General features: G+C 49.8%; 1 protein-coding gene across 3 annotated transcripts; it reads right to left on the reverse strand.

Moving 5' to 3' along the window:
* Window positions 1–239: 239 nt before the first annotated feature.
* On the reverse strand, window positions 240–45,867 carry REXO1 (RNA exonuclease 1 homolog). Of its 3 annotated transcripts, XR_011339215.1 has the most exons (17): window positions 45,595–45,867; window positions 29,380–31,160; window positions 25,978–26,079; window positions 22,880–23,081; window positions 22,041–22,204; window positions 20,292–20,429; window positions 18,486–18,609; window positions 17,022–17,135; window positions 14,962–15,099; window positions 12,882–12,995; window positions 11,836–11,909; window positions 8,276–8,386; window positions 7,513–7,628; window positions 7,211–7,349; window positions 3,973–4,093; window positions 2,495–2,919; window positions 240–2,393 (listed from the first exon to the last, which is right to left on the reverse strand). XR_011339215.1 is itself a non-coding variant. In XM_069877986.1 (16 exons), the coding sequence occupies exons 1-16, from the start codon at window positions 45,746–45,748 to the stop codon at window positions 2,831–2,833; spliced, it is 3,681 nt and encodes a 1,226-aa protein (XP_069734087.1). In that variant the 5' UTR covers window positions 45,749–45,867; the 3' UTR covers window positions 240–2,830. The 3 variants fall into 3 exon arrangements, 2 of the variants coding, with proteins under 2 accessions (XP_069734087.1, XP_069734088.1); XM_069877986.1 differs by having other exon boundaries at window positions 240–2,919; XM_069877987.1 differs by lacking the exon at window positions 45,595–45,867 and adding an exon at window positions 38,798–38,947 and having other exon boundaries at window positions 240–2,919.
* Window positions 45,868–50,854: the final 4,987 nt, after the last annotated feature.

The raw sequence follows: 50,854 nt of genomic DNA on the forward strand, positions 1-50,854 counted from the left end.
CGGCCAATGTGCCCAAGCTCAGTCCTGCAGCTGAGGAGCAACCACAGGTCTGGCCCTGAGGTCAGGGAGGAGGAGTGTGGAGGGAAGGCCTGCAGAGCTGCTTGGTGAGGAAATAACAGTAGCTGGAAGCTGAGAGGATGCTCCAGAGGAACATGCCTGCAGCCTCCTCGCCTCCAGGCTGGCTCCAGGATCGTTCCCACCCAGTCCGGCTGCAGGCAGAGCAGAGCCAGAGTCAGGAGCATGTGTCTAACCAACACTCTTTTATTAAAAACAAAACAAAACAAAAAAGTACAAAAGGTTACAGGTTACAAGAGTTCTGTACAACCCAAACCCTCTTACAACCACAAGCTCTGGCTTTACAGTGTGTCGGCGCCCAGGGGTGGAGGCGAGGGCAGCCCCAGTCTTGCTCTCACCCACAGCACCAGCAGGGAGGGAAGGGGTCTCGCTGCCCCACTGATCCCAGGAGAGAGGCAACCCCACACCCCACTCCAAACGCCTCATTTTAGGGGGTCTCGGCTGCTCCGTGGGAGAAGGAAAGGGAAATAGTCGAGATCCCCTGGCCCAGCAGGACCCGTGCTGGGAGGAATGAAGCCTGCAGCCTCGCTCTGCCTTCCCCAAACCAGGCCGTGGGAACAAACCAAGCCACCCGCTCCCCAAGCAGGACACCAAGTCTGTGTTAGCAATGTGCCAGCTTTTCTAGGGAAGGCAGTTCTGTGGGAGAAGGCCGGGAGGCTGGGAATGTCTGCTGGGTAGCAAGGAAACCTCCAGCAGGAGCTGCTTTTGGAATCCGATGTGGCTGCACGGTGGACCCAGCGGGCGGCTCCAGCTCCGCTCCATCACTGCAGCCAGGGATAAACAAGGGAAAGAAGCAGTGAAACCAAACCTTCCTTCCCTGCTTAGGAAGCACTGGATGTTCTCTCCATCTCTCCCACAGCCTGGGAGGAACAGCATCATTCCCTGCAGGCAATGGGAGAGGGGGACAAGATAAGGTGTCCCAAGGCTGCTTCACGTGGAAGCGCCACAGCCGGCGGGAAGGGGCTGCGTTGTTCGGCAAAGGTTGTGAGGTGCCCTTGAGAGCACGGGGAGCTGCACGGCCACAGGGGTGGGGTAGGGATCAGGCTGGGAGGTCACATCCTTGCCTCTGTGGACAGCAGTGGGATAGGGGCAGAGCCTGCTGGGGCTCGTGGATGTACCAGCACCCTCCACAGCCCATGGAGAGGGGCTCGAGCAGGACAGTCCTGCCTACGGCACACGGCTCAGCCCACCGCCACGCTGGCCACAGAATCAGGATGTGCCAGGGGACACGGGGCACATCCCCCAGCACCAAGCCCACTGCCACCAGCGGGGGTACAAGCCAGATCCAGCTCAAACAGAAACCAGCAGCTCCCCTGCCCTGCTGCCACCCCACGCAGGGACGCAGAGCTGGGAGCATCCCAGCCACGGCTGGGAAGCGATGTCTGGCCCCCCCTGGCTCCAATATCCAGCTGTAACAGAGCTGGGCTGCCCCCGGACCTCAGCTAAAGGACCTCATCTACCAGGGATCATTTCAACCAGCTCCATTTTCCCCTGACAGCAATGGAACCTGGGTGGAGAGAGACCACTGCCCGGCTGCCACAAGCACAGTTCTCGACAGTTGCTTTTGTCCAGGGTCCATACAGACAATAACTGGGTGTTTTGCTCTTTGTAAAACACCCAACATTTAAACTAGTTTAAGAGTAATTTTCACTTATTGCTTTTGGCTGCATCAAGTCCCTGCTCTGAGGGACAGACTGGTGGGAAGTCCTGCACGCTAAGAGGGGACGCTCTTCAGTGCAATCTTAGCTGCACTCAGGTCCCCCAAAAACTCTTGATCCCTACATGAGAGCTTGCTGGAGACATGCTGGAAGCTCAGGGTCAGAACAGCTAGTCCTAACCCACAAAGACATGACGGCTGCTCTTACTACTGTCCTCCCTGGGCAGGCTGCAAGCTGCTGCTTGGCTCTGGGAGCCCATTTCATCCCAGCATCGCTGTCCCTTACCTCACTACACACACAGCTCCCTGAGGTCTGGACGAGGTCTGACACTTGTGGCTTCTCCCTTTTCCAGCCATTGCAGAGCCAGGATGCCAAACCTCAATGGAGAGATCACCTGGTAGCTCCCCCGACCCCTTCCCATCCCTCTGCGACCTGCTGCTCCCACCAGGCGCTCTCAGAGGCAGCCTCCCTCTCTTGCAGCTCTGGCTTTCTCCTCCGCAGCGGGACCACACTAGGATCTCCTCCCAGATGGCTCTGTCCTTGGCTTTCACCACCCTTGCTTGCCGTTCACACACCAGCTACACAATCCACTCACTCTACAGCTTCCTGCCCAACTTCTTTTCATTTCCCTCCTCTCCAAATGCTGAAGGAATCCACCAGCTTTGGAGTACAGAGGCAATTTAAGTTACATTTGAAAACAAAAAGAACAAGATCTACTTTTAACTGAACCAGAAAGATCCTTCTGCACGTATCCAACCTACCTCTAAAAGCTTCTCCTAGGAACCAAGAAGTTCTCTCTGGTTGTGCTATTCAAAACCACCTTGCCATGCCCTCGAGGCAATTGTTGTACCGCAGAGTACCCCTCAGGTGAAGTAAAGAGGATCTGAGAGCCACTACCTGGACACAGGGACCTGCAAGCGGTGAGCCGGTGCCGTTCAGCCACGCCACCAGCAGTCCTGAAGTCCCATAGGTACCTGCGAGTGCACGGGGAGTCTGGGGTAGCATGCTGCTGCGTACGGGTGGACAGTGTTACTCTGAGCATTTATTGCACTGCTTCAAAGAGGTGGAGGAGGAACGGGAGAGAGAGAAAGCGCAAGTCATCGTTTCACTTTAGCATCTTCTTTGATCTTCCAGACCATCAGCTCCATGCAAGCTCTGGCATCCTCGCTGGAGTCGTGCCCTTCCACTGGGAACAGAAGGACAAGGACAGCAGTTACTACCAGGGTTGCGTGCACACCGACACAAAGCACAGAGAGGCCTCCCCAGATAAGCTCCTGCCCGATTCTGTTGGCCCAGCTGGTCATGCCCTCTGCCACAGCAACCACAGCTCCATCTATGACCACCGTGAACCAGTGATGCATTTAAAGTAGAGGAATTTCATAGATTCATGGAATGGTTTGGGTTGGAAGGGACCTCAAAGCCCATCCAGCTCCACCCCACTGCCATGGGCAGGCACACCTCCCACTGCATCAGGGGCTCCAAGCCCCATCCAACCTGGCCTTGAACCCCTCCAGGGATGGGGCAGCCACCACTGCTCTGGGCAACCTGGGCCAGGGCCTCCCTACCCTCACAGCAAAACATTTCTTCCTAAGATCCCATCTCAATCTCCCCTCTTTCAGCTGAAAACCGTTCCCCCTTGTCCTGTCCCTGCACTCCCTGACAGAGACCCCTCTCCCCAGCTTTCCTGTAGACAATTCCATGAATTCAGACTTAAGTTCAGCAAAACCAAAATTCCACTAAACACATTTTTGCTGTTCAGCCTGACACCGTTCCCTTGTTTTAATTAAGGGGTGAACTCCTGCTGGTCTGTAGGACCTCAGGCTATGGAGTAGCTGGCCCGAGAGGCCTCAGTTTCCCCAGCCGTGTTTTCAACATACTCAAGGAAGGCAGAAAGGAACTCATGATGCTTGGAAGGTCAGTCTCAGTTTGCCAGAGCGAGAAATGAGGGCATGACACGGCCTTGACAGAGCTACCTCTGGCCTCGCTGCACCATCTCAGGTCCCCACTTAGCACAGAGAGGCATGAAGCAAGTGCTGTGGCCCTCAGAACAGGGTTAAACTGAAACTGTGGCTGGGTTTGCTGGCTCACTCACAGCTACTGCCAAATGCTACGTGGGGAAAGAAAGACTAGGAGCAAGAGGATGGGGCTTGGGGAGAGCAGAGGAAGGCAGGGTCAGGGAGCCCAAATCCAGGTGGGACAGGACACAAAACCCTCACTCTCAGCTCTTCCTTGGTCTCACCATTGTCCTGGATGATGCGCTTGAGGTAGTCAGCCATCAGCGTCCGGAGAGCCCGCTTGTAAGGCAATCCCAGCCGGTGGGGAAAGACGATTGCAGTATCCACCACTGTGCCATGGATAAGCTGGATGAAGAGAGCAGGATAGAAAGATGCTTATTATCCCCATTCCACAGGAATAGACACTCCTTAGGATTAACCATGCTAAAGCAATCTTCGGGTCAGCCTCTTGGGTTCTGTGTCATGTGTTGCTAAGTTCCAGCCCAACCAGTCTTGCGAGAAAGAGGCTCTGAATCAAAGATGACACCCCCTTCAAGAGCACGTGCACATGGGCTTCCCAACACTCTGTCAGCCAACAAACCTGTCCCCAAGGCCCCACCTGACTGCGCATCCAAAGGAGGAGAAAAGCCAGGGCTGATTCAGTTTGTGTTACTCAAACAACAGGATGGGTCAATCTTGAACATCCTGGCCTGGAGAAGCTGGGATTCCTCTCACAATGAAATACTGAGCCTTTCAGCTGCTTCTCAGGATGCAGACAGAGGTGGGAGGGATGCGCAAGTCAAGACTGTACCTAACCCACTGCGTATGACACTGCTTTGACAGAAAAGGCCTGACCCTCAAGGTGCAAACCAGCTCGAAAACCTCCAGCCTGTCAGCAATGAGTCAACAGGAAGTTTTTAACCAGCACTGTTTAACAAGAATGAAATGGAACAAAGAGATCTTGGACTTCTGGGCATAAGGAACTTCATGGCCCCATATCCAGGTCAAAGTGCCTGAGCACAGAGGAGAGGCAAGAGGTTTGCTGTCCTCTGTGGTCATGCTGGAGGAAGTGAGGATGCTGAGCAGGTCAACACACTGCCTGCCCTGCACAAAGAAAAACCAAAAGCCATCTCTGACAGGGCCTATAAGCAGAGGGTAACCTGGCTCTCTTTAAACAGCAATTTTTCACTCTCAGGCTAAGACGAGATTAACTCCGTTAGCCAAGAATATGGCCAACAAGTTTAACGGGGTCAAGTTGCGCTAAGGCAGGTTCAATTAGACATCAGGAAAAACTTCTTCACCGAAACGGTTCGCAGGCACTGGGAAGGCTGCCCAGGGAGGTAGTGGAGTCTCCATTCCTGGAGGGGTTTATAAGACAGGGAGAAGAGGTGCTCAAGGATATGGTTTAGTAGTGGATGGGTATGGCTGGGCTCGATCTCAAAGGTCTTTTCCAACCAAGTGATTCTGTGATTCTAACATGTGTTCAGCGAGAGCTAAAGGAACGTGGATGAAGTTAGCCCCACATCCTGAGCACGGGAATAAAATACAGGGTCTAAGAGATAAGCCCATAGGCCTGACCAAAAGACACCTCCGAATCTCAACACAGGATGACTCAGACAGGACCCTGATAATCCAGGCTCCTTGGCTGCGACTCTTCTCAGGCACCAGCTAACGTTGCGTGACAATCTGTACCTTCAGCATTAATAGTTTCATAGCGCGGCTCCGTAACTGCCTGCGCACAGCTGCGGTTTAACAGAAACAACCTGCTACTCTCTTCCGACTGTAAAACTGCCAACGTTATGGATAATCTCTCCCAGACTGCAGTCAAGTTTGGCACCCACCCAGGCACAATGATAATTACTTATGTAGATCAGGAAGAGTGAGGAAACAGGATAATATAGCTTTAAATAAAAATGGAAATGCTATCACCGTTTGGAGTTCGCCGGGGCCATTAGCGAGATGTCAACTTTACTGCCACAGCCTTCAGACATTACGACTTGACACGCCGCTGCCTGTCACACTCTGCTATATGGCTCTCGGGTTCGTTCTCTTGGCAGCGGCTGCGATCCTGAGAGAAAATCCTGCCTCTAAGAGGCCAACACAGTCACCTTGCGCTGATAAAACCATAAATAATGTTTTTATGATGATGATGAACTCTCTGAGAAGCCGGGATAAAGAGTGCCATGGAGAGGTAAAGCGCTTTGCAGGCATTAAAACCTCCTGCTTCCAAACCACCATCAGGAGTTGGCAGCCCCAGCTTCTTCATCAAAGAAGCTGATGATAAAGAATGGCTGGAGGAAGTTCTGGCTAGAGATTCAACTCCTGCCTGCCACTCGCTTTCATGGTGACCCTGGACAAGCCCCCCAGGGATGTCTGTTCAAAGCACAAGGGGGGAGGACAGCCCTCCTTCGCAGGACAGCAGTCACGGCAGAGATGCGCAGGCCAGACAGGTGAGGGGCAGGAACCGAGAGAGATGAAAGGTCAAAGTAGCACGAGGAATCACAGCAAACCAGGCTGAGAACCTTGCTCAGAGGAAACAGATATTGAATCATGGAATGATTTGGGTTAGAAGGGAGATCATCCAGATCAACCCCCTTCCACGGGCAAGGACAATTCCCAGCGGATCTGGTTGCTCGAAGACCCATCCAACCTGGACTTGAACACCTCCAGGGATGGGCCAGGGTGTCCCTACCCTCACCATGAAGAATTTCTTCCCAATGTCTAATCTAAATCTTGCCCCTTCCAATTTAAAGCCATTCCCTTTTGTCCTATCACTCCAGGCCCTTGGCAAAAGCCCCTCCCCAGGTCTCCTGGAGACCCTCTCAGGACTGGAAGCTGCTCCGAGGTCACCCTGCAGCCTTCTCCCCTCCAGGCTGAACAAGACCAACTTTCTTGGCCTGTCCTCCTAGCAGAGGTGTTCCAGCCCTCAGATCATCTTTGTGGCCTCCTCTGGACCCATTCCAACAGTTCCATATCCTTCTTATACTGGATCTTAGCACTAGAAGAGGAAACCATGAGAATTATATCCTGTGCAAAAACAACAGAGGCATGTCCTGTTTCTAAAACACACTGTGGACATCCAGAGGGCACAGGGGACCCCAGAGCCTCTCCTGTTCTCCCCCTGACCCTGGCTGAGCAGATCTACAAGCCAGTCAAAGGATGCTGACACCAACAGAGGATCTCTTGACTCTGTAGCAAGGGTGACAGGCAAATGATTTGAGATCAGTCCTTCCAACCAGCCCTGCTCTGCTCGCCCTCCCCAGTCACCTCTGTCACTCTAGCAGTCACAGAAAGCTGGGGCGACACCACACACAGTCCACACACCCTCACTCTTCCACCACAGACAGCTTCCCACTGGCTCATAGGCAAGCCAGATGAACTGTGCCCTCCTGGTTCTGGGAAACGCTCCCTAACTTTAAAGGAGACACCTACCACACAGCAGGGTGGGAAAGAACCAGAGAGAGATGGAAACGCGAGACTTACCTTTAGTGCAAATAAGTCACTTTCCAAGCTGTGCCCTATCAATATGGTATCTGCACTGAACATGTTCAGTAGGACGGCTTGGACATCCCGCAGGGTGATACTAGTGTTCTTCAGGTCTTCTTCTGTCACACCTGAGAATCTGTGGAGCGAGAGCAGAAAGGAGGGCTTCCTCAGCTAAGGGAACACCTCAAGATCCAAAGTGCCCCAGCCTTTAGGAAGTGGTGGTCAGAGGTAACAAGTACTCCCAGCCATTCCCCGTAAGTTCTTGATTCTGAGCACAGTCTCAAGAAGACTGTCCTTACCTGGTGTTGTAGTCCACCACCTTGGATTCTGGTTTGACAAAGGTGTCGTATACCACTTTCAGGTCAGAGTTGATCACAGTTACTCTTGTCAGCTCCAGTCCTTGCTTCGTGTAGCACTGCAAGCAACGGAGCAGGCATGAAGACAAGAGCACGCCAACCACAGCATGGCGTCAACAGAGCCAGGCACTGACACGCTCCACTCAAAACGTGGAACACTTAGCACAGCACGGCCAGCCAGCAAACACTGCTCAACGTCAGAGAGCTGGCTACAGCTTTTCAAGGGTGCAGGTAATCCTCAAAACAAAGCACACATTGCCACAACTAATTAATAAGAGCTAATTTCATAGAATCATGGAATGGTTTAGGTTGGAAGGGACTTCAAAGCCCATTGAGTTCCAACCCCTGCCATGGACAGGGACACCTCCCACTGGATCAGGGGCTCCAAGCCCCATCCAACCCGGCCTTGAACCCTCCAGGGATGGGGCAGCCATCACTGCTCTGGGCAACCTGCGCCAGGGCCTCCTCACCCCCACAGAGAAGAATTTCTTCACAAGATCTCACCTCAATCTCCCCTTTCTCACCTGAAAACATTCCCCTTTGTCCCACCCCTGCACTCCCTGAAAAAGAGCAATTAAATGTACAAGACCAATATAATTTAGAGTCTACAGCAGAAAGGAAAGAAGATGGTAGGGAAATAGAACTTTCCTTCAGCCACTTGTCTCACACCCTCAAAAAGCTCAGTGTTGCTCGCTCACTGACCCACCATCTCACAGTCCAACGCGTAGATTCCAGGGTAGCCATCAGTTGTAGGCAACTTCTCAAAAGTCTTCACAAAGCCATCAAGGCTCTCCTTCCGTCCATCGTGGACATGTTGCTTAAAGGAAAAAACAAAGTGACAACTGTGGATGGCAGGATCACAAATCCAAAATGGTCACATCAACAGAAATTCCCACTTAAATAAAAAATATTTCTTTTAATCATTTCTAAAGTTTAACGAGGAACAGGTTTTGCTGACCAGACAGTCCGAGAAGCTCAGTGCAAGAGTAAAAATAGCCATGTGCAACTCCAATCCCAAAACCAGATCAGGGCTAGCGGTGTCATATCGACAGCTGACAGAGCAGCAATGCCCCATTCAGCTAGTGACCAGCAGCTTTCAACTTTTGATTCGGTGTAGAATTACCCAGATAGGATCACACTGAGGTGTGACACTGATCTAACTCCAGCTGCTAGTTGCAGGTTTGGCTTGTGGCTGAGACATGGACTCTAATCCCAGACGCCCCTGTTGGAGCATTAGCATCAGGCATATCATAACATGAGAAACAGGAGTAACAAAGGACCAGAAAATGTCAATGTGTGCATACAAATAAAAGCCACTGTGTTCCAAAACCAGACAGTTTGCAGACAGGCAGGAGTTACTGCCTACCTGCATTTAATGGAGAGTGCTTCCAACCACTCTTCATTAACCCCCACCTAAAGCTCCAGGGTCAACAAAATCCAGCAGAGAAGAGCTCCCCGAGCGAGCAGGAAAACTCAGGGTGATTTCACAAGTGGCTTAAGGCAATACAAGACTAAGCCGCTGTTGCAACAGGCATTCCTGCTCTCCTCTCCTCCGCAGCCACAGACCTCACCAAACTCAGCCTGAAAGCCTCCCTCGCATGGGGAGTTCAAAACAGGATGGTTGCACTGACCTAGTTACCTGCACCGCTGGGGAGGCAGGAACACGTAACCGAGGGTAAGGCAGAAGCTGCAATCGCCCTGCTGCCCACTAACATGGTATCAGGTCAAATTAAACCCTGCTCCACCCCCAAAAGTGACACTCTCTCCCTTATTCCCCAGTGGGGCGTTTCACCTATCCCTAAATCTGTGCTTGTACACAGCCTCCTTCATCATGCTGCTCACAGATCCCACCCTGCAAGGAATCGGGCTGTGCTTGCTCATCTCAGGATAGAAAGACTAGAGAGGTGAAGAACGAGGCACTTGGAAAGCTGGAACCTGTAGCAGAGGGATAAGCAAAGCAAGGATTTGTGTATTTTCCTGCACAGGTAGGGCAGGAGCAGCCAGAGCACAAAGAACTGCATTGTTTGATGTTAACAAGGCAGCAGGGCCAATACCAAGTCCGATCTCTCCCTGTATCCAAAGCGAGCACCGCTCAAAGCCTGCACGGTTCGTTGCCTCCCAGGAGCAAGAGGTCACACTTGTCCATTCTGCATCTATGCCCATAAACGTGATTGTTTTGCTGAAGAAATGGGTAAAGTAGATTACCAGACCAACACACAGGAAACACTTCTCTCCCTTGCAGCTTAATCCCTTCCCTCCCTCTGTAATGCACCGTAACCAGGCGGCTAAGGAAAGATAAAAACAAAACCTGAGGTGTTTTTCTACATTAGTTGATGCGCTGCAACTGTCCAGTTCTTCCTTGCTGAGGGGAAGGCAGAAAAGTTGTTTCTGATTTACAGACCAGCGAAAGAAGCAGACTTTGCTACTACAAAGAGCAGCCGCTCCAGATTCCTCTGCTCCCAGGGTGTGAACATAGCTCCATCCTGCCATCTCCTGCCACACCAGCCAACTGCAGCCTCACCCAGAAAGGTGAGAGGAAGGAAAAGACACTGGCTTTTCTAACCAGCTACATGTCTGGTTACTTAGAATAGTTTCTTATTACAAATATTTGCTCTTTTCAACACCCTCCTTCAAAGTTCAAAGATACTGTGCTTTCCAGTAGCCCAAACATCCCTGTATCACAATGTGTGCTCTCATCCTGAGCAGGCTGTGGGCTCCAACCTTAGATCTGCTAAAGGACACTTCAAAACTCACCCACTGGGATGAGGAAACCAAGGAAGCCAGAACACAGTGGTCTGTAGCACCACAACAACTAGGAGGCAGATGCGAAAGGATGCCAGAGCCCTGAAGCACTGCTGGCATGCTTCATTGAGTAGGAGACTATTAGAGAGACTGTTTTTCTTAAAAGGCTATGAGGTTTTATAGTCTACAACAGCCATGTAAAAACATGCAGAGAATTCATGAGTTTATAGCCACATCAGTTTCTGGATGGTTTCTGATTAGAAAGAGATCCTAATTTCACATGAAAAAAAGAAACAGTAGAAGTAGCAGCCAGCCTGATATCATCCATGCTTCAGGCTGCGCAGGGCAGCTTCTTTGTGCTCATACGGACAATTCTTCCTATTTCAACAAGCCTTGAGGTTTGCACTAGAACTCACTTCTAGCTTGAGCTTTTAGCCAGAACCAGAAGGGCACACCCTTCTCCAGAACCTACAGACAGCCTTGCTGGGTCTGTATCGCCCGCAGTCTTTCAAACAGGAGGACAGGAAGATGCCTTATGACAGAGACGCTCTGCGAGCCCCTTCCACTGGACAAAACCTTCTTATCATTAAGGTTGGGAAAATCCTCTAAGCTCATCCAGTCCAGCCGTCAGCCCAACACCACCATCCCTACTAAACCATTTCCCAAATTGCCACATCTGCAGACTATTTGAACCCCTCCAGGGATGGAGACTCCACCACCGCCCTGGGCAGCCTCTGCCAGGGTTTCACCACTCTTTCAGTAAAGATATTTTCCCTGCTATCCAGTCTAAACCTCCCCTGGCACAACTTGAGGCCATTTCCTCTTCTCCTATCACTTGTTACTCAAGAGAAGAGACCAGCACCCACCTCTCTCCAATCTCCTTTTTGGGAGTTGCAGAGCGCAATGAGGTCTCCTTTCAGCCTCCTCTTCTCCAGACTAAATGGCCTCAGGTCCCTCAGCTGCTCCTCGTAAGATTTGTGTTTTCTCATGCCAGGATCCCTCCCCATCAACCTCCTCAAGAGAAGTAATACCGATGAGCTACAACTGGCTTCTTCGGAAGGTTCCTCCCTTTCATGCAGTAAATGGGAAACTAAGAAAAGATTTGGCCTACAGCAGAAAGCTACCTTAGCATGGGCATCTGGGGAAGCAAAAAAAATGGGAAAGAGATTTTGGGGCACTGTTGTCAAGGCCCTGAGACTCATCCTTAAAAAGAAATTCCTTATTTCTCATTTCTCCAACGTTTCCCTAAAGAAGTCTGTACTTGAGCTTTTTCTGAGCAACTTAATGCATTTGCTTAGAACAAACGAATCCACATGACTCCCCACAGCCGAGTCTCCTCCTTCCTGCCAAACACTGAATTTTGCTACCTTTGCACAGAGGAAGATATTTAAGAAGTACTTGTTTTTCTCCCTCAAGGGAGGCCACCATTCTACTAAAGGCTTAAGCAACGATTAAACAGCCATCACCACTGCAAGTAGAGGATAAATGTCACTGAGAAGAAAAAGGTGTTGCTCAATAACTTACCTTAGCAACCTGGCAGCCTGGTGAACCCACAGCTCCTGAGCAGCAGCTGTAATGAGTTTCCCATCCACCCGGCACTGGAAGAGCAAGACAGTAGAAAGAAGAGAAAAGTCCTGTTAACAAGAGCTCTCACATTCAAAGATAGCCTGGACGATCAACCATGATCACAGAATCATGGAATGCTCTGAGTTGGAAGGGACCTCAAAGCACATCCAGTTCCACCCCCTGCCACGGGGAGGGACACCTCCCACTGCATCAGGTGCTCCAAGCCCCATCCAGCCTGGCCTTGAACGCCTCCAGGGATGGGGCAGCCACCACTGCTCTGGGCAACCTGGGCCAGGGCCTCCCCACCCTCACTGTGAAGAATTTCTTCCTGATGTCTAATCTAAATCTTCCCCCTTCCAACTTAAAGACATTTCCCCTCATCCTATCCCTTCACTCCCTGACCCCTCCCCAATTTTCCTGGAGCCCCTTTCAGTACTGGAAGCTGCTCTAAGGTCTCCTCAGAGTCTTCTCTTCTCCAGACTGAACAAACAAAGGAGGAAAATAAAGTACGATCTGCATGCCACAATCTGAAGAGTTTAAATCTCTCGTGCTCAGCCAGACAAACTCCAGAAGCCACCTGGGTGCTCTGATGGAAAACCAGAGCAGAGCTCAAACAAGGTTAGTGTCTTGCTGCAACTGAAGTCAACCCAGACCAGGAAACACTCCCGGGCAGTGACAGACATCTGGTGCTCCCCAGTCAGCCTCCCAAACAGACTGATTGTTTCAAAAGGCACTAGAAGCTTTCTTTTTTTAATTTAACTTTTTTTTGAACTGAAGCTGAACAATCTCTGCTCCAGCCCCACATTTTTGGGACCTATGGCTACTCCCAGCAGCTCTTTGCAAGGCAATTGCAGCAGCAGCAGGACCATTCAGTGACAGAACTGGGAACTTCACAACCTGCAAGCATGATGAGCCCCAAAAATGTTCCACAGCAACTCAATCCCCAGGCAGAGTCAGTGTTCGGGGCTTGAGCACAGCTGGCATGCGACTGAACCCTCCAATACCTCTCTGCTTGCGCAGCCTTCCCCAGTGATGGACACATTCCTCTTTGCGAACGCAGTTTCCAGAAGCTGAGACCATGTACTCGGTGCCACAGCGACAACAAATCCTGCAGGACGCTTGAAGAGAAGGAAGAAGCAAAAGTCAGGTCAACTAGAAATCCTTCCCCTCTTAAACACAGCCAAAGCACAAGTAAATGGGAATCCCTCAAGCTCTAAGCACCAAGGAAACAACCTTTATGGGTAAAAAGGATCCCAAGTGTTGTTTCAAACCCCCAGAAAGACACAGCAACCCCCCCGGTAGCATTTGCTTCCCTCAAACGCTTCCCAGAGGCAAACATCAGACTCCTTAGTGTTTTTGATGTCCAACATCAGCTCTGACACAATTCACAGCAACATTCGCTGCATTGTTTCTCCATCCACAGCAAATTATGTTGTAGTCTAACATGGTTATTTTAAGAAGCAAGCCATCAGAGCTAATGAAGTCTGGTTTCCAGGGGATCTGTGCCTTGTCACTTCCAAACGACACTCGAGGTCTTCCTGAGCAGAGCTATTCTGTAAGGATTCTCCAGTATCTGAGAACAGGAACGCTTACAGTCCAGCCCAGCACATTGAAGGGGCAGTTATGGACTTTTCCCTCCTGTTGTTTGTGCTTGTACTGCCCACAACTCACCAAAGGGATGCAAAAATGCACAATAAAGGAGTTGACTGTCACACTTCTGATGTCCATGCAACTCCCCAAGTTCTAGCGTGAGCATTTAAGCTGCTAACACATCCCCAGCTCCACATAACCCCAGTCTAAACCACTTTTGCCTACTGACCACGGTCACAGCACTAACACACTAGCGATAGCTTTAGCCAAATAATAACAAATTCTAAGACCCTGCAACACCTACAGGAAACTACAGAACAAGAACATGGTCTCGGAGTCATATAAAGGAGCTGGCTGGAGAAAAGGGCTCAAACAAATGCAGTTCTTGACAGTGTTAATGCAAGAGAGATTTCGTACAGGTTGCTTCAGCAACCACAGGACAAATGTAGACACAAGGTGTTAACATGGATGAGCACTTAGCACACTTCAGAGAGGTCTCTCCAAAGAGCGGCTCAGAGGAGTGTGGCACTGCAGCCTGCTCTAAGCAGCGTAGGAAGAGTAAAGCCTGCTACAGGAGGCTGGAAAATTCACACAGAGGAGGAGCCCACCATGAGGAAACCTGAGGGATTGTTTTGCACCGTTGCAAAAAGGGCATTTGGGAACTATTTGGCCCAGCGCTGTCAAGGATCAAGCAGAGAACTGTGCAATCCAAAGGAGCAAGGTGTGACCCTCTGCAAAACCTTCCTGGCCTGACATCATGGAATGGTTTGGGTTGGAAGGGAACTCAAAGCCCACCCAGTTCCACCCTCTGCCATGGGCAGGGACACCTCCTTCTGGATCAGGGGCTCCAAGCCCCATCCAACCTGGCCTCAACACCTCCAGGGATGGGGCAGCCACCACTGCTCTGGGCAACCTGGGCCAGGGCCTCCCCACCCTCACAGTAGAATATTTCTTCCCAAGATCTCATCTCAATCTCTCCTCTTTCAGCTGAAAGCTGTTCCCCTTCATCCTATCCCTGCATCCCTTGATCAAAAGCCCCTTCCCAGCTTTCCTGGAGCCCCTTTCAGTGCTGGAAGCTGCTCTAAGGTCTCCCCACAGCCTTCCCTTCTCCAGACTGAACAATCCCAACTGTCTCAGCCTGGCCCTGTACAGGAGGTGCTCCAGCCCTCGGATCATCTCCATGGCCCCAAACACCACAAACTATACGCCTTGTGCCAAAAGTAACATTCTCATGGCACACAAGCTGAAGAAACTCATCCTCTACAATGGCAGCAGAGTTCTGCAGCCACACTCTTCTCCTCTGTGACCAGTTGGTCAGTAGACACAGAGGTCACAGCCAAGGAGACCCACCACAACAGGAGCCAAGTGCTGAGCTAAGCCATACTGAGACCAAGAACGCCTTTCTGCAAAAAGACCAGCTGGAAGCAGGACAGGCACCTCCAGTTGTAACGTATCTAGCAAACCTTGCAGGATGGAAGAGCCAGCAGAGCTTACAGTCAAGTGTTTTCTTCTCCTCTGCAGTGAAGAGGACAGCGCGACCGGGCTTCTCCGGGTGAGGCATTGGGTAACCGTTTTCCTTGAGCTGCTCCTCAGTCATCAGATACTCCTTTAGGCGCCGGTACAAGGCAGCTCCTGCACACAAAGGCAATGCTGAAGTCGGATCGCTTATGCAGGGGCTATTTCTCTTACCACTTTTTGCTTTACCAGGCCTCCTGGCAGGGATTCTCACTGTTCTGAACTTGCTCCCACTGCCTTTGTTCAGGGTTGACAGGGAAAGAGGTACCAGGGCACCTAAAAAATCTGATCACTGGCACACAAGTTGATTTTTAACCTCTTCAAAAACCAGCATTAACTCTGGAAACAGAATTCCTCCAAAAGGGCCCATATTCAGCCTTTGTTGTTACCAACGTGAGACTTCTCCCACTTTCATGTTGCAAAAGCAGTAACTGATAACTGGTACCAGCCCAAAGGATGTCCCTCAAAGGCCACCCAGAGCTACCTAAAAATTCATTACACAATGCTTTCTTCCTGCTGTTGATTTCAAGGCACTCATTTCATTTCAAAGAATAATTATAACTTCTCCCTCTCTGCTCAATATCTCTCCTTTCACTGCAACGTTAAACCCTTCCAATATCGTTCAACCCTTTGATGTTGCTTAGCTGAGCTACAGAGGGCCTTTTAAGCTTCCTCCAGGTCAATTCCTTCTGCTTTGTGGCCTCCCTATCTCTTCTCTGATCTCCTCAACAATTTCCCTACATCTCTTGGCAACCAAAATACCCATAACCGATTTGGGCCAATGTGGATAACGCTTGTGGCACAATCCTTTGGCTACGATACGACCTTACTATGACATTTGTAACTGCAAAAGCGAGGCCTACAGAGCAGACAGAGATATCTGTGAGTTTGCTTTTTAATCTGAGAGGCACGTTGTAAAGCACAGCTTCAGGGCAAGAAAGTTCAAGTAAAATCCAGACAGAAACAAAAGCCCCAAAGTCAGCAATATCCTAAACACAAGACGAGGCTCTAAACAGTTAGTGATGCTCCATCAAAGCAACATGGGCTACATGAGTGAACTTGTGGAGCGAAGTGGGGAAGAAATCATGAAATCATAGAATCGTTTGGTTGGAAAAGACCTTTGAGATCATTGAGTCCAACCATACCCGTCCACTACCAAACCAGATCCCTGAGCAGCTCATAGGCCTGTCTTTTAAACACCTCCAGGGATGGGGACTCAACCTTCTCAATGCCCGAGAACCCATTTAGGGGAGAAATTCTTTCTAATATCCAATCTAAACCTCCCCTGGTGCATCTTGAGGCTATTTTCTCTCATCCTAACCCTTCTTACTTGTGAGAAGAGACCAACGCCCACCTCGCCCCAACCTCTTTTCAGGTAGTTGCAGACAGTGATGAGGTCTCCCCCCAGCCTCCTTTTCTCCAGGCTAAACAACCCCAGCTCCCTCAGTTGCCTCTCAAAAGACTTGTTTTCCAGCCCCTTCACCAGCTCTGTTTCTCTTCTCTGGACAAGCTCCAGCACCTCCATGCCCTTCTTGCAGTGAGGGGCTCAAAACTGAACACAGGATTTGAAGTGCTGCCTCACTGATGCCAAGTACAGGGGCACAATCAACTCCCTGGTCCTGCTGGCCACGCTATTTGACACAGACCAAGATGCCGGTGGCCTTCTTGGCCACCTGGGCCACTGCTGGCTCACATCTGCCCTCTGTCAATCAACACCCCAAGGTCCTTTCCTGCCAGGCAGCTTTCCATTTACTCTGCCCCAAGCCTGGTGCGCTGCGTGGCATTGTGGTGCCCCAAGTTCAGGACTCAACTTGGCCTTGTTGAACCTCATCTCATTAAGGAAGGTGCTGATTAGAATGGCAAGCCGTTCACCAAGCGAATCTGCCTCTCCCTGCTGCAGTTAGGTGATAACTCATCACACCAGCCCACAATAAATCCCAGCACTATATGCATCAGCGGGATCCTGCTCTCCCCAGTCACTACGTTAACACCTCCAGCTATAATTCACAGCTTACGGCCTCGCAGGAGCAGGGTCTTACCTGTTAAATCTTCTGCTCTCAAGCTCCCTGAGCGGTTTAGTGTAAAGCTTGTCTTAGCAGCAAGCTTCCCTCCCAGCACAGCTTCATGGGACACCACTTTCTTGTTACTCATCTCTGCAGAGGGAAGAGAGAAGAAGCAGAACAGGACAGACATCAGATACCCAGCTGAGTTACAGAATCATAGAATGGTTTGGGTTGGAACGGAACTTAAAGCCCACCCAGTTCCAACCCCTGCCACAGGCAGGGACACCTCTCACTGGATGAGGTTGCTCCAAGCCCCATCCAACCTGGCCTTCAGCACGTCCAGGGATGGGGCAGCCACAGCTTCTCTGGGCAACCTGGGCCAGGGCCTCCTCACCACCACAACGATTTCTTCCTAAAGTCTAATCTAAATCTTCCCCCTTGCAATTTAAAGCCATTCACCCTTGTCCCATCACTACACGCTCTTGTAAAATGCCTCTCCCCAGCTTTCTTGTAAGCCCTCAGACCTAGAGCGTGGGTCACTACACAGCAGCAAAAGCAGGACTGCATTTATCTTCCTAAATTCCTGCTCTGCTCACGACGCTGGCACAAGTGAGGTGCTGGCCCAGCACTACAGGGAGCTTTCTCTTCACACCGTCAGCCCACAGCAACCTTTTTTAAAGCCGGCAAGCAGGTGGAGTACTAGTAGCTCTACCTGCTTACTCTGCACAGCAAGCTTTCCTCCTGAGCAAAGCAAGAGAGGACTCAACCACTCGACCCAGCCACGTGCTTGACAATGGGATCGCCCACCGAGCGGCAGCTTTGTTGTCAGGTCCCCGCAGACCAGACTCCCCCAGCGAATCTTTCAACTTCTTTTAGAAAGGAGCTTCAGAACTCTAGAATATGCTCAGCACATCAGCTAATGGCAGAGAGGTGCTTTTTACTAATCATTAACTGGCAGCCCTCTCCTGAAGGCCAGCCTCCCAAGTTCAGCTGCTCTGACTAATGGCCATGAAGGTAATGAAGACAGAGGGGAGAAAAGGGAAGAGACCGGGGGAAAAAAAAATTCACAAGAACAGCACAAATTGATTGTTTAATGTACCCTCTTGAGAGCCAATAATGAAATGTCTTAACCCTCTTCGTTTCTCTCTTGAAGCTTAATGTGTGTAACAGATTTCTGCGGTGATGGACGAGTCTATCACTTTGAAGGCATCATGTGAAAGTTACTCCATTAGCGGGGCTTTTCATTTTAAAGAACTTGTGCTAAAAAAAAAAAATCCATGTGGCATTATCTCCATTTAGGTTCAGACAGCCAACAAAGCATTGCAGGACTCGCCTCTTGAAGGCCCATTAAAGCTTGCCAGGCTATAAAAAGCTAACTGGAGTTGTTTGCCTTTCAGCATAATGCTTCTGAGAAATGGGTCTGTCTTTTCAACCAGTTCCTCTCTGTGACTTCTAATCCAAGCAGGGCTCCACTTATTAAACCACAAACGTGGTACGTACTGTTCGTACTGGACGGGGAATTGGGCACAAGGCTTCGGAGCTTCTTTAAGGTGTTCACTGCCACGTTCAGGTAGATGTTGCGACTGGTGCTACGTTCATAAGCCACCTTCTCTTCTGACAGAGCCTGCAAACAAGAAAATTCATTACTATATGCTCAGTTTCCACTATTCAGGGAATCATAGAATCGTAACATCATTCTATGATTCTTAGAATGGTTTTCATTGGGAGGGACCTCAAAGCCCATCCAGTTCCACCCCCTGTCATGGGCAGGGACAACTCCCACTGGATCAGGGGCTCCAAGCCCCATCCAACCTGGCCTTGAACACCTCCAGGGATGGGGCAGCCACCACTGCTCTGGGCAACCTGGGCCAGGGCCTCCCCACCCTCACAGCAAAACATTTCTCCCTAAGATCTCATCTCAATCTCCCCTCTTGCAGCTGAAAACTGTTACCCCTTGTCCTATCCCTGCCCTCCCTGATCAAGAGCCCCTCCCCAGCTTTCCTGGACCCCCTTTCAGCACTGGAAGCTGCTCTAAGGTCTCCCCGCAGCCTTCTCTTCTCTAGGCTGAACAACCCCAACTCTCTCAGCCTGTCCTTGATGGGAGGTGCTCCAGCCCTCGGATCATCTATTGCTTTTGGAAAAAAATTAAATGTTTGGCTCTTAAAATACAGAATCGAAGCATGATAGCAAAAAATCGCCTGTCAAGGAATTGAGTAATGAAGTGGAACATGGCACAAATACATAACGGTTGTGGGGCTGGCTTAGGTGAGCAAGAGAAAAACTAATTGTATGTGAAACAGTGCTGGAAGAAGCATTTTCATGTGAAACCTTCCCTGACAGAGTAATAATGCAGCTCTGGAACTGCCCGGGAAAGGCTGTTTTCCCTACTTTTGTGGTAGTGCCAGATCTTAACTGGTTAGAAAAAGAAGTTTGGCTAGTGGTCGCTCCTTGGATGCAACAAACACGTTCCTTCTAGGGAGCTGTGAAGGTGAAATCCCACCAAAGAAATCCTTGTGGCATCAGTTTTGGTTATAAAGCAAATCACACAATGGCCCATATTTACCCAACTAACATTAGTGGCCAAAGTTTTCCAATAAATAGCACGACTTTCTCAACTTTGCTTTTGGAAATCCTGCTGTACTATTTGCTAATGCTAGAATCATAGAATTTTTAAGCTTGGAAAAGATATCTAAGCTCATCCAGCCCAACAATCAGCCCAACACCACCATCCCTACTGAACCATGTCCCAAAGTGCCACATCTGCACATTTTCTGAACCCCTCCAGGGATGGAGACTCCACCACTGTCCTGGGCAGCCTCTGCCAGGGCTTCACCGCTCTTCCAGTAAAGAATTTTTTTCCCAATATCCAACCTAAACCTCCCCTGAGGCCATTTCATCTTGTCCTACCACTTGTTAGAAGGCTCCTTACAAATCTTTCAGTCCATCAGCAGCAATTTTACCAACTATACTCATCTCAAACACTGCTGAACTCCAAGATTGCAGGAGGCATGTGCTGCTGTATGAGAGCAAAGGGCCCTTTTGGCCAGCTTCACCATAACACACTCTCCCCTAAGTCACTTTTCTGTGGTTATTAAATGTGTGCTTTCTGTATGCATGGAAAGATGAGATTTCCTACCAAAAACTCCCATGCAATTACATTTTCTGTTGTCCAACCTGGAACTACACAACACCTGTTAGAACAGTACATGGATAGGAAAGTTTTCTGCATTTGCTGCCACTTGAGGTCTCAGCCACGTTACTCCCTGTTGCAGAGTTTATTCCCAAGAAGCAAGCACCAGTACAGACCTTGTCAAACGCTTCCTGGGAGGAGGAGCAGAACTTCAGGCACTCATCAATGAAGAGATTGAGATATCTTTGACGAATGTTTGTTGGGACTTTAGCACCAAATTCTGTGGGAATAACAGGCCTCTGTAAGCTGGTGCTCTAGAGATGAGACAGAGAGAGAAAGAGGCTATTGAGGGTTTCAGAGTGAGACTCTCGCATATACTCCGTGTTATTAATAGTGGCGTGACTTCCTTTCTGAAAATCTGCCCAAAGCTAAACATTGCTTTTGGTACTAAAAATGCCACTTGAAGCTTTTGTGTCACCCTCAGTATTTGAACTAGTCCAAAACCCCAACCACGTCTCATTACACAACTCACCCAGCAGCCAAGGCCTCCCGGTGGCATTAGTCACAACCCTGCATTTACACGTAAAGCATTCCCGACCACGGAAATGATGACATTTACATTACGAGACTCAAGATCAGCACAGTACCAAGCACCGCGCATCGAACTGGAGACAAACACATGACCCCAGCACTGCGCGGAACAGACAAGGTTTTCTTTTCAGTACTCTGGCTGCGAAGAGAGAACAGGAGACTTCGTTCTGCCAGGCTGGCAGCCAGCTAAAGCATCTCACGTTGTGGGAATCCTCTAACTTTACTGCATAGGGGTTTTTCTTCCTTCTGTAACACAAATCATGATGGTCCTAAAAGGATTTTCCCCTTAAATGCAACAAAAACTGCATGTTGGACCCAGTTCAACCCTACCTAGGAAACCTACAGTTTTAGTTTAACACCAAATCACAGCATTTGCCTCTTTATCAGAGAAGAAACTCTACATTCACCTCTAAAGCATCCAACTGTTTTGTCAGTCTTTCTCTATCCCACCCAAGAGATAGCCATAAATCAAACAACTGCTGCAACACATCATAAAAACAGCTCTACCGAAAATATGGGCACGTTCAAAGGGGAGCAACCAGTCCTGTCTCAATGGAAAAAGCGCTCATTTTCCTCAGGAGACTTCCATTTTGATGCCCTGCTCAAGGGAATTTGGTCCTTTTCATTGCACATATATATATTTTCTCAACCTCTGATGTGATACTCCTTAAGAACCTCTGTAAAACTGGTAAATATTTGATCCTTCCAGTTATTTTGTTTATTTTTAATCAGCTTCAAGTTCTACGTTACTATGGTGGCTTTTTGGGTGGAGAAGGAAGAAAACGACTTTTCATTCCTCCAGAAATAATCAAGAGTATGCTATGACTTATCATGACACCAGATATCAATAAAAATATCACAGAACCACAAAATGGTCCACAAAGGCTGGGCAGGGGGAAGAAGAAAGAGAGGGGGGCGGAGAGACAGGGGGGAGCGGAGAGAGTTGCTGTGGGACACTACCCCAAACCAACTTCGTTAGTACAGCCCAGGCTGGCCATTAATCCAGCCTTTTGAACATGAGAGGCTCACAGTCCCTGACACCAACAGCCACACGCCCAGGTAGCCAGCACAACAGAAGGCTCAAACCAAAGACAAGCGATCAATATTCAAAGAGATCAGAGCAGCACTTAAGTATTTCTATCTTTATAAGCTCCTACCCCTCAAGTGTTTAATTTTTTATACAATGCTATCGAGGGAAACCACAGGAAGAACCAAACCCATTTAATCAACCTAATCAAAACACCGCTCTTCAGAGAGCATAAAGTTTGGAGCAGCGCGGTTAAACACAACACCCTCAATGGGGAATGACTGGAGAGGTCCCCAGTTTCTCTTACCTGTAAGGAGGGGACATGCGCTATCCGTTTCTGCACAACGGTGCTGGTGGTCTTTGAAGCCATCCCAGCTAAGGTGCAGGCCTTCAGAGACACGGTGGGTGCTTCAGAGTCATTGGAAGGTGGGACACTCTTGCCAGGAACAGACATCTTGCTACTCGCGAGGCCTGCAAGAAACAGAAAACATACTGAGGTAGAAATCCTACCACTGAGCTCCAAGTTCCCAGAGTGAACTTACTATGAAAGGTCCATGCTGTAAACTGATTTTTTTCAAATGGAAGTCTTCAAACGGATAAAAATCGGGTGATTTTGCCACCTTCCAGGCAACGATGAAGGAACCTTCTGCCAGAAAACTCGCCTTGTTTCTGTTTGGTTTGGGGGAACTGAGTCAGCAGTTTAAAAAGTTAACCCTGTCAGCTACAATGCACTAAGTGCCCATCACGTCAGCTCTGAGTCCTTCCAACCACATAGGTACACCAATTAGCAGTAATTAGCACTTCCCTCCTGTTTGTGCCACCTCTGAAGGGTTGAAGCAACAAGGGAGTGAGAAGGAAACAGAGTCCAAGGAAGAAATGGTAAACGAACAGGCTGAAGTGAGGGAAGCAGAGTGAGACAGACAGGGGAGCGAGGTGATACTCGAGTCTGTTGCCTTTCAGACCAGGACGGAGTTTCTCATGGAAAAGCCCTTCCAATGGCCACTCTCAGCAAATATTTAAGTCATGGCCAACGCTACACAACTCCTCATAGCTTCACGTCTGCTACGGAGAAGCTTAAAGAGAAGGCAGCATCTTTTAACAGAGGGAAGGACAGGACGGCGCTGACAAACAACGCCACTGGCTTACTTTGCTTGGCTGCTGCGGAAAAGGCTGCATTTGGCACGTGTGCAATCCTCTTCTTCTCTCCCGGCAAAGAAAGAGAGGCCTTTTGAACGGCCACAGCCAGCTGTGCCGCCTGCTGCTGAGCCAGCTGGATCCTCTGGTAACAAACCTCCTGGGCGGTGGGCGGGCGGTACGGCCGCACTACGGGCTTGCTCGGGACCTCTGCCTGCACAGAAACAAAAGGTTTTAGAGCCAGCAGACTCACCTGCTCAATCCCCACCTTCTCGCTTCCACTCACCCAAAGAAGGTCCCTCGTCCTCAACTCCCCTCTGTTAGCAAATACAGAGTTTTGAGGGAAGATGCCAACCAGCATCCAGAACAAAATATTTGTCACTCATCAAAACCCAGGACATTAATGATTCACCCTCTGACAAGGCCTCCCAGCACTCTGGCACATTCCTAAATTGGTAGGTGGCATCTGAACTGCTTATTTAATGACATGATGTGCCCTGTGCCTAACCCACCTCTGGACTCTATCGATAAGCTCAGTTCTACAGTCTTGCACTAGAAAACTCATCTGCCTACTGCATGCTTCTTCAGTTTATATCACAATGAAAAACCAACCAACTTTCTTCCATTCCACTTCGCTGAGTTTTACAACTCTTTCTCCCCATCTTTCCTGAGCTGCCATCTACCCTTAGAATCAATGCTGGAATAGTTTGGTTTAGAAGGGATCTTAAAGCCCTTCCAGTCCCACCCCCTGCCATGGGCAGGGACACCTCCCACTGGATCAGGGGCTCCAAGCCCCATCCAACCTGGCCTTGAACGCCTCCAGGGATGGGGCAGCCACCCCTGCTCTGGGCAACCTGGGCCAGGGCCTCCCAACCCTCATCATGAACAATTTCTTCTTAATGTCCTATCTAAATCTTCCCTCTTACTATTTAAAGATGTTCCCCCTCATCCCATCACTTCACGCACTTGGAAAAAGTCCCTCCCCAGCTTTCCTGGAGCCCCTTTCAGCCCTGGAAGCTGCTCTAAGGTCTCCCTGGAGCCTTCCCTTCTCCAGGCTGAACCACCCCAACTCTCTCAGCCTGTCCTCGTACAGGAGGTTCTCCAGCCCTCAGATCATCTCCATGGCCTCCTCTGGACTCTCTCCAACAGCTCCATGTCCTTCCTCTGCTGAGGACTCCAGAACTGGACGCAGAGGTCCAGGTGGGTCTCACAGTGTGGAGCAGAGGGGCAGAATCCCCTCCTTCAAGCGGCTCACACTGCTTTTGAGGTAACCTAGGAATACAGTTGGCTTTGTCTTTTCTTCCCCTTGCAGTACAGCTGCTCCCCATCTCACGGTAACCTCGTCTCAGGTCTCTTGTTCCTGTAACTACTTAAAAGTCTCACATTTGTACACAAGGGATTAGCATTACATAAACAGAGCTCTGAATTTGAAACAGGCTCAGTCCCTGCCTGCTTCTGGAGACATTTCACTGCTACAGCTATTACCAACACAAACAAGTTACACATGCGTTTCCTTTGATGTCCAAATTCAGGTTGCAGGAAAGGTGCCAGAAATTATGTCAGCAGACGAAAAAGTTTTCTAGCAGAAGTACAAGAGAAACAGCAGTAGTATAAACTTTTCCACACTCCTCAACAAGCTTTGAAATCTGAGAAAGAGGCCTCCCCACCTGAAACGCCTTCGGAGCCAGGAACGCTCGCACAGCCCATGTGATACACGGCGTTTCGGAGACCGCAAATTGGGGGCAAGCTGGTACCTCCTGCATTCCTGGTCTCTGATGGTGCCACCAGTCTCTGGATACCAAACTGAGTGCAGTCAGCCATTAAACAATAATTACAGGCTCCCATGCAGGACTGGACACTCATTTTCTGCCTCACCTTCCATTCCTTTGGCCCCCAGTGACTGACCCAGCACTCAGCTCCCTCCCCTTCTGCTTTGCTCAGTCCCCGAGCTATAAATCACAAGCAAGACTGAGCAAATATTCCACTTGGAGGGAGAGCACAAGCCTCAACTCTGCACATAAAAGCGGCAGTTTGGGTCTTACAGCGCTTCCTGAACAGATCTGGCAGCAGCACTGAGCTGAGATATTCCCAGGAAGGCACGTCCCGGTGCGGGCGCACGGCAGCTGCTGCTGAGCACACCAGATCGGCTCTGTTTGCCCACGCGAGGAAGGTTCCCATCTTTGGAAAGCATTTTGGGATCAGATGTCACATTAAGAAAATGTATTTAAAGATTTGTACGCATCTAAAAGGCACCTATTTACAATAAATATTTGAGTTAACTAATTTCCAACCCATTTGCTTCAGTCTCTTATCTCTTCACTTTGGAAGAAAGGGCCCTTATCAAAGCACATGAACTGGCTGAAGATATGTAGTTAAATAAAAAACGTTGTATTGACCTCAGGGCTTCAAATTATTAAAAGCAAAGAAACCTTTTCCAGCAGAGAGGAAAGGAAGAACAATTAATTTGAACTACACAGCTCAAATCAGTCCTTAAGTCTCCATTCTTACCCTGCTAGAACATAAAAACTGACTAATCTACACTTGGCACCTGGAGGGAAACACATTAAACCCTCAGAGAAAACATGAATTAAAATCCCTGTGAGAAAGAAATCAAAAAATCAGAATGCCTTTCTTGCCTTTTTCTCTTTTTTTTTCCACTTTTCTCCTCTGTATTTTAAGTATTTTCACAATTGTGGAAGAAAAGGATCAAACAAGATGTTGCTGCTATCTTGGCTCTGTCAGAATAGATCCAAGGTGATGGTTTTAAACAGCTTTTAGATGCACAAGACAAAAGCACCATCAGACACTGACTGACCTTGTGTCCAGCTAATTTTTATCTGAGTGATTGAGTGAAGCTATTCTGTAGAAAAATTAACATCTCAATCTACCCCAGTGAGTTACAGGGTGCAGAATCCATTTACTCTTCCACAGCTGACCCTTGCTAAGCTGTGAAATCAGAAAAGGTAGGGAAAAAATCCAACACAGACGGATTCCAGCGCAAACAACCCTTATGTCTGAGCCCAAGGCTGCATCATTTTCCAGTGTCATTAACAGGGCAGAGAATCCTCACTTTAAAGAATCTATTTTTTTCCTTCTAAAGCTGCACTTACATTTCCTTGTTTGACAAGATGAGAGATCCTTCTTTTTTGGCCAGGAAACAAGGTAGTTAAATTCTCTTCTGTCTTCTCTTCATTTCCTTCCTCTTTGGATGGCTGGAAAACAAAAGAACAAGCTTCCAAAACTGAACAGACTCGAGGTTCCCCCTCAAGGAGGAGATCTGGAAAGGCTCCTTTTGGTTTAACAGAAAGCCCTCGCAGGCGACAGGTGAGAGCACGCGCTCAGCTGCTGAACTTCCAAAACAAACCTTGTTTTGAACCCAGGGGCCACTGATGACACCAACGAGCAGCAGCGTTACAGCTCCCACCCCAAGCTGGGCACTGGGCGCCACTGGCATAATTAGAGACAGCCCCTACCCACCACAAGAAACCTGAACATCCTTCTCTAGCCACTCCCATCCCTCCCCTGTCAAGCATTCTTAAAATCCCAGGGGCATGAGGTATTTTTTGGTACAAATGTGGGAGCTGACTCATTTTCTGCCACTGTACAACATGCTGCCAGAGCAGGGCCTGAAGCCTTGCTCAACTCCAACCACATTGCTCTTGCTCCCCACAGAATCACAGAATCATTAAGGTTGGAAAAGATCTCCAAGTCCAATCCTCAACTCAACACCCCCATCCCTACTAAACCATGTCCTGAAGTGCCACAGCTACGTGGTTTCTTTAATCACTCCAGGGATGGAGACTCCACCACTGCCCTGGGCAGCCTCTGCCAGGGCTTCACCATCCTGTCAGTAAAAAAATCCAATCTAAACTTCCCATGGCGCAACCTGAGGCCGTTTCCTCTCATCCTGTCATTTGTTACTTGGGAGAAGAAGGAAAATGTTTCTCTGCAGTTTTTTCAGAAAGACTGTGCTGACAAATCCCCAGGTCTCACACTTGGATGGTCAGAAACCCAGGAGGGGTAACAGCACCTCTCAGCTACAACTGCAGCAGAGCAAGTGTCTAGGACTCGCTCCTGGGCCAGGGGGACCACTTGAAAATCTTCCTGGAATTTGACTCAGCAGCATCTGTACAAAACACCCTTCAGTAGTTTGTTCTAGCTGTTCTCCAGTCAATCTTGCTTTCAGTTTTCCAACACAACTCCTGGCAAAGCTCTAAGCAGAGATGAACCTGCTGGGGGCTGGATTTGGGGATGAGCTCAAACTCTGCTCAGGCTGAGCTTGCGTTCCTCACCACCAGGGCATGTGGGATGAGCACTTCAACCTCAATTACTTTGCTCTCTAGGAACTCAGTAATTCTGTTAATTCAGTTACATCCCTAATAAACTTGCTCACAAAGCAATCGCTCCCAATGAAATAACACCACAATGCCCACAAGAACCTTCCTGGAGAGACTAGTGCATCAGAGTCCAAACAACATGGGCTCCAGCTATAAAAGTATTCCACAAACAAATAGCATCATGGAACAGGTTGGGTTGGAAGGGATCTTAAAGGCTATACAGTTCAATCCCCTGCCATGGGCAAGGACACCTCCCACTGGATCTGGTTGCTCCAAGCCCCATCCAACTTTGCCTTCAGCACCTCCGCAGATGGGGCAGCCACCACTGCTGCTCTGGGCAACCTGGGCCAGGGCCTCCCCACCCTCACAGCAAAACATTGCTTCCTAAGATCTCTTCTCAGGCTCCCCTCTTGTGGCTGGAAACCATTTCCCCTCATCCTATCCCTGCCCTCCCTGATCAAGAACCCCTCCCCAGCTTTCCTGGAGCCCCTTTCAGGACTGGAAGCTGCTCTAAGGTCTCCTTGGAGCCTTCTCTTCTCCAGGCTGAACAACTCCAATCTCCTGTGATCCAATCCCACCCAGCAGAAACATAGTGGGGAAGCAGGTCCCCGCTTACAAACACCCACCCACCAGAGCAGGACCCCTCCGCAGCAGTGCTTGTTCCTCCCTTTCCAAAATAGAGAGGAAAAGGAGTTTTAGTGCAGGGGTGAAAGGTAAAGCAGGAGCAAAGGGAACGCTCCAGGCTGCTGAGAGCAGAACATCCCCGCTCACTCCACACTCGAGTTCACTGCTTGCAGCCCCTGGTTCAGCACTTTCTGCCCATTTGGAATCACCCTTTATTTTGAAAGCTCCAAATGGATTCCTTTATTCCACTATAACTTGTGTGCCCTTATACTATTTTCACTTAAACCAAGTGATTTGAAGAAACAGAGCCAAAAATAAAGCACTCGTTCCTAGCTAGGAATTACACTAAACACTGAGAAAAGAAAGCTGAATTTTAAACAAGCAAAAATCAAGTAATGCTTAATAGTTCAGAAGAAAATCATTACACTCCTTATAGAGTTTCTTCTACCCAGGTATTCCTTACAAGTGTGAAAAGGGTCTTGCCAGCAGCACAGACTCCTCTCAAAACAGATCCGGGACATCACAGCAATGGGAAGTTCAGCAGAAACCTCTAAATAGTTCCATTATTCTTTACAAAAGATGAGCTCTGCTCCCTGTGCCCTCTCTGTCCTCCACAGACAGACAGTCATGAATCGAAGAACTTTGTTCACAGCCCACCCAGCTAGCAAAAGCCTGAAACCCAGCACCAATTCCTGATGCCATTTTTAGAATAAAAGTCAACCACCAACCTTACCAGGAGAAACTGCCTTTCCACCAGGCAGTCCTGTACTTCCTGCTCTGCTCACTGTGCCCCTCTCTCCAATTAATAATCATAGAATCCTGGAATGGTTTGGGTTGGAAGGGACCTCAAAGCCCATCCAGTTCTACCTCTGCCATGGGCAGGGACACCTCCCACTGGATCAGGTTGCTCCAAGCCCCATCCAACCTGGCCTTGAACACCTCCAAGGATGGAGCAGCCACCCCTGCTCTGGGCAACCCAGGCCAGGGCCTCCCCACCCTCACAGCAAAACATTTCTTCCTGACATCTCACCTCAATCTCCCCTCTTTCAACTGGAAACCATTCCCTCCTATCCCTGCCCTCCCTCAACAAGAGCCCCTCCCCAACTTTCCTGTACACTTACTTGTGCCAACACATTGTCCTGGTTCTACTTGCCACTACGTTCCTAAAGGTAAGCTGCAACAAGAAGGCATCACCCAGGTTAGAAAAGTTGGATTAGCTGTGAACACCCGCCGCATAAGCTCTGAAGCCTTTTCTCCAGCCGTCCAGGCTCCACGGTTCTTAGGCCAGCCAGATACAGAACTGACAACCTTGAAAGCTAAAAGCCTTCCACACAAAAGGTCACTGAATCCTTATATCTCGCAGCAACTTTCAGCCCAGTAGCTAAATTCAGGTGCAAGTGCTTCAAACCACTCAGTCATGACAAGGATGAGATTCTTCCAGCATACGGAATCTCCCTCTTGAGCTACTTGAAATACACAACATGGCTAAACTAAACCAGAATCCTTTCAGATTTAGATGTGAGAGAACCAACCAATCCAAACCAGCATTACCTGTTTCCCCAGCCTTCCCTTGTCTTCAGTTTTCACATCTGTAGATTCATTAAAAATCCTGAGACATTCTTCCATTGGATCGGACTCAAAGTCCAAGTCTTTCTCAAGGATGGAATAATCAATGTCATCAGATGTTGAGGAAGATGATGACGACTTTGACAATTTAGAGCGCTTCACTTTCTTTGTCCCTTCGTTTTCACTTTCAGAGTCTGAACTAGAGTCATCGTTGTCTGAGTCCGAGCTCACATCAAGTAACGTGGATGGCAAAGGCCGGCCTTTGTCATTGTCATCTCCACTCTCATCACCGAACAGGTCAACATGACTCAAACTCCGCTGCTTCCGACCCTCCTTTGGATCTTTGTCTGTAGAACTGACCTTTTCTTTCTTTCGCTCCACTGCTGGAGTCTTGGTCCCTTTCTCTTTGGTTTTATGACCAGAGGTTTCCTTACCATTTTTCACATCAGCTGTTTTCACCTTGGAGCCTTTCTTGCTGCTCCCCATCTTCTCCACACCAGAGCCTTTACCAACACTCTCACTCTTGCTTTTCCCTGAAGTACTGCTGCTGGACTTGGATTTTTCCTTCTTAAGCCCATCCACTTTTTCCAATTTGTGTTTTTCAGGTTTCTTTAAACTCTCATCGCTTTTCACTTTGCCACTCTTATCTTTGCTGCTTTTCTCTTCATTTTTGGGTTTTATTTTTTCTTCTTTCTTGAGCACTTTGTCTTTTTCTGTACTTTTACTTTTCTCCTTCTTACCACCCTCGCCAAGCCCAGGTGATTTAATAACATCAGATTTCTTCCTTTTTGTTTTGTCTTTTGAGTCTTTGTTTTTATTTTCAATTTCCTGGTCCTTCTTACTAGAAGACATTTTCACCACTTTTGCATTCTTGGCTGCTATGTTTCTTTCAAGATTTTTCAATGAACTTGGAAGGTCTTCCAGGCCATGTTGCGCTGCCACTTCTTCGCTATCCTGGGAAGCAAAATCATCCAGTTTGGTGCTCTGTTCTTTGCTGGATAACCCGTCGTTTGATTCACTTTCCGAACTGCCTTTTGACCGTGAACTAACAGAAACTGGCTTATATTCCTCATCAGCCTCATCTTCAGAGGAAGAGAACCTGGCACACACTTCCTCGTCATCGGGCGCTTCACAGAGCTTCTTTCGCGATGGAGAATACGATTCCTCATAACTAGGCACCCTACCCCTTTTAGACCCCTTCGGCTCCTTTGTTGTGGCTTTGCTCAAAAGCCTGGCTGAGTAATTTGAAAGCGGGTCATATTCCAAATCTGTAGAAGGCTTAGAGTCATCAATCACGTATTTATTATTAGTGACGGTGCTACTGTATTTTTTATTCTGTACCACAGCCTTGGGAACATATTCTAGTGAGCTTCCTTTCGATCGGGAAGCATCCAAAGTGTATTTGCTTGACCGGCCAGCAGCAGCAAGAGGAGTAGGGTTGTAGTCAGAGTTATTATTAAAGTTGTAGCTACCTGGATTATATTCTAAGGAGGCAAACGAATCATTTTCTGTCCCAGCAGCTGACACAGGTGTATTTGAAATGAGTGAGGAGGCCTCTGAAGCACTCAATTCCTTTGTCGTTTCTAGTAGCTCCTCATACTTTTTCTGCTCTCTCTCCACTTCATTTTTGACTGCCTCGATGGCCTTGTTGACCAGCTCCAGCTCCAGAATACTGGGTGCCACATCTCTAATGTCAGCCAGGGCACCATCCTCCGTCTCCAGCGAGTGCCTCGGAAGCTCTGGATTGTAGGGATCATAGCCTCGTTCTGTAAAAGAGAAAGAAAAAATAATTTATAGCCCGCAATTTAGGTAACACATTCTTCGTAGTAAAACTGAACAAAACCTCTTTTTAAGGCCTGTTTTCATGAAAACTCAATACTGAAAGACACTACCAAAAGCCATGCTCTCATCATCACAGATCAGGAGTTTGGTATCAAACCTTCAGTGTCATTGTCTGGCATTCTCAGGAAGGACATGGAGCTGTTGGAGCGAGACCAGAGGACACCACAAAGATCATCCAAGGGCTGGAGAACTCCCGTACAAGGTCGGGCTGAGAGAGTTGGGGTTGTTCAGCCTGGAGAAAAGAAGGCTGTGGGGAGACCTCAGAGCAGCTTCCAGCACTGAAAGGGGCTCCAGAAAAGCTGGGGAGGGGCTCTGGATCAGGGAAATGCAGGGATAGGACAAGGGGAAATGGTTTCCAGCTGAAAGCGGGGAGACAGAGATGAGATCTCAGGAAGAAATGTTTTGCTGTGAGGGTGGGGAGGCCCTGGCCCAGGTCACTCAGAGCAGTGATGGCTGCCCCATCCCTGGAGGGGTTCAAGGCCAGGTTGGATGGGGCTTGGAGCCCTTGATGCTGTGGGAGGTGTCCCTGCCCATGGCAGGGGGTGGAACTGGATGGGCTTTGAGACCCTTTCAACTCAAACCAATCCATGATTCTATGATTCAGCAGCAAGCGTGTGGCTAGACTGGATTTTACAGTGTATTCCTGGGCCTTCAAGACTAAAGATCTGTTAACAAAATGCTTTTATTACTCACAAAAAAGCTCTATAAATTAAATGTTCTTCAGGGCACTGAAGAATAATCACTGTATTAGGAGGAGTTTGAGTATGCACAGAATTAGCTGCTTAACTCAATCAAGTGAGAAGGGAACAAAGAGGATTCCGGTAGGAAAACTGTGGATTAGGTTCTCATTTATCGGTGCCAATGCCCAAAGCCCTCTGAAAGCCTCCAATATCCCTCAAAGCTCAGTGTTTCAGCTGCAGAAAAACCAGTTTTATTTGGCTTGACAAACCAAGTGCTGCTAATAGGAAAAACCTACCAGTACAAAGGCAAGTCAAGCCTGCGACCTTCCTCTTGAGAAGGACACAGGAGCAGTTTTCACAAGCATAAACGCTTTCTACTTTCTGTCACAGTGTCCCAAACTCTCCCACCTACTCCCAACTGACACTGAAAAGGAAGGTAAAAGGACATCACCCGGGTGCAGAGTGACAGCACCTTGCTCACCAAAGAACAGGCAGGAAAAGATCTTCACCTTGGAAAATGAGGTTAGGAATGGAGGAATCCAGCAATAAAACAAATCAAGCAAACAGATGCTACAGGGAAGTGAAAGGCTGCTTTTTAACTTAGAACAGTTTTCATAGAATCACCAGGTTGGAAAGGACGCACCGGGTCATCAAGTCCGACCATTCCCACCAATCACTAAACTGCGTCCCTCAGTGCCTCATCCACCTGTCCTTTAAACCCCTTCAAGGAAGGTGACTCAACCCCCTCCCTGGGCAGCCTCTGCCAGTGCCCAGTGACCCTTTCTGTGAAAAAATTTTTCCTAATGTTCAGCCTAAACCTCCCCCGGTGGAGCTTGAGGCCATTCCCTCTCGTCCTGTCCCTTGGGAGAAGAGCCCAGCTCCCTCCTCTCCACAACCTCCTCTCAGGGAGTTGGAGAGAGCAATGAGGTCTCCCCTCAGCCTCCTCTTCTCCAGGCTAAACACCCCCAGCTCTCTCAGCTGCTCCTCTTGTTCTCCAGCCCCCTCACCAGCTTCGTTGCTCTTCTCTGGACTCGCTCCAGAGCCTCAACATCCTTCTTGTGGTGAGGGGCCCAGAACTGAACACAGGACTCAAGGAGTCCTTGTTTTATCACCACAGCTCTGGATGCAGTTATTTCAAAGGAACTTCTTGTTCTTTGCTAAAAGGCGAGTGTATAGAAGCAGATTATCAAGTATGACTATTAGCCTAACAACTAATGAAGGATAAACACCCTCCATACCCACCACGTCGCTTCTCACCCCTTTGCAAACATCATTTCCACAGCAGCAGAGCAGACCAGTGCAACAAAGACCAGAGAAGCCAGCTAGTACCCTCAAACTCAAGATGGAGACCTCAAATTTAGCACAAGCCTTGTTAGGGGATGAGCTAAAACCCTGGTAATCTGTCCCAGGTGGCCTACAAACAAAGGCAAGCACACAGAGTCTGGATCCAAAGACTTGCCAAAATAAAAAAAAACACTCAAACTACAGAAAAGACAACATGCCCGTGCAGAAAAGCAAACTATGTTAAATCTTTCAGGATATGGAGAAGGAAGATGCAACCCAAGCACAGACCTGATGTCTTATTCTGTGCTGTTCACCTACAGTATCAAACCAATTTGCACATTTTCTTTCAATGGAATGGCCAGGTGTAAAAACACATTACAATCCCTGAGTACGCCAGCAGGTGAGATATCATCCTGAAAGAGCCGTTTTGGAGGTGTGTGTGCCTGATGGATTACCCACAGGAGCTGATCAAAAGCTGCCTTTTCCCTGAAAGATGCTTGTATAAGAAGGTTCCACGATACCCATCAGGAGCGTTGCCCTCAGGCACGATGCTTTTGCAGTTAATGTAGTGGAAACAGAAGCAGAAGGAGATTTTATTATATATATATATATATACACACACACAAGTCCAAAAAGTCAGAGACATTAAGGATGCTATCTGAAATCAGATCATGTTTTCAAGCACCTAATTATTCTCCTGGGAAAGCAGGAGAAGGACCCAGTTACACACCCCTTCTTCCAACCCAGACACAAGAGCCAAAGGAGGTGTCTTCAGCTTTTGCATCGACCCTTCTCCATTTCAAACGCCAAGACAAATCCCACGGAGCAAAGGAAGATTTCTACAAGATGAATCGCACCAGTTCGGCTGTTCCGACAGTATTTCTGCTGGAGCAAACAAGTGAGCAGCACCACACAGTGAAATATCGCTTTTTGGTTGGATGTAAAACGAAGAGTCTACACTGTCCCTTTTGAATCGTAAGATAATGAGACTCGAGACAACAACTTCTTATAGGATCAGGAATTAAACTGCTATCAGGCCACTCTTATAAAATACTTTAGAAAATTAACCATAGAATGGTTTGAGAAGGGACCTTAAAGCCCATCCAGTTCCACACCCTGCCATGGGCAGGGACACCTCCCACTGCATCAGGGGCTCCAAGCCCCATCCAACCTGGCCTGGAACACCTCCAGGGATGGGGCAGCCACAGCTTCTCTGGGCAACCTGGGCCAGGGCCTCCCCACCCTTATCGTGAAGAATTTCTTCCTAACGTCCTAGCTAAATCTTTCCTCTTCCAATTTAAAGCTGTTCCCCCTCATCCCATCACTTCATGTGCTTGGAAAAAGTCCCTCACCAGCTTTCCTGGAGTCCCTTTCAGGACTGGAAGCTGCTCTAAGGTCTCCCTAGAGCCTTGTCCTCTCCAGGCTGAACAACCCCAACTCTCTCAGCCTGGCCTCATAGCAGAGGTGCTCCAGCCCTAGGATCATCTCCATGGCCTCCTCTGGACCCTTACCAACAGTTCCTTGTCCTTCATATATTGGGGATTCCAGAACTGGACATAGGGCTCCAGGTAGGGTCTCACGAGAGTGGAGCAAAGGATGAGAATCTCCTCCCTCACTCCGACGGCCACACTTCCTTATGTACCTCAGATTTAAGAAATACTCCTTCTAAGACACAAAAATATGAAGTTAATATCAACACTACACAAGTTATAAACTTATGTAGGACTTCAGCAAACAATTTATTTAACCAAGAACACTTTACAACACACCAAGATGAACTGCACTTAGATTGGCCATTTCAGCACAGAGCAAAAAGCAACATAAACCAAGATTTTTCAAAAGAAAAGACAAGGTTGATTTTTTTTTTCATGGCTTTTTCCTTGTTTCCCTGATCATATTGGTTCTGGGAAATGAGGCCTCGGTTCTGAGGCGGAGTTGGTTTATTACAAAGCTTCTATAAGCCAGCGACTCCTTGCCATACACTGGTCCTTCCAGTTTGTGCAACAGGCGACGGCAGCAAACAAACGCTGACATTGAATGAATAATGTGAGGACAAGGTCACCTGTTTGATGTTAGAACTTATTTTACAGTGAATCACTCTGGAGAAAGGCAAGTCTTTTTTTTCAGGCTCCCTACCTGAACACATATTTCAGATGCTTTAAACACAGAAAAGCTCAAAAGTATGACAGGTACCAGTCATTGTGAACCTGCACATTTGGGAAGAAGAGCCAAGCTCTTGGAAGCACATGGAATGTGGAGGTCAACCACCTTCTTCCAGATAGAACAGAGACGCTAAGGAGCAATTGCTGTTAAAGGGGAGGCAAAAATAAAAAGCTCTCAAGCCAGCGGCAATGAGGATCTTAAAAGGAAGGATTTGCTCGCCAAGCTATGGAGGGACCACTTTCTAGACCTGCCGCTGCCAAAGTCACCCATTCTCCTGGGTCACTTGGAGTTGGCTATAAAAGGCACATTCATCCAGAGGTGGGGAAGGTAAACGCTGTTGGGAGATCTCTTTGGAGAGGAAAAAAAAGGCATTTTCATTTGAACGTCATCAGAACAGCTTTGTTAGCTTAACAGCTTGCCCGTGTTTACCGTGCCAGTACTCGGCAAATGGACAACCTCTGTGATTGCAGAAAAATTATCACCATTGGAAAATTATTTTGAGCTTTTCAGTTAATGCTTCATGGACGAGACAGCAGTTTCTCAAGAACAAACTGTTTCGAAAAGGCTCTGCCGGCAGGGTGGGCTTTGCTCCTCTTCAGAATTAAACAGCGCACGAGAAATGGCAGGGTTTGGCAGAGACCTCATTTGCGAGAACCTAGAGCAAATTTCCAACTTAAATGATAATATCCTTGGAAATTATTAACACAATTATTACTTGGAAATAATTAACACTGAGATTCAAAATAGTACATTTCATAATTATCCAGGGTAAATGGGTTAGGAGGGCAGGGAAAAGGACTTGAGAGAAACGGTTCATCCACATTAAATAGAATCATTAGAACTAGGGTTTGTTTTTTTTTTTTGCTCCTTCTTTCCCTTTTTAACTACTAAATTTAATTATTAAAATTAAGTATTAAAAGCACAGAGAACCTTGTTCTGATCCGGGAAGCAAGGTCTGAGAGGTATTACTGCCAAGCTGGCCTCTCCCTGCACACAGAAGTCCATCAGAGGCACCTGATGCCACAGCATCAGAGCACATCATGAACCCACACGGTCATCTCTTCAGTGGAAAAAAGGAAGCGAATACGAGACAAGAAAGTCTTATATTAGCAAAGCTGAGAACAGTCTGAACAGTCATCCCTCCCGCTGAGGTATTTTTAAGCCTGCTGTGAGAAAGGCCGTTCATGTTAGGTTTCACCAGGTGTTGTCAGCCAACGCGAGGCACCCTAAGGTCCTCTCAGCAGTTGTTCTTCACCAGAGAGTGTCCAGCCGGCAGCAGGACGGATGGATCACACCAAGGGACAAGAGCAGGGAGGACATGGAGCTTTTGGAGCGAGTCCAGAGGAGGCCACAGAAATGATCCAAGGGCTGGAGAACCTCCCATATGAGGACAGGCTGAGAGAGTTGGGGTGGTTCAGCCTGGAGAAGACAAGGCTCCAGGGAGACCTTAGAGCAGCTTCCAGTCCTGAAAGGGACTCCAGGAAAGCTGGAGAGGAGCTCTTGATCAGGGAGTGCAGGGACAGGAAGAGGGGGAATGGCTTTAAATTGGAAAGGGGGAGATTTAGATTAAACATTAAGAAGAAATTCTTCACAACGAGGGTGGAGAAGCCCTGGCCCAGGTTGCCCAGAGCAGTGGTGGCTGCCGCATCTCTGGAGCGGTTCAAGGCCAGGTTGGATGGGGCTTGGAGCCCCTGATGCAGTGGGAGGTGTCCCTGCCCATGGCAGGGGGTGGAACTGGATGTGCTTTGAGGTCCCTTCCAACCCAAACCATTCCAGGATTCTGTGACCTTCCCAAGTGACACTCCCGAGCAGGCAGCGTCACCACAGAACGACTCGCTCAGGTAGGCAACTCATTTTGACCAGAGGACGTTAGGGCACAGCCCTCAAAGCAATGGCCAGGGAAACACCGCACAGCTCATTTCATTCAGGAAAACACAACTTGTACAGTTCTGCCCCTGGTGCAGCAGGAGAGGCATCTCAAAAGGTCCTTGAGCCTGTTCAGTATGGTGGCTACACCCTCACAGACAGTCGTGAAGGACAGCCAGATGGCCTCACACAGCAATACTAGCCAAATGCAAGGATGCAAAAGCCAAAACCAGAAAGTCTGGCCCGTGCAAAGCCATGATTTCCGTTCCTCTATCACCACAGCAATTTACAGTCCCATTGCTCTGGTGTTAAAACAACCACGGTGGGCGAAGACCAGAAGAGGCTGTCAAGATCTGTGCTAAATGTAAAGTTTTCCTAAAGGGAAATCACACCATCAGCACCTTTCTCGCAACCCCTAGGAAGGAACACGAGGAACATAACCACTGTGTTTGCCAGGAGAGGGTCTAAAAGTGAAGTGCCACCCCAAACATCGTGATTGCTCCCTAGGCTGCTGCCCCAGCCCCACCGCCTGTCACCACAGGGGCTAGAAGGTGTCTCACCACTTTAAACGCGATGATCTATTAACATGGATACTCAATTTTTGGATTCTTTGGAGATCTTTCCATTCCCTCTCTCTCATTTTGTCTTTCAAGTTACTCCTCAACATACAAGAAAAGTTGAAATTCTGTTGGAGGAAAAAAAACAAACACAAACCAAAACCAAGACTTATTTTTTTCTATTCCTGAGAAGAAGACAGAATAGAAAATGTTCCTACATCTCTTCCACAAGCGCTAGTTAAAACTAAGGATGTACTCCAGAACTTAAATAGTAGAGGAAATTTTGTCAAAGAAGCAGAATAAAATCAAGTACTTTAAAGACTCTGGTGTCTTTTCTCTCTGTTCAACCTTGGAAACTTTCTTTGAGCAGCCCCGCTGCTGCTCCTCAGCCACCAGTCCCTTAATATTCAGCCTTGCTCTGGCTCACCCAAGATAAGTTATCACCCCACCACCTGCCTTATTTCTTTAACTGTTCCGGGTGAAGATTTCCCATTTAAGGGGAAAAAAACCCAAACCCATCAGAATTTCAATACAAGTGGGCACTTTGAGAAAGTTGAAAACTAAAGAAAAGCACCTTTCAAGCGATAATATCTTGGAAAACTTCAGTTGTGGCTTAAGAAGGACTAAAAGCAAAACTTAAAACTGGTTTGAAAACCAGTCCGGCTTTAGTTAACTTAAAAGTTGGAATTAACTCTTTGAGTTCCTTTACGACTCAGACACCTGCAGCTCAGCAGGCTCCAAACCAGCACACCCAGCACAGATCCTCTTTGATAAAACCACTCGATCTCACAGAGAAACAACAATCCTTGGGCAACAAAACCCTCAGAAGAAAAGCTGAGTTTTGGTGTAGTCCCTGTATTTCAGGGACAGGTGAAACTCTGAGGACCAGAGCCTCTTGTTAAATGAATGGCTCACACGTGAAAGCCTCTCTCCACCTGCTTCTCCTTGTACCACAACCCACGCAGACACACGAGTTCACTCCACAGCAAGACCAAAACTTCAAAGAATTACCTGAGCTCCCCGCGGTTAACAAATACTGCAGATATTTGTTCATGCTGTACTCAAGGCTCTCATTATCTGCTTGGTAGAACCAAGAGACTCCGGCAAAGGCTTGTGGCACAGCACGGCTGGCCACGTGCTGACACAGCACTTTCTAGGCTACACAGATAATTAGGGCAGGACTTACCAACCCAAAGTCCCGCCTTCACCCCCATTTACTCCCAGGTCAGACTGGGTTTTAGTTGTGCATTGAGGGGCTTTTTGAGTGTTTTCTGCTTTCCTAGCACTACCACTGTCACCTCCGGGGACTTTTTGATATTGTAATTCCCCCACTCCCCAGCTGTAGGTATTGCTTTTCACTGAATTTGAGCAACGCAAATTGGGAAGCAGAGTGGTTTCCCAACCAGGGATCCCCAGGGTGATGCTAAGAGGTCCCTCCCAGCAGCCCACTCCCCACCCAGAGCCACCCACCATCCCACACTCAATCCCAGCAGGGAAGGAGGCTGCAGAGCTGGCCTCTTCTCCCAAGTGACAGGGGACAGGATGAGAAGGAATGGCCTCAAGCTCCACCAGGGGAGGTTCAGGCTGGACATCAGGAAAAAAATTTTCACGGAAAGGGTGATTGGGCACTGGCAAAGGCTGCCCAGGGAGGGGGTTGGGTCCCCTTCCCTGGAGGGTTTAAGGGACGAGTGGATGAGGTGCTGAGGGACATGGTTTAGTGATTGATGGGAATGGTTGGACTCAATGATCCGATGGGTCTTTTCCAACCTGGTGATTCTATGAAAAGCCTCATTCCTGCCTGTCACTGCCTGCAGCCCGCTGGCATGACGTGAGCCAACACACTGACTTGGGACCTCCAACCCAGCACAGGGCAGCCCAGGAGAGTGGTTTTTGCGAGCCTGGGATAGGGAATTGTGCTTTCTGCTTCTCCAGTGTTAACCCAGCAATTCCATATTTGACTAGAGAAATCCTGGAAGAGCAGCCAAAGGGTTCCCATGCCAGCAAAAAGTTAGTGCCTCTGAGAGCCAAGCAGGTTGCAGCACCTTCAAAATCCATCCGGCTTGACAGGGATTTGCTCCCACCTCCTGCTTTCCACAGGTCTGTAACCACGGTGAGGCAGAGCTGCGTGCAAGCTCAGGCCACGCTGTGCTTGCAGAAGGCCCAGCAGTCAAACGCCGTGCCAGCCCCCTCCAAAATCCCAAACCACAGGGCAGCTGCACCTGCCCACCCCTGAGAAACCTGCCTCAATGGACAAGTCTGTTAGCGGACAGAAATCCCCAGCTGCTGGAAAGACACCACGTCGATTTGCATGAAAAGGCACGTCCCGATCACACCACCAAGCAGGTTTTCTATTTTTCTGTTCAAAACTCAGTTAAAAAAAACATCCACTGGTGATGTTTTAGTAATTACTGTCTCAAACACAGATGTGGGACGGAAAAAAAGAAAAAAGTAGTCTCGGCAATTCCCACCCCCAGTGCATGGACTAAAGCACCTGACACTGCACCATCTGAGTGCCCCTCTCTGTGAGGAAATTGCAGCTGCAGTCCCAAAGTTTCCATTTCTGCTCACAGCAAATACAGAAATAAAAGCTCATTCCTACAAGAACCCGATTATTGACTCACAGAATCATTAAGGTTGGAAAAGACCTCTAGGCTCATCCAGTCCAACCGTCAGCACAACACCATCATCCCTACTAAACCATGTTACAAAGTGCCACGTCTACATGGTTTTCAAACCCCTCCAGGGATGGAGACTCCACCACTGCCCTGTGCAGCCTCTGCCAGGGCTTCACCACTCCATCAGTAAAGATATTTTTCCTGATATCCAATCTAAACCTCCCCTGATACAACTTGAGGCCATTTCCTCTCATCCCATCACTTGTTACTCAAGAGAAAACACCAGCACCCAACTACGGTAACGCATGGGCTGATGATTAAAGTTGGGGCTTAAAACTTCATAGAACCATGGAATCATGGGATGGCTTGGGCTGGAAAGGAACTCAAAGCCCACCCAGTTCCACCCCTGGCCACAGGCAGGGACACCTCCCACTGGATCAGGGGCTCCAAGCCCCATCCAACCTGGCCTTGAACCTCTCCAGGGATGGGGCAGCCACCACTGCTCTGGGCAGCCTGGGCCAGGGCCTCCCCACCCTCACAGCAAAACATTTCTTTGTAATGCCTCATCCCAATCTCCTCTCTTTCAGCTTAAAGAGCCTCTTCAGGTTTTACCAAGTAACATTTTGCACAGCGTTTTCTACACAAGTCACAGCCATCCCATGTGGCTACTTTTCAGCTGAAGACTTTGAAAAAGGGAAAGCTGAAGTGCCTTCTTGCCAGGATCAGCAGAATTAAAGCTGGGAAATAGGCCCAAGGATTTCTCTGCTCCTGACCTGGGCAAACAGGAGCCAAGCAGCACTAGAGTGGTTTATGGGGGCTGGGCAGGATAAATCACACAGAGGGGAAAACGCCATCGCTGGATGGTACCACACAGACCCACCATCTAGTCCCCTTTCAAAGACACAAGATCCGATCTGTAAAGCCTTGTGAATCCAAATAGAAAATCCACACAGGAAGAAAACCACTCTACAAGCTTCGGACCATACCAGAAAACTGCTGAGCAATTGCCAGCACGCACTGCGCTGGAATAAAGCATTTTGAGGCAGGAGGCTGAACGTCTGGCTCTGCTCATCTCACACCACACCAGGAGCAGAGCAGACAGAGGAACGCAGACCGACAGACCCAGATGCAGCTTTCTGCTCTGCGTTCAAAACCATCCACTTGTCAAGCACCTCCTGACAGCCACTGTCAAACCCAGCAAAGCAAGGAGCTGGTTTCCTTCAGGTATTTATGAAGAGATGTAATACACTTTTATGTCTTTCAGCATGCTCAGGACCTAGACTTTAAAGCGAGACCTATTTTTCCCCTCTACAGCTCTTGAAGAGATGCTTTTAGGACTGAAGGCAGTTCTTCCCTCCTACTTACACAGCATGCTTTCAAAGCACTTCACACACATTCAATAATCTTTTCATCCTGCTCTGAAGCAGGTGGGTTTTAGTCATTCTGTAGATGAAAAGAGCACTTCAGCCAAGTCAGGATGAGAATTTGCCATCTCCAGATTCCCAGTCCTGTACAGGCTCACGTCCCGTTTCTCAGCACACCAACACTGCCGTGGAAACACCACATCAGTGCCCCAGCACCGTCCTCAGCTTTCAGCCAGCCCTGAATTTCCACAAGCCTCCACGTAGCCACACTCTTTTACCACACAGTAAAGACACCGGAATCGATTTCCCACACGAGACGTCTCTGAACCCAGCTCCAACGTGCCCTACAGACCAAACACACCACACCGATTCCCTCCTCAGCTGACATGTTTGTATTTACTGAGCTGCTTTCAGAGGGGAAGAAAAGTGAACGCTGCATGGAAACAATCACAGAAAAAAGAAACCTCTGTCCTCCGGCTGCTGCTGATCCCCCACCGGGCACGGAGGCCTCTTCACTGATGTCTCCCAGTGGTTGCAGCCATGAGAGAACTGTAGGAAAATAAAGGAACACTACACTACTCAGGAAGTCTGGAACAGTGAAGGAGGTAAAGAAAAAAGGAACAGTGCTACATGCCGCTAGTTCCTCTCTTCACCTCCTCACTGCTCCACCTGGCACGTGCCCACAGCCTCCTCCCACCACAGCAAGACCAGCTCCAGTCCTTACTTTTCAAAAGCTACTTTCAAGGGTAGGTAAGATCTACTATGAGTTTTGAGATTCCAAAAACATCCAAGTCCATGTCAGCCTTGAATCAATATGTTCAAGGGTTGATGAGGTGCTGAGGGGCTTGGTTTAGTGATTGATAGGAATGGTTGGACTCGATGATCCTGTGGGTCTTTTCCAACCTAATGATTCTGTTATTCTGTTTAGCAGCTGATTCTTTATATGTTACCCTTTTTTCTAGATAGTATCCCAGAAAATACACCGTAGCTCGTGGTGTAGGAACTTCCTTGGTTTGGCAAGAAAAAAACGGTTTTAAAGCTTGTTTATGAAGTGACATGATAAAACGGGTCAAATACACCCAAGTGCACTGTTAGAAGGTGACTTTAAAACAAGACCGGCAGTTTCAGTGACAGGGAGCAACTTATTCCGGATGGAAACCTCTGAAGAAGATGGTTGCCTGGTTGCTAGCTAAACTACTGCACCCTCTAGTGTAAATCTTAAATACATCCTTCCAGGCTAGAGGAGCTTCAGGCAGAGGGAAAGACAGAAGCATTTCTAAGTGGGCTCTTCAGATGAAGTCAACCTCAAGCATTGTTTAAAAAATAACTGCAAAAGCATCTTCTGCTCCTAAAAATCCACCTTACACAGCCCTGCTGAGGTCCTGTCTAAAAGGAAGCGTTTTGCAACAGGTTCATCGTTTATTTTCCATTTCTCAATCTCTACATAGAAAGAATGGCTCAAGTCCAATGTGAAGCTGCAGCAGAATTTACAGATCCACAGTTCCAAAGGCTGCACTGTTCCTTAGATGCCAGGATATTGGGAAACAGGGCAGGAGCAGGCGCTGAGCCGGTCGGGAGGAGTGAGAAGTTAAGCCTCAGGATGCAGCTTCCTTCACAAGCTGCAGATGCTTCACCTAAGAAAACCAGCTCCATGATGACAGCTTTTGTTTCACAGAAGCCAGAGCTTCTCTAGGAGCCATAAACCGCTCACTCCCCAGAATAAGCCTTCTCTCCTCAGTCATAGAATCATAGAATAATCAGGTTGGAAGAGACCCACCGGATCATCGAGTCCAACCATTCCTATCAAAATCACTCACACATCCAAGCCAGGTCTAACAAAATTAGCACTGGGATCATTTCTTTCTTGTCATTCAGTTCTTACACAAACACTTTTCAGCCAGGATTAGAAGCTGCGTGTGCTTTCCAGGTGCTCCAAGGTTTCACGAAAGCCCAACCATCGGTTCCCCATTCTGAAAATCAAAGCCAGCACCAGCATTTATTTAGCACAGCAGCATCCGTTTCAGGTGGCAGAAAAAGCAATTCTAATACCAGAACAGAAACTCGATGATTATTTAAAGCCAAACAGGAATAGTATGCTGAAAGATAAATATGGTATCAAGCACCTACAGGACCACCTTAAAGGGTTAGAGGGCACTTATCAAATTCAGAAGAACACTGAAAGAAGCAAACACTTTTGCCTTTCTAAGACAGTCTCCGTCTGCCACTGACAGCCCCGGGTATGCTTCCTTTATTTTAAACTAAACAACCGTTGTGGTGAGCTGACCTGGTAACCAGGAGGCAGGAAAAAATCAATCCTTTTCCAAACCTGAATAACACAAAGTTCAGGAAGCACAGAAAAAACATGGCAAGTTGTGCTTTGCTTTGACAACTTCTGCTTCAGGCTGTGAGAGACCACACGCCCCAGCATGTAAACCTAGTGGAAATAACAAGGCCTTAACAAAAAGAAAGTGAGCAGTGTTCTCTTAGGGAGAAGAATGAGGGCTTTGCTCTCCAAATAAGCAGATCAGCACACGTGTGTAAGTAAAACGATGCGAGTCGATGGAAGAAGGGAGGAGAACAACAGCTCGCTGTCTTCTTTGTGGCCAAGCTTCCCTTGAGAGCGCTGGCAGCACTCAGTGGCCAGCTAAAGCACCTCAGCACTCTCAGCTCATTGCAAACCCCGCCACGCCCCGCAGCAGGGGCTGCCTCACAGCACACATCCCCCCTCAAGCTCCCCAAGCCCACCCTGAGGGGCTGGGATGGCAAAGCAGCTCTTGGCAGAGGCTGGAAAACCTGCTCTGACACCTCAGTGCCACGTGAGCTGTGCTGCCTGGAGGCACAAAAACTGGATGAAAACAGAGCTGCCCTTCTGCAGCCTCTGTCCCCAAGAAGAGGTTTCCTCCGGTTATGGGACATTTGGGAAAGGTGCTGCCCACTCCCCACGTGCCTGACAGCAACTGTGGGATCTGACGGACGGTGATGGGTGGACAACCAGCCCTCTCTCACTTGGTGGGGCACAAAACATCCTTCAGATGCTACAAGAGGTGACAAACACAGGCGTAGAGCCCACACAGGGCTGAGAAAAGCAGACACGGAGCTCAGGGATGAGAGACACCAAGACAGAATGATGCGGTAGGGTGAAAATACCCTTCAGATGCAATAAGAGGTGACAATCATGGGGGCAGAGCCCAGGCAGGGCTGAACAAAAGCAGCCTCAAGAGTTTAGGAATGAGAGAGACCGAGATGGGATCATACTCTGGGGACACATCCATCTCTTTCTCACCTGGTGGGGCAGAAAAGGCCCTTCAGAAGCAACAAGAGGTAACAATCGTGGTCACAGAGCCCAGGCAGGGCCGACCAGCAGCAAATAACAGAGCTCGGGGTGATGTGGACCGAGACGGGATGATGCTGAGAACCCTGTGGGTTCATTCCCCCGGAGAGAGGCTCGCAGGGGAGAATGGCACCTGAGCCCTGGGAAAGGAGAGGAATGAAAGAAGGCAAAGACAGAACCAGGCCCTGAAGCGTGGGCGGGAGAGAGAGTAGAGGCCTGGCCTTGCCACGGGAAAACGGGTGGGCAGGGCTAGGGGAGAGGCAGGAATCAGACAAGATAGAAGCTCATCCAAGCTGTAAAATATGGGTGAGAGAGAGCAAGGGCCTGGCCTTGGCGAGGAGGGGGAGACACAGGGAAGAGGGAGAAAGGGAACACCGGGAGGGAAAGGAAGAACACGGAAGATGGGGGGACACGGGGAGAAGAGGGGCACAGGCGGCGGGCAGGGCCAGCAGGGAGAGAGGGAAGAGGGGTAAGGAAGTTCGTGACCCGGGCCCGTACCTGCGCCGCGGCCAGCGGCGGCCTCGCCCCGCGGCGCTGTCGGGGGGTGTCGGAAGTGGCAGTAGGGCCTGCGGCAGGGCGCGTCCCCGCGCGGGCCCCCGGCGCTGAGGAAAGGGCAGTCGATGCCGCGGAAGTAGCCGGTGGATCTCAGCATGCCGCCGGCTGCGGGGCCGGGGCGAGGAGAAGAAGGAGGAGGAGAAGGCGGCGGCGGCGGGGACGCCCTCCCGCCTCACAGCGCCCGCCCCGCCGCCATCTTGGGGCCGCCAGGCCCGCCGCGAGGACCCCGCGACGCCGCTACCCGAGCGGGGCTGCCCGAAGCACGCCTGAGCGGAGCGCCGGGAAAGGGGGGCGGGGCTGCCCTAAGTGCGCCTGAGTGGAGAGCCGGGAAAGGGGAGGAGCTTCGGGGGGGCTGGGCTACGGGCCGGGGCGAGGCCCCAGGAGGGGTGGGGAGGGGGAAAAGGCGGGAGCGAGGAGTGGGCGGGGCTACGGAGGGATGTGGGCGGGGCTTAGGTGGGCGGGAAATTACAGTGCACGGGGGGCGGGGCTTTAACTAGGGGGCGGGGCTCTGTGGGGAGGCTCGGTGTGCAGGAAGGGGGCGTGGCCTTAGTGGGCGGGAAGGGCGGGGGCGCCACGAGGGGGCGTGGCCTAAATGGGCGGGAAGGGCGCGCTCCACGAGGGGGCGGAGCTTCTATACTCAGTGCTGGTCGGGCCCTACGAGGGGCGGGGCTCCGCCAAGGGCCTCTTTTTAGCATGGTTGTTTAATTACAGAGTGACAGAATCACTAGGTTGGAAAGGACCCACCGGATCATCGAGTCCAACCATTCCCATCAATCACTAAACCATGTCCCTCAGCACCTCATCCACTCATCCTTTAAACCCCTCCAGGGAAGGCAACTCAACCCCCTCCCTGGGCAGCCTCTGCCAGGGACCAATCACCCTTTCCATGAAAAATTCTTTCCTAATGTCCAGCCTGACCCTCCCCTGGTGGAGCTTGAGGCCATTCCCTCTCGTCCTGTCCCCTGTCCCTTGGGAGAAGAGCCCAGCTCCCTCCTCTCCACAACCTCCTCTCAGGGAGTTGCAGAGAGCAATGAGGTCTCCCCTCAGCCTCCTCTTCTCCAGGCTAAACACCCCCAGCTCTCTCAGCCGCTCCTCTTCTTCTCCAGCCCCCTCACCAGCTTCGTTGCTCTTCTCTGGACTCGCTCCAGAGCCTCAACATCCTTCTTGTGGTGAGGGGCCCAGAACTGACCCCAGGATTCGAGGTGCCGTTTTCATTTTGGTTCCCATCTCCCCCTCCTCGTTTCCCTTGCCCCTGCAGGGTGAACAGCCGCCCCGTTTGGCTGCTGACCAGGCTTGGAGGGGGCTAAACAGGGACAACTGGTGGGGAAACTGAGGCACAGCCATTTGCCTGCTCTGAGCGCCTGGTCCGGGCTTGGCAATAAAGCGAGGGGCATCCACAGCCCGTGGGAATCACCCAGGGCTGCCCTTGCCGTGGGTTTTCCGGTGGTGGTGGGTTTAGGGTGACAGCAATATCTGTATGTGGTTTCTTGTATCACGAGGGCTTCCCACCCTCTCTCCCATCTCTCCGTTTGGAAGCAATGAGGCTTTCTTGGCTCATAGAATCATAGAATCACCAGGTTGGAAAAGACCCATCGGATCATCGAGTCCAACCATTCCTATCCTCGTCCCTTGAGCAGCAGGCACTGAGCACCCTGATGCAGTGGGAGGTGTCCACACCCATGGGTGGAACTGGATGGGCTTTGAGGTCCCTTCCAACCCAAACCATTCCAGGATTCCGTGACCTTCCCAAGTGGACACAATCCAGCAAAGGAGCAGCTCTGTTGTGAGCTGTGACACCCCCGAGCAGGCAGCATCACCACAAAAATGAGTAGGAAACTCATTTTGACCAGAGGATGTTAGGGCACAGCCCTCAAAGCAACGGCCAGGGAAGCACTGCACACCTCTCCTAGGTGACAGGACAAGAGGGAACGGCCTCAAGCTCCACCAGGGGAGGGTCAGGCTGGACATCAGGAAAAAAATTTTCACGGAAAGGGTCATTGGGCATTGGCAGAGGCTGCCCAGGGAGGGGGTTGAGTCACCTTCCCTGGAGGGGTTTAAGGGACGGGTGGATGAGGCGCTGAGGGACATGGTTTAGTGATTGATGGGAATGGTTGGACTCAGTGATCCGGTGGGTCCTTTCCAACCTAGTGATTCTATGATTTCATTAAGGAAAACTCAAGTTGTGCAGTTTTGCCCCTGGTGCAGCAGAAGAGGCACCTCAAAGGTCCTTGAGCCTACTCAGTATGGTTGCTACACCCCCACAAGGCCTCACAGACAATCGTGGAGGACAGCCAGGATGGCTTCACACAGCAACAGTAGCTAAACACAAGGTTGGGTGGGATTTGCTACCATGAAAAAGCCAAACTCAACAATCAATGACAATTTGATTATTAAGTAAGGTCTTCTTCAATGTGAATGGGCACGCAGGGCATCACTCCACCTAGCATGCGTGAAACGTCGTCCCGTACTATTCACAAAGGCGGCCTAGAGCCAAAGCACACACATTCATCACTTTTCCCAGAATGGGAGTGTCTGTTATAATCGATTCCCAGAATTCATTTACATAAGTTTCCTCCCCTTGGTGCCCGCGCTTTGCCCGCTGGGGTCTTCTTCATGGGGCTCTGGATGAAGGCCACAGATCTTCCTCACAGCTGAACTTCTCAACTCTCCTTCTTGCTCTTAGACTTTTTGGGCACCTCTTCAAGGTTGCATCTGGTCCCAGCTGGTTCTTTTTCATATCATCGCACTAGTCCTCGTTATCTGGCTTAATTAGATACAGTCACATTCTTTCCCATTCTTTCTAACTGCAGCCTTGTTAGAAATCCTTGTTGAAGCAGAAGTATCCAGGCACAGGATGGCTAAAAGTTATTATTCAAGTTAATGGGCAGGGACACCACCCACTGGATCAGGCTGCCCAAGGCCCCATCCAACCTGGCCTTCAACACTTCCAGGGATGGGGCAGCCACAGCTTCCCTGGGCAACCTGGGCCAGTGCCTCACCACTCTCACGGTGAAGAAATTCTTCCTTATGTCCAGTTTAAATCTGCCCCTCTCTAGTTTATACCCATTGCCCCTCGCTCTGTCACCACAAGCCTTCGTGAACAGTCCCTCTCCAGCTTTCTTGGAGCCCCTTCAGGTACTGGAAGGTCGCTATAAGGTCTCCCCAGAGCCTTCTCTTCTCCAGGCTGAACAACCCCAACTCTCTCAGCCTGGTCTCATATGGAGAGTGCTCCAGCCCTCGGATCATCCTTGTAGCCTCGTCTGCAACCATTCAAACAACTCCATCTCCTTCTTATATTGGGGATTCCAGAACTGGACGCAGTGCTCCAGATGAGGTCTAACAAGAGAGGAATAGAGGGGCAGAATCCCCTCCCTCGCTATGGTTCTTCTGATGCAGCCCAGGACACGGTTGGCCTTCTGGGCTGTGAGCACACGTTGCCAGCTCATGTTGAGCTTCTCACTGACCAGCACCTCGAGTCCTTCTCTGCAGGGCAGCTCTCGATCACATTATCCCCCACCCTGGTGCTCCTGCCCCTCCCTGCACCACCAAGGGGGTATTCAGCTCCCCAAGAGTTCTTCCAACCCCACCAGGGTGCTCCTGCTCCCCACCCCGCAGGGGATGCTCTGTCTCCCCAAAGGGGATGTTTCGGCTCCCCAAGAGTGCTCCTGGCCCTCAAGGCAATTCTCCAACCTCCCCCAGGAGCGATTCCAGCACCTCAGGGTGCTCCTGTCCACCCAGAGGGATGCTCCAGCTCCCCAAAAATGCTTCCAGCCCCTCAAAGTGCTCCTGATCCCCCTGAGGGGAAGCTCTTCCTCCCTCCAAGGGGGTTCTCCAACCCACTCAAGAATCCTTCCAGCTCCCCAGGTTGTTCCTGACCCCCCCCAAGAGGATGCTCTGTCTCCCCACAGCTCCCCAAGGGGATTCTCCAGCCCCTCAAAGGCGCTCCCAGTCCCTCGGGGCTCTTGCTGGGTGCGAGGTCCCACACGTGGCTGTCGAGCGGCAGGGCTGTGGCAGCCCGTGGGCCTCCCTTCACCGTCCCAGCCTCCAGGCATCGCTCAGGCATAGGATGACAAAGGGAAGCTCACAGGGGGCAGGGGGCCGCGGCCCCGCTCTCGTCCCACCGAGAAAACCTGTGGATGGAGGGGAGACGTGAGCCAAGAAGAGCGAGAAAGGAAACCAGAGGAGCTGGAGTGGGGGGCAGCCTGCACCACACCTGCAGGAGGGGAAAACCAGCCCATGGATTCCCCCCAACAAGCTCCTGGTCCCCCAAGGGGTTGCTCCATCTCCACAAGAGCATTCCTAGCTCCAAGAGGATGTTCTGACCCCGCAAAGGGATCTTCCAGCTCACCAAGAGTGCTAGCAGGTGCCCAGGGTACTTCTGGCTCCCCAGAGGGGATGCTCTGTCTCCCTAGGAGGATGTTTTGTTTCTCAAGGAGAGCCAGGAGGGCAGGGAAGGGAACTGGAGGATCTGCAGCTTCTGCTGCACCTGCAGGAGGTGAAAACCAGCCCATGGATCTCCTGTGAGCCAGGAGGGGAGGGAAAGCAACTGGGGAAGATCCTCTGCCTGTGCTGCACCTGCAGGAGGTGAAAAACAGCCCATGGATTTTCCCCCACGAGCCAGGAGGGTGAGAAGGGAACCAAGGGGTCCCCAGCCTGCGTGGCACCTGGATTAAATAAAAACCAGCTCATGGATCCTCCCACAAGCTCCTGGTCCCCCAGGGCGTTGCTCCGTCTCCACAAGAGTGTTTCTAGCTTCAAGAGGATGTTCTGACCCCCCAAAGGGATGTTCCAGCGCCCCAAGAATGCTACCATGTCCCCGGGATGCTCTGTCTCCCCAAGAGGATGTTCTGTTTCCCAAGGAGAGCCAGGAGGGCAGGGAAGGGAACTGGAGGATCCACAGCTTCTGCTGCACCTGCAGGAGGTGAAAACCAGCCCATGGATCTCCTGTGAGCCAGGAGGATGGGAAGGGAACCAAGGGGTCCCCAGCCTGTGCGGCACCTGGAGTAGCTAAAAACCAGCTCATGGATCCTCCCAGAGCACTGGATTTGGCAGGGGTTGTGGGTGAAGGTGTGGGCTTGCGTGGGCAGGTCTGAGAGGTGAGGAGTGCAGGGGGGCGTGCAAATCCACACGTGTGTGTGCACGCATGCCTGCCTGCACTGCAGGCACACACACCTCTGTGTACACGTGTGTGTGGATCAAAATT

Source organism: Phaenicophaeus curvirostris, chromosome 28 (assembly GCF_032191515.1).
Source record: "Phaenicophaeus curvirostris isolate KB17595 chromosome 28, BPBGC_Pcur_1.0, whole genome shotgun sequence".
Lineage (NCBI taxonomy): Eukaryota > Metazoa > Chordata > Aves > Cuculiformes > Cuculidae > Phaenicophaeus > Phaenicophaeus curvirostris.

Excerpts from the sequence above, each read along its gene's own strand:
- REXO1 (XM_069877986.1), bottom strand. The coding sequence starts at position 45,748 with ATGCTGAGATCCACCGGCTACTTCCGCGGCATCGACTGCCCTTTCCTC. Across the intron at positions 22,205-22,879 it reads TTCCGCAGCAGCCAAGCAAA|GCCTCGCGAGTAGCAAGATG; the intron begins GTAAGCCAGTGG and ends TGTTTCTTGCAG. Across the intron at positions 11,910-12,881 it reads AAGGCTGCGCAAGCAGAGAG|TGCCGGGTGGATGGGAAACT; the intron begins GTATTGGAGGGT and ends TTGCTCTTCCAG.